This window comes from Zalophus californianus, chromosome 7 (genome assembly GCF_009762305.2).
Source record: "Zalophus californianus isolate mZalCal1 chromosome 7, mZalCal1.pri.v2, whole genome shotgun sequence".
NCBI lineage: Eukaryota > Metazoa > Chordata > Mammalia > Carnivora > Otariidae > Zalophus > Zalophus californianus.
The window spans coordinates 43056528-43128616 of record NC_045601.1 but is presented as its reverse complement, the minus strand read 5'-3'; the positions used below and the strand labels follow the sequence as shown (position 1 = coordinate 43128616).

Below are 72089 nucleotides of genomic sequence, written 5' to 3'. Positions count from 1 at the left end.
ATCTTGGCTCTTTCCACAGTTTGGTTATTGTGGACATTGCTGCTATAAACATTGGGGTGCACGTACCCCTTCGGATCCCTACATTTGTATCTTTGTGGTAAATACCCAGTAGTGCAAATGCTGGATCGTATGGTAGCTCTATTTTCAACTGTTTGAGGAACCTCCATACTGTTTTCCAGAGGGATTGCACCAGCTTGCATTCCCACCAACAGTGTAGGAGGGTTCCCCTTTCTCTGCATCCCTGCCAACATCTGTCATTTCCTGACTTGTTAATTTTAGCCATTCTGACTGGTGTGAGGTGGTATCTCATTGAGGTTTTGATTTGGATTTCCCTGATGCTGAGTGATGTTGAGCACTTTTTCATGTGTCTTTTGTCCATTTGGATGTCTTCTTTGGAAAAATGTCTGTTCATGTCTTCTGCCCATTTCTTGATTGGATTATTTGTTCTTTGGGTGTTGAGTTTGATAAGTTCTTTATAGATTTTGGATACTAGCCCTTTATCTGATATGTCATTTGCAAATATTTTCTCCCATTCTGTCGGTTGTCTTTTGGTTTTGTGGACTGTTTCTTTTGCTGTGCAAAAGCTTTTTATCTTGATGAAATCCCAATAATTCATTTTTGCCCTTGCTTCCCTTGCCTTTGGTGATGTTTCTAGGAAGAAGTTGCTGCGGCTGAGGTCGAAGAGGTTGCTGCCTGTGTTTTCCTTTAGGATTGTGATGGACTTCTGTCTCACGTTTAGGTCTTTCAACCATTTGGAGTCTATTTTTGTGCATGGTGTAAGGAAATGGTCCAGTTTCAGTCTTCTGCATGTGGCTGTCCAATTTTCCCAACACCATTTGTTGAAGAGACTGTCTTTTTTCCATTGGACATTCTTTCCTGCTTTGTCAAAGATTAGTTGACATATTAGTTGACAGATTAGAAAGAAAGATTAGAGTTGAGGGTCCATTTCTGGGCTCTCTATTCTGTTCCATTGATCTATGTGTCTGTTTTTATGCCAGTAACATACTGTCTTGATGATGACAGCTTTGTAATAGAGCTGGAAGTCCGGAATTGTGATGCCACCAGCTTTACTTTTCTTTTTCAAGATTCCTCTGGCTATTCGGGGTCTCCTCTGGTTCCATACAAATTTTAGGATTATTTGTTCCATTTCTTTTAAAAAAGTGGATGGTATTTTGATGGGGATTGCATTGAATGTGTAGATTGCTCTAGGTAGCATTGACATCTTCACAATGTTTGTTCTTACAATCCATGAGCATGGAAAGTTTTTCCATTTCTTTGTGTCTTCTTTGATTTCTTTCATGAGTATTTTATAGTTTCCTGAGTACAGATCCTTTGCCTCTTTGGTTAAATTTATTCCTAGGTATCTTACGGTTTTGGGTGCAATTGTAAATGGGATCGACTCCTTGAATTGTCTCTCTTCTGTCTTGTTGTTGGTGTATAGGAATGCCACTGATTTCTGTGCATTGATTTTATATCCTGCTACTTTACTGAATTCCCGTATGAGTTCTAGCAGTTTTGGGGTGGAGTCTTTTGGGTTTTCCACATAAAGTATCATATCATCTGCAAAGAGTGAGAGTTTGACTTCCTCTTTGCCAATTTGGATGCCTTTGATTTCTTTTTGTTGTCTGATTGCTGTGGCTAGGACTTCTAATACTATGTTGAATAGCAGTGGTGAGAGTGGACATCCCTGCCACGTTCCTGACCTTAGGGGAAAAGCTCTCAGCTTTTCCCCATTGAGAATGATATTCGCTGTGGGTTTTTCGTAGATGGCTTTTATGATATTGAGGTATGTACCCTCTATTCCTATACTCTGAAGAGTTTTGGTCAAGAAAGGATGCTGTACTTTGTCAAATGTTTTTTCTGCATCTATTGAGAGGATCATATGATTCTTGTTCTTTCTTTTGTTAATGTATTGTATCACGTTGATTGATTTGCGGATGTTGAACCAACCTTGCAGCCCAGGGATAAATCCCACTTGGTCATGGTGAATAATCCTTTTAATGTACTGTTGGATCCTATTGGCTAGTATTTTGGTGAGAATTTTGGCATCCATGATCACTGTTGGATCCTATTGGCTAGTATTTTGGTGAGAATTTTGGCATCCATGTTTCAGAAAAGACCTGAAACCTGGGGACAAGAAAGGGAAAGAAAGAAGAAAGAGAAAATAAAGGAAAAAGAGAAAGATAAAAACAAACAAAAACAGAACAAAACAAAAAAAAACAGAATATGATCAAATATGATTAGGCTAGTGCATAGATCAGTCAAGGATATTGGTCTGTAATTCTCCTTTTTGATGGGGTCTTTATCTGGTTTTGGGATCAAGGTAATGGTGGTCTCATAGAATGAGTTTGGACGTTTTCCTTCCATTTCTATTTTTTGGAACAGTTTCAGAAGAATATGTATTAATTCTTCTTTAAATGTTTGGTAGAATTCCCCTGGGAAGCCATCTGGCCCTGGGCTTTTGTTTGTTGGGAGATTTTTGATGACTGCTTCAATTTCTTTATGGTTATAGGTCTGTTCAGGTTTTCTATTTCTTCCTGGTTCAATTTTGGTAGTTTATACATCTCTAGGAATGCACCCATTTCTTCCAGGTTATCTAATTTGCTGGCATAGAGTTGCTCATAATATGTTCTTATAATTGGTTTGTATTTCTTTGGTGTTGGTTGTGTTCTCTCCTCTTTCATTCATAATTTTGTTGATTTGGGTCATTTCTCTTTTTTTTGATAAGTCTGGCCAGAGGTTTATCAATCTTGTTAATTCTTTCAAAGAACCACCTCCTAGTTTTGTTGATCTGTTCTACTGTTCTTTTGGTTTCTATTTCATTGATTTCTTGTCTGATCTTTATTATTTCTCTTCTCCTGCTGGGTTTAGGCTTTATTTGCTGTTTTTTCTCTAGCTCCTTTAGGTGTAGGGTTAGGTTGTGTATTTGAGACCCTTTCTTGTTTCTTGAGAAAGGCTTGTACTGCTATATACTTTCCTCTCAGGACTGCCTTTGCTGTATCCCAAAGATTTTGAACAGTTGTGTTTTCATTTTCATTGGTTTCCATGATTTTTTTTAATTCTTCTTTAATTTCCTGGTTGACTCATTCATTCTTTAGTAGGATGCTCTTTAGCCTCCATGTATTTGAGTTCTTTCTGACTTTCCTCTTGTGATTGAGGTCTAGTTTCAAAGCATTGTGGTCTGAAAATATGCACGGAATAATCCCAATCTTTTGGTACCAGTTGAGACCTGATTTGTGACCTAGGATGTGATCAATTCTGGAGAATGTTCCATGGGCGCTAGAGAAGAATGTGTATTCTGTTGCTTTGGGATGGAATGTTCTGAATATATCTGTAAAGTCCATTTGGTCCAGTGTTTCATTTAAAGTCTTGATTTCCTTGTTGATCTTTTGCTTAGGTGATCTGTCCATTTCAGTCAGGGGGGTGTTAAAGTCCCCCCCTATTATTGTATTGTTGTCAATGTGTTTCTTCGCTTTTGTTATTAATTGCCTTATATAATTGGCTGCTCCCATGTTAGGGGCATAGATATTTACAATTGTTAGATCTTCTTGTTGGATAGATCCTTTAAATAGGATATAGTGTCCTTCTTCATCTCTTATTACAGTCTTTGTTTTAAAATCTAATTTGTGTGATAGACGGATTGCCACCCCAGCTTTCTTTTGGTGTCCATTAGCATGGTAAATGGTTTTCCACCCCCTCACTTTCAATCTGGGGGTGTCTTTGGGTCTAAAATGAGTCTCTTGCAGAGAGCATATTGATGGGTCTTGTTTTTTCATCCAATCTGATAGCCTGTGTTGTCTTTTGATTGGGGCATTTAGCCCATTTACATTCAGGGTAACTACTGAAAGGTATGAATTTAGTGCCATTGTATTGCCTGTAGGGTGACTATTACTGTATATTGTCTGTGTTCCTTTCTCATCTATGTTGCTTTTAGGCTCTCTCTTTGCTTAGAGGACCCCTTTCAATATTTCTTGTAGGGCTGGTTTCGTGTTTGCAAATTCCTTTAGTTTTTGTTTGTCCTGGAAGCTTTTTATCTCTCCTTCTATTTTCAATGACAGCCTAGGCTGGATATAGTATTCTTGGCTGCTCGTTTTTCTCATTTAGTGCTCTGAAGATATCATGCCAGTCCTTTCTGGCCTGCCAGGTCTCTGTGGATAGGTCTGTTGCCAATCTAATATTTCTACCATTGTAGGTTACATATCTCTTCTCCCGAGCTGCTTTCAGGATTTTCTCTTTGTCTCTGAGACTCGTAAGTTTTACTATTAGATGTGGGGGTGTTGACCTATTTTTATTGATTTTGAGAGGGGTTCTCTGTGCCTCCTGGATTTTGATGCCTGTTTCCTTCCTCACATTAGAGAAGTTCTCTGCTATTATTTGCTCCAATATACCTTCTGCCCCTCTCTCTCTTTCTTCTTCTTCTGGGATCCCAATTATTCTAATGTTGTTTCATCTTATCGTATCGTTTATCTCTCGAATTCTGCCCTCGTGATCCTGTAGTTGTTTTTCTCTCTTTTTCTCAGCCTCTTTATTTTCCATCATTTGGTCTTCTATATCGCTGATTCTCTCTTCTGCCTCATTTATCCTCTAGTTAGTGCCCCCATTTTTGATTGCACCTCATGAATAGCCTTTTTGATTTCGACTTGGTTAGATTTTAGTTCTTTTATTTCTCCAGAAAGGGTTTCTCTAATAACTTCCACGCTTTTTTCAAGCCCAGCTAGTATCTTTAAAGTCATGATTCTGAACTCTAGGTCCAACATCGTACTAATGTCTGTATTGAGTAGGTCCCTGCGAGACGGTACTACCTCTTGTTCTTTTTGTTGAGGTGATTTTTTTCATCTTGTCATTTTGTCCAGAGGAGAATAGGTGAATGAGAGAACAAAATGCTAACAGGTTAACAACGTCTCCAGCAAATATACTCTATACAAATCAGAAAAGATCTGAAACCTGGGGACAAGAAAGGGAAAGAAAGAAGAAAGAGAAAATAAAGGAAAAAGAGAAAGATAAAAACAAACAAAAACAGAACAAAACAAAAAAAAACAGAATATGATCAAATATGATTAGGCTAGTGCATAGATCAGTGCCACACACTAGATTTTGGGCATATTTTGGTCTGTTAGAAGAAAGTGCCTGCTAAAATTTTAAAGGAAGAAAGACATATATATGTACAAAATAAGGGTTTATACAATGAAGGGATGGAAGATGACTATAAAGATGAAAATTATAAAAGATTTTATAAAAGGAACTGATAAGTTGTTTTTAAAAAGAAAGAAGATTTAAAAAAAAAAAAGAAAAAAAAGAGTGAATGTGATCAGGCAGGAGACTAGAACAAAGCCATACTCTAGTGATTTAGGGTATATTTTGACCTGTTAGAAGAAACTGTATCTCAAAATTTTAAAGAGAGAACAACATATATATATATATATATATATATATATATATATATATGCCAAAAATAAGGGTAACTACTATGAAGGGATAAAAATATGACTCTAAAAATGAAAAATAAGAAGTGTTTTTTTAAAAAAGAGATTGATAAGATGGTTGAAAAAGGGAAAAAGAAAAATTAAAAAAAACAGTTAAAAAAATTAACTTTGAAAAACTAATGAATTATGGTAAAAAAGCCATGAATTCTATGTGCAGTATTCCCCTAGCGCTGGAGTTCTGCCGTTCTCCTTGATCGGTAAACTTGGTCTTGGCTTGCTGGCTGTTGGTGCTGATCTTCTGGGGAGGGGCCTATTGCCGTGGTTCCCAAATGTCTTTGCCGGAGGCGGAATTGCCCTGCCCTTGTGAGTCAGGGCCAAGCAAGCTGCTCGGGTTTGCTCTCAGGAGCTTTTGTTCCCTCTAAGCTCTCGGTACAGCTTTGGAGGACCAGGGTGAAAATGGTGGCCTCCCAATCTCTGCCCGGAGGAGCTGAGAACTTGGGGCCCCGCTCCTCAGTGCGCCCCCAGAGAAAAGCAGTCACTCCCGTCTCCCTGGTCTCCGGCCGCACTCCGTGCTCACCCGGCCTGTGACCGAGCGTTTCTGTCTCTGGCCCCCGACCCCGTGTGGAGTCTCCAAACCCAGCAGATCCCTGCAGTGCACTTCTGCGCCGCTCCTCCCCGGGGAGGAAGGGGAGTCTCCCCGGATCTGCCGCTTGTTGGGTCCCTGCTGGAGGAGCAGTGGCGCGACTGGGCCGCGGATCACAGTTTATGGCAACCCCGAGCTGAGAGCCCGCGCCTCGGCTCCGTCTCTGCAGCCGGCTTCCCCGCTCCGATACCTGGGAGCTCTGCCGCACTCAGGCACCCCCGGTCTTTCTCTGACCCTGAGGGTCCTGAGACCACACTGTCCCACGAGGGTTCCACCCCCCCCCCCCCCCCCAGCCACTGGAGCGCCGTCCCTCAGCGGAGCCGACTTCTAAAAGTTACGATTTTGTGCTCCGCGGTTCTATCACTTGCCAGAAGCGGCCCATGGTGCCCCCCCCCCCCCGACTATCCTCCTGAATATCGCCTCGGATTCACTTCTCCGCACATCCTACCTTACAGAAAGTGGTCGCTTTTCTGTTCAGAGTGTTGTTACTATTCTTATCTTCGGTCTCCTGTTGAGTTCGTAGGTGTTCAGAATGGTTTGATCCCTATTCAGCTGAATTCCTGAGACCAGACAAAATCCAGGTCTCCTGCTCCTCTGCTATCTTGCTCCGCCCCCCGACTAATGAATTTAAACACTCAGTTGCAAACCACACATATTGATTGATTGTTTTATATGGGACAAGTATTAAGTAAAGGGCAAGAAGAAAATATACCTGCCTTCAAAAAAAACTCATAATCTAGTGGAAGAATGAGGTAAGGAACAATGTAGTACTATAATATGAGATCTGCCATAGAGGTTTTTGAAATGCTTTCCTTGTCCTCTTTGACAGAACACTCTTCTGCTTTTACCATTTCTCTGGCTTCTATTAATTTTTATTTTTCTACTGCAGACTTTTACTGTCTACCTGGCCAACAACTTTGGGCCAGTTCCTTGAGGGTTGGTCCTGGCCTCTTCTCACCTTATATTCTCTCCGCAGGCTGTTCTCTGTATCTAGGCCTATTATTTTAATTTGTATACAGAGGACTCAAGTTTTTTCTTTACTGAGAAGTCTACTTTGAGTTTCAGACCACCCATATATCCTAATCTTTATTTAACATCTTTCCAGGGAAGCCTAGACTCAACCTAATTAAAGACTGAATTCATTTTTTCCCTCTGCCCACCCCCCGCCCCCCAAAACTGATCATCCTCCAATACCACAATGTCAGTGAATGATACCAACATCCACTCTCTTGTTCAAGCTAGAAAAGGACAGCTCTTTTTTGTCTCCAGTGCTCAATCTATCATTAAGTCCTATTGGTTTTCCTTTCTAAATTTCTCTCACTTAGATTATTAGAATAGCCTCCTTTCTCCACTCTCGAATCTATTTTTTCACACTGAAGCCAGAATGATCCTTTCAAAACTCTAATCCCATCAAGAGAATGCTTTTTGTAAAATCTTTCATACTTTTCTGTTGTTTATTTTTAATAATAACTTTATCAAGAAATAATTTACGGGGCGCCTGGGTGGCTCAGTTGGTTAAGCAACTGCCTTCAGCTCAGGTCATGACCCTGCAGTCCCGGGATCGAGTTCCACATCGGGCTCCCAGCTCAGCAGGGAGTCTGCTTCTCCCTCTGACCCTCTTCCCTCTCGTGCTTTCTATCTCTCATTCTCTCTCTCTCTCAAATAAATAAATAATAAAAAAATCTTTAAAAAAATAATTTATGTACCATAAAATTCAGCTTTTTAAAGTTGCAATTCAACAGTTTTTAGTAAATTCATAGAGTTGTGCAATTATCATCACTATCTAATTTTAGAATATTTTTATCTTCTTAAAAAGAAATTTTAAATCCATTAGTAGTTACACTCCGTTCTCACTCTTCTCTCAGCCCCGACAACTGATGTGCCTTCTGTCTCAATGGATCTGACTATTCTGTAAATTTCCTATAAATTAAATTATACAATCCCCTTGCTTTTTGGATAAAGACAAAACTCACTAACCTTAGCTTTAAAACCCTGCAGATCCTGGCCTCCATTTCTTCTCATGTCTCATCTAAACTTATGTTCTCCCTGATTCTCTAGATTCTCATCACATTGGTCTCCTCACTCCCCACTTGTCATTCTTCCTGTTGTTAAAGGTCTTTGCATGTGTTACTTTCTCTTTCTCCTCTTCTCTGGTAAATTTTGCTTTATTGTTCAACCAAAGCTCAAATATCACTTTTTCAGGATGACCTTCTCTGACCCCTTTGACTAGGTCAGATCTCCCAAGTACAGGATCTAATCACACTGGTTGCTTCAACTGTGCAGCATTTGCCACAGTTATAACATCCATTTGTTTTTGAAATAATTCGATTAATGTCTTTTCTTTATTGGTCCATCCTGCACGAGAGTGGGGATATAGTATAGTAGCCCTAGTATCTAGCACAGAATCTAACCCGTGTTGGACCTGATTAATACTTGCTTAATGAATGAAAGAAATTAGGAATAAAAAGATTTATAGAAAATAGGTACTGAAGTTGAGCTGACATTAGAAAAAATATGAAAAATATAATGCAAACTTTAGTAGTGAGAGGATGCAGCAAATATGAATGGGATTGGCTTCTGGCAGGCTGGAATACAACTGTAGCTCATCCTTTGGCACCTTCTTGCCTCATCTTCCCAATCTGTAAAACATGGGTTACATTTCTCTTTTCATGTCCCAGATTAATTCAAAGACTCAAATGAGGTAATGTATTTTTATAAGATAGGCAAACCATATGGCATAAAAGTGTTCTTATTAAATAACCAAGAAATATATACTCAGTAATCTTAGTTATTATAAGATATAGAACTAGATTGTATGGAAAATTGGAAGAATGATAATTTTTCCCCAATTGTATATGTAAAGCACATATTTGCCAATTATAAAGATTAAGTCTCTTTTCTTGACTGAAAATAATGTGAAAGGCACTTTGCAATTTTATGAAAAAGAGAAGTGGCTGGATCTAAGATAACAAAGATGATATATGTGACAATAGCATTAGGCAGTAGCCAAAATAATGAACATGGGCAGAGATCTCTAAGATCATAGACACTGAACCAGTAAGGTGTTAAAGGTGAGTTTACTGAGCTGGATGATGTAATATTTAGTTAGGAAGAAAAAATAAAACTGTATATGGAAATGGAGGTTTCATTAAAAAGAAACTGTTTTAATTTCATATTATTGATTAATTATATTAAAGTACTATAATTCAAGTATTCCTCTGATTCTATGTGCTTTAAAACTCATCGGCAGGTTGTGTGGGATAAGAAATTTACATAGAGACCAATCACAGCATCCTGGAGAGGAGGAAGGTAGGTGTTAGCACTAAATACAATGCCTTTGTAATAAAATAAGTATATAAATGTGTCATATACATTGATACATGATTCCTGTGGGTCTAGTGTTTGATTGGGTTGTACATACCAAGGAACAGAAAGACCATTAATGAACACTTATTTTCCTAATATTATAGAATTTTAGGATGGACAGGACCTCAATTACCACCGTGTTATGATTCAAGGAGGGTATGGTTCTCTTACAGGCTTATAGCTAGTTAGTGGCAGAAATGCCTAGCACAGATACTCAGATTTCTGATCTAAATTTGTCTTTTTACTACCCACTATCTTCATTTCTGAATTAAGAAGATTTTCAGCAAAGAGAAGAAAAATGGTAGAATTATGGCAAGTAAATATTTTTGCTGGATGAGAAAGGTAACTTAAATTACCCTATTGACTCCATCCCATCTGTAGCTGTCTCCATTATTAGCTATACCTCCAGAGGCTGGCTAGTTTATACTCCCACTTGCAGCCATTGCGCAAGGGCATCAAAGCAAGTGTCAGCATTATTACCCTTTGAATTTTAGGGCTACCATGGTTAATGTCCATAGCATAATTATTCAGGGCTTTCATGTCGAAGAATACATAAGCAGCCAGTCTTTAGGTTCATGGAGAAGCCTCTTGGAATAGCAGAACTATGAATATGCTAGGGCAGCCAGTGTTTGTTTTTTTTTTAAGAATTTTTTTTTTTATCTATTTATTATTTGAGAGAGAGAGAATGAGAGCTAGAGAGCACAAGAGGGAAGAGGGTCAGAGGGAGAAGCAGACTCCCTGCTGAGCAGGGAGCCCGATGTGGGACTCGATCCCAGGACTCCAGGATCATGACCTGAGCCGAAGGCAGTTGCTTAACCAACTGAGCCACCCAGGCGCCCGGGCAGCCAGTGTTTGATGCCTATATTATAAACTTAATATTTGATTCATAAATGTAAGTGGGAAATCAAGGGTGCACATATATTTGAGTAAAATAAAAAGCATGAAAGAAAAGGAGAAGGATAAATAGAGGGGGAAAACTAATTTTTTTTCGAGTGAAGAAAGAATTTTAAAGAGTTCTAATTTGTACATTTGGAGTATTTCAGAGAAGAGCTAATTCATAGAATTAGAAATGGCTGCTATGTAAAAGAATCAAGCATATGGCAGGAAGTAATTGTGCATTAAAGGTATGATCAGTAAAGTAAAAAATAGAATAGGAGTGCTGGGAGATAAAGTTTGGAAATAGTTGATAATGTAGAAGAATAAAGGCAAAGAGAGAAAGGGGAGAGGTATGGAGGGAACCTAGGAGATCCAGTATTTCTCTAATAGGATTTACATAAGGAAGGGGACAGAGGCAACGGATGGGAGGAAATCCAAAAAGACTGTGGGAGGATTTCACTGAGATGAAGAAAATTTAAGAGTTGATTGAAGACCAAATAGAATGAAGGAATCTATATCCATTCTAGATCTATCTTAATGGAGGTTCAGAATTAAAACAAGGAGAAGGGCTTCAAAGTTTCCAGGGCAAATGAAACAGTTTGCAAGCAAAAGGATGAAAATCTGATTGTTGAAGTATATTGTTCGACTTCTCCCAAGAATTGGGCAACAATATATATTAGAAGCCTAGATATAATTTTTGAAAATCTGAGCAAAATTATTTTGAACGTAGAAATTTTAGTCCACCTAGTCTATCAATCAAGTGTGAGAGCAAAAGGAGAACATATTCAAACTTGGAAGGATTTTACTTACTGCCAACTTAGAAAAAAATTAAGAAGGTACTCCGCCAAAACATAAATGGAAACTAAGCAAGAGGACAGCACAGAAATCAAAAAAGCATGAGATTAAATTTGGAATACTATTAAAAGAAATGTCAGAATGAAAAACGTGCATCAAATTTAGAAGAGATAGAAACAGGTCTCCGAGAAGATTGTTTCCAAAAAAAAGTTATTCCATTCAACATATTTTATTGATTTAGAAGCTGGATGACTTAGTTATTTGGCCAAGGAGGCAGACATTTCTTTTTTTTTTAAGATTTTATTTATTTATTCATGAGAGACAGAGGGAGAAAGAGAGAGAGAAGCAGAGGGAGAAGCAAGCTCCCAAGGAGCAGGGAGCCCGATGCGGGACTCGATTCCAGGACCCTGGGATCATGACCTGAGCCGAAGGCAGACGCTTAACCATCTGAGCCACCCAGGCGCCCGAGGCAGGCATTTCTTTTGTGAACAAGAAAGTAAATGTGGGAATTGAAGGAAAATATCAAACTTTCAAGAGAAAACAAACAAGCTAACAAGAAATCTACCCAAATAAATGGAACAAATTGAGAGTTTAAAATAAATAATTCATTTGAACACAAGCCTTCGATATCCTCCTTCAAGAAGCATAGCTTTCAGAATAAAATTAGTTGTCTTTTTGTATTTGTCCAATCACTATACTTACTTCTGCAGTGAATATTTGCATAATGAAAATATTAATGGTTTTCAATCTTTAGAATTGAAACTTAATTTTAGTTATCAAAACATGAAAATTTGGTAATCGAAAAGCAATGGTATATGATGGCAGGTTGAATGAAGCATAGGAAGGACAACCAGGGAGTGGAGTAGCAGTGATAATGTTTTCATTTTCCAGAGGAGACAGCTAAACAAGTGTGTGTTAAATTTTATCCAGTTTCCAGGGCTAGCTTGGTCCATAACTACTTGTCTAATTCAATCAGGTGAAAAGTCACTCTGTGATAATATTTCAACCATAAAATGAAGGTTTTGGAGTGTATAATATCCATGGTCGTTGAGATAATATCCCATTTCTGAAAACGTATTTCAAGTAGCAATCTGAGGAGGAGAAGAAAAATGTCCACATAAAAATGTAAAAATAACAAATTGCCCAGGACTCTTGGAAAAATGGAAAATTACTTAAAATTTGATATGTATATAAAACAATGTGTATGAAATTGATAATAAAGTGTACTTGAAATATTTACTAAGGAAGATAATATTATAACCATAATAGCTAACATTTACTGAGCATCTACTATGTGCTAGATATAAGTAAATAATCTGTAATGTACCAAATAAATGCAAATTTATAATTACCACCAGAATTTGAGAGGTTAGAGGTGATATCAGGAGCATGGTGGAAACACAGAGAAGAGAATAACAGAAGAGAAGAGATATCGCAGAAAATTACCCATGGTGTGGAGGACATAGGCGATGCTAGTATCAAATTGCCATAGTGTTTGCATTCTGTCTGGCTATATTTTAAAGAGTGAATGTAACTCTTTTTAAAAAGTTTTAAATGTTATGATTTATATTGTGCCAGAAATTACATCTTTGGTAATCATTTCAACTTAAGATGGAAAAACAGAGAAGTCAATTTAATAGTTGAGGGAATACAAAATTATTCAGAATTATTTCTGATAATGCAAGCGAGTAAGTATGAAGACCAGTTTCGTAGTCAACCTTTGATTTCCCTTCCAATTAAATTCTGTGATTCAAGAAACACGCATTTAAAAATATAGAAACAAGTTCTTATTTAATAGTTGGCAAATGTTTTGGGATAACAATATCACTCAGTTGAGGTTTTATTTTCTTCTTTGAACTCATATTTCCATTATATTTTTCTGGTGAATTTTACTCTAATATGACACACTTTTATGCTTCTTAAAGTCTTTTATTGGTCACCTAGCATATTTCTCTGCAACAACAATAATTGTATAAATTTTTAATTACTTTTATTTTTCTGGCCATAAGGCTCTGAGTGTTAAAAAATTTCTTCGAGATTGAACTTCATAAAAATTATTACCTAATTGATCAAAACAACATATTATAGGTTTTGATAAATACTAAATATAAAAAAGAAAATATTATTGAAAAGAATATCTTAAGAAGAATAGCCTATTTTCTCCTGGATGGATATTAGTTATTATTTGACTAAGGCAACGTTGAACATCAATTAGTTTTTTATATTCTGTGTTTTTGTAAGCTTGGAAAAAACTTACTATCATAAATAAGAAGATAGAAATGGAAGGAACTTTGGGAGAGCAATATCACTCAAATCTTTGAACTCATTCCAAGTTATATGCCAAAAATTCATATAGTGATCTATCATCAAAAATATTTTTATTTATCTATCAGCTAGCTGACAATTCAATTAGGTTCTCTTCAATTTTGGTCCTGACTTGCAAAAAGATTTGTCACCCTGTCATTAGAGTCATTTTATTTCTTCATTTTTAGGAAGTATACCAAAAAGGCTTTTTTTACTGAGATGTATTCAGTAGCTGTTATTATTAGTTTTGATACACATTTAATGATAAGTAGTCTTGATAAAATGCTTTCTTTTCATGAACTTTCAATACACTATTGTTAAAATCTCAGCACTATAGAATTAGCTAATTTATGGAAAATGTTTATTTTACTTATTTGGCAAAGCAGTCCTCATGTCAAACCAATCAGCCAAATCAGATTTACTATCTGTCAGAAAAAGTGACTTTCTTAATCGAGTTACGTGTGTTAATATGTGTATTCATGAAACCCTCTCACATCTGAATTCTAAATCTGAGAGAGATAGTCACAGCATAGAGTCCTGCCAAGACTTTATTGCTTGGATGGAATAAAGCAATTTTGGAGTTGAGTTGTGTAAGTGATAGGAATCTTGGGTGAAAATGTCTTAGGATACATAAAAAGAAGTAAAGAAATATTAGTCCCAGTCAAGCATATCTCTGGATTTGACAGAAGCTGGGCTCCAAAAGTTGGGAGAAGAAAAGAGATATTCTCATTGTGAAACCAGGTACTCTTTTAATGAAAAATGTGAAAATCTGATGGTAATACTGCTAATGATTCTTAGGAAGAAAATAAAGGGGAGACCCACAAAAAAATCAGTGACACTTCACAGAAAATGCTGTGATGAATTCAGGTTCTAAAGTTCCCCAAATATGGAATGTGTGTATAAAACAGTGGCAGAAGTGTGAAAGAATATGAAAACAGGTAAGAGGCTAGAACAGAAGAGAATTGTGGCAGTGCTACTGAGAGCAGGGAATGAGCTGGACACGGACGAGACCAGCCCACAGTGCCCCCAGATGCTGTATTACTTTAAATGATAGGTACTTCTCTACTCAGCTATTCTTCTTCCATATTAAAGATCAATAAAATTAGTTTTCTAACTGGAAAAGTAGAATAAAGTCTGAAATACACAATGAAACAATAAAAGACACTGATCTCATTTAAACAAAATCATTTTAATTTTAATAAATTTCCCTGTAATTTATAGAAAGGAGTTGTAAACACAGTTGCAGAGTTTCCATCAGTAATATTTAAGAAAAGATAAACTGGGAGGCACCACATGAGGAGACTGATATTTTTCTAAAAAAGTATATGTCCTAAAAATTGTGTGTTGATATCCTCAATGCCAGTGCTAAAAACTTTCTAGAACTGAAAACTAAAGTAATTAACTAATGATCTCTTACAAAATACCTCTTTTCTCTCTCTTTCAAGGACCAGGCAGAATCCCTAGGTAAAAACCACAGGAGACCAGATCACAATTCAAGATAAATTTCATTAAAATTTACAGTGGCCCAAACTTGAACCATCATCATATCTACATGTCTATTGAGAATGCACACAGGGGCCAGGCACTGAAGCAGAGACACCACCAGAGTCTGAACGGCAATTGAGAGCACTCTTTTTGGGTGGAATTATATTTAGGCCATCTCAGATATCAGTCCCAATTCTTAGTTTCTGGAATTCTATGCAGCTGTCTTGGGTGAATGGAATAGACCTGCTTAAAAAGCATGAATTTCTTTGGATGATTTCTAAGTCCCCCCACCCCCCATTAGCCCTTGGTAGGAGATGGTATCAGGTAGTAGGTCCGGAGGAGCATGGAAGCGCACATGTGCATCTTTTGTGAGGGTGGAGATGGAGAAAGAATTGCTCTCTATAAACCTGGGCTGTGTGGATCCTCAACACAATCCACCAGGAAGACCAGTGAGGTTTAGATTCTCTTGGTGTTAAGATTTATCCGCCTCACGTTTAGTCTCTGAGAGGTCTTTGCTGCTCTTACGGATTTGGAGGCTCTGAATCCTTGAGAAAATCTCCTTTGGTTTGCTGATATTGTCTCTGCCCCTCACTCTTGCTGAGCAGTCAGTTATGTGTTTTACCGGTCGTTCCACATGCAGAGACACCTGTATTGGCTTTAGCACCATTGTGCTCATGGCCTTCAGTTTCTGCCTTGTGGGAATAGAGGGGCTGTCCAATGTTCCTCAAGATTGTGAATATATGCATTTGTAGGAATACATTAGTTTTCATGGCAAAAATTATTTGAAAACTACAGGCCTTATGAAAAGCAGGAGTAGAGTTACTTATAAGATAGCTTTAAGAGGTACATATATGTACATGTGTGCATGAATAGTGAGATGAGTGGTTTCAGGCATACACTGAAGTGCAGTTGCATAGAGTCTGTATGACAGACTCTACTTAGCAATCTCTTAGCTTCCTTTATTTACAAACCAGGAAATTCAGCTGTTTTATTAAAGACTGGATGTGAAAGCTGAAGTGTTTTGCCGACACAGACATCAAAGGGACTTACCTGTACTTTTCCCCTTATGTTTTAGCTAGTTTTTCCCTTCATGCCTGATATCAGTCAGAGAGAGTGCTAGAATGTAATACCTCACACCTCAGAGATTAAACACCTTCTCAGTTAGTATTTCTGTTTCGACTTCATTTCCTGCCACCTTCTATCATAAGCACCTTGCACCATGTCATGTACGCTCTAGGTTCTGTCTGAGCAATGAGACTGTGTTTTTCAAAAACATTATTCTGCAAATAAGTAGACTCTGCCTTGTCTTTGATGTGAGCTTAGTTGCTGAATGAATAGCTTTGTTGGACATCGAGATAAGATTATAATAGAATCTATAACAGCAGTGCCAATCACGGATGGCAGAAAGGCTGTTATTCTTGGACTGTTGTATTTGTAAATCATGCTAGATTTCCCATGGCTTAATCTAAAAGTGCTACCCTGTCAGTGGTGTAGGCTTACATTTTGAGTTCCCAAGAAAAATATTTTGGAAAGAACATCCTACTCTTCTTTACTGTATAATAAATAAGTTCTAGGAAGGACTTATATCATCTAAGGAATTACTCAGGTGGCATTTTTCACTTCTGTACCTAACCCTGTAGGATCCACGCAGTTACCACAGTCACTTGCATGAAAGTGATTCTTATTTGTACTGAAAGGTGTATTTTTGTTGGTTTGTTTTAGTTTTCCTTTTGCTTGAATTGGAAGCATGTGTCTTGAGATGGGCGAGGAAGTGTGGATTTTGGAGCTCCATGTCCAGGGGACAGACCTAGAAGAGGGAAGAGGCAGGTTGGAGGACCAGTTAAGGGTGAGGAATCAACTCTTAGAAGCAAGAGGACTTGGAGTTAGGTATTAAAAGAAAAAAAAAAAAAAGGAAGTGTTTTCAAACATTCTATAGATCTTCATGAAGTTGGTATGTTTTTAAGGGTAAAATACTAAGATATAGTGAAATAAATCAGATTTTGTGTTTCATTTGCCTTATATCTTGAGAGATATTTCATTTTTTTTTAATCTGGAGAAGGTGGCTTTTCGTAGAATTTTCTGCCTACTTTCATATCCCTTCTCTATACACCTCAGTCACTAAAAAGCAAAGTAATCGTCACCATGTAGCTATAATAACAAAGGGGCTGTGGACTGTTTCTTTCTAAGAAAAAGACCTATTTCACAGTATGTTCCTATGTAAAGTCCTATTGTGAGTTTAGGAATCTAAAATCCACAAATGATAGTAACATTTTATAAACACTTAAATGAGTCAATAGTTAATGGGACCCTAATAATAAGGCCAATTTAGATTTAGAAAGAACATCAGATTATTTTGCTCAATCACAGCAGTTGGAAGATAAGTAAAACGAGGCACAGAGAAATTGAAAATTGTGTCATAATTTTTTAACCTGAGTTAGATGTGAAATCCTGATTTCTTGAATGGTATTCCTGTATTCAAGCTCTTGAATATGTTTGGTATCTGCTTTAATGGAAATGTTCATAACCAAACCTACCTATTTTGTAATATATACAAATTTTTTTCTAAACCAGAAAAATGTCTCCAATCACAAATTGTCAATTGTAATGAAGTAGCAATAAACATCTAAAATATGACCAATTTCCTCTATCAAAAAAGAAATTCTAAATATTGAGTAACCGAACAGCCAGTAAGAAAACTCCAGTTCATAACAGCTGTGCTCTCCAAATTACAGCCACAACCTTAGAATAACATCAGACACAGACTAAAATTAGGTAATGTTAGCTTGAAACAAACCAGTTCCCTCACTTGTGAAAGTGGGAATTTGACCCACCCGTAGCTGTTATATAGCTATTAAGAGGTAGAGTTTTCTGACTCCAGGTTCATTAAATACTTACATTTCTGGATAGTATATTGAAGGCATCCTCGTCTCCTGTGTCTCAGTCATCGACCACTAAAAACTGCCTATGTGAATTGATTAATTCTAAAGTGGAAAATACATTGTCATTTCTGACATTTTTGTAGCCTCCCTTAGAGCCCAGCACAGACTGTGTAGGGTACATGCTACTAGCACTATTCAACTCTGTAAATCAAGATGTATCTGAATCACTATTTTCCCCAAATTCATTCTGTTGAATGTTCCAAAGGATATTAACTGATGTGGGTAAAGGGTTTTATGGAACATACTTGGGAGAGGTAATATGCAGTTTCCCAAAATTCTAAACACTGAACATACTTCACTGTGTATCTTTTAGGACTAAAACACACTCAGGGCAACTTCCTGAAGACCTGGGATTGTTCTGAACTTGTCCAAGTACATTTCTTCTACACCAGCCATGGCACACCTTTAGGAAAGCTCCTTCTCCATTAAAGTTCTGTAGAACTTTTTTCAGCCTTTGACAAAACTTTGGATGGGGGTGGGGACGTATTTCATTTCATTTAATCCTCTTTGCTACAGATTTGGTAGATACACTTGGGTATTGAAACTTGCTTCCTCTCAAGCATTTTAAAATACCAAATGTCAACAGTGTCCTGAGACTAGAATGATGAAAATTAAGTCTCTTAAAAACCTAGTACAGGAAAAGAACTCAATGCACTCCCTTTACAAAAACAGGAACATGGAAACTGGGATGTATGGCTCTTAACCCAGAAAGAAGACTTGCAACCACATCCAGCTGCCTCAACCTCTCCAGTCCCATCTTCAGGAGAGTGTACTGAAACCAAAGCTATAAATAGAATAACTGAACATAATACAGTGTTTTTAAAACATGTGCTGGCCGGTTTTATTAAAGAAAAATTTTGCACAATTAACTCTTCACCAGTCTGTTCTGGCATGCTTCTAATGATACTAGAATCACTTAGAAAATAGAACACAATAATTTCACAATTCAGTAAATGGAAACTGGTAACCCTCAAATTAACAGTGAGTTATCATCAAAAGTTATTCCACTAGCTCTGCTGTCATTTCTCGAGGTGGATCGAAGATACCAAGAGCCATAGACCCTTCCCACATTGGATGCATCATATAAATCAGACTTGATTTTATCACCAGCACTTTATAAAACCAGACCTAGGGAAAGAATTAGGTCTGGGAACACATGCATGGTCTTAATATGGCAAACGTTGAATTGATTGTTACAAAATCAGAACAGCAAGAATATTTGCAGTATTTTATCAATTAATTAAAAATTCACAATTTTAAAACAATATGATGTGTTATTTGTAGGTATTTCTGTAAAAGAAGTTCTAAAAGATTAAACTTATTTGAAAAAATTGCATGTTATAAAATGATTTATTTTGCATCATAAATTTTAATTATAAAACATTTCCACAGATGTTTTTTTCCTATGTATTTTTCACAAAAAACATGTGAAGTGAGTGGCTATGGACTGCACTTCACAGATAAGAATTCTGAAGCTCCAGATTGAAAAGGTACATCTAAGATATCAGGACTGGATCTCAGGCCCAGGGTTCCTGACTCCACACCCCAGAGCTCTTTGCCTTGTCTCACAATTTGCTCTTTAATGGTTAATTGACCCACCTTTCCTACCTCCATTTCTTATCTCTCAGATTTCATTCCAGTTCAGGAAATAATAATGAGAATTTTTAAAAACCAAAGAAGTAGTAGTAGGGAATTTCCAGAACAATTCTGCAACCAAGGAAATATACCTAGAGAGAATAGAATCCTGGTAGTTAGGATGCAAGAGGCAATGACATCCTGAAGCCAGTTCATACAGGCTTGAAAGAGTCCATTGTTAAATTTACAGCAATTTTGCTCTTTGTTAAATAGCCATTATCAAAAATTAAATTACATAAACTTGTAATTGAACATTTTGTTAAAAACAAAAGTAATAAATATTGGACTTGTCACTTCCTAGTTATTTTACTCATTTACTATTATCTATGCTTTTGATGTTATTTACATCTGTGGTGACTGTGTGGTGGAAATACTATGTCTGTTATCTGCCTTTCACAGTTCTGTGTTGGTAGTTTGAAACCAACCATAATGGAAGTATTTATACCATGAAAATCACAAATGCTACAATTATTGTTTTGTTCATTATCTGGACTTAAAAATGGAGAAAATATTAATAATGCAGATTAAACTGAAAATTTTCTTGTGTCTGTAGCTGTTAGATTGTGAATGGCTCATAAAATGGAGAAAATATTGGTCTAGTATATGACACCACTATCTGATTCAGCAAAGAAATTGCTCAGGTCAGTGAAAATTGAATGAAGTCTGACAAACGTCCTTGTTGTTTTACTTTAGACTCACTCTGTAATGCAAAAGAAAATATCAACTGACATTTACATCAGAACTCCAGTTATTTGTCAGTGACATGAGAGACTTCTTTTTGGAGTAGGATCATAATCGAGCATTTATACATAGTCTAACTTTGTGGCACTATTGGGCATAGAATGGAAGGAGAAGCTGACAATAGATTTTATAAGAAACAAAGTCACACGAAAGTCCTTGGTATGGAATTTACAATGATGGTTATTACATATTTTATCATTATTTATAAATTGGGTGCTAATGTTCTTAAAGCAGTACCTTTTATATTAAATTGTTTTTCCCTTGGAGAACTAGTCGTTAAACACTTAGCATACCACAGGATGGAGGGCATGCTTTGTTGGAAGATGAGCACTCTGCAGATGAGAGGAATACCAGAGAAATCTGTGCCTGTCACTTTGTAATTCTCTTTGAACAAGAGCTCTAATTATGTATAACGATGCCAGTTTTATGTAATAGACCTCTGTGACCTTTTCCTGTATTGTACAGGGAGGGACTCTTTTCTACCTGTGAGGTGTAAGCTTCAAATGCCAGAATGTATTTTCATTGTAAAAAGTTACCAACTTACATAGACAAATGGAGGACAAAAAAAAACACCCAAAACCTCTCATTAGCTGTAGGTTAGCTTGGTCAGGGTTCCCACTATTCTTTCTTAACATTATCCTTTATTTCACTTTCCTAGTACCCAGTACCATACAATGATGTTATCTTCTGGAACTAAGACCCTCAGCTCTGGTGCATCTTTGGTCCTATAGGGCGTCACTCCATTGATGTGACTTCTCCAGAATTAGTCATAATTTACCTGTCTTTCATTCTATCCCCCTGGGGTTCCATGTTATATTATGCTACTGTAATGATAGTCACCAAGGAGTCACTGCCATCCTCTGTCCAAGTAATATATGTTCACCTTTACACATGTTTGTTTTCTGGTCATGATTTAACCCCTATTGTTACCTCAAGGGTTGGGATTCTAAGCATGTGGCATAATGGCAGTGGTGGAGAGTATTCAATAAATAATGGTGGATTGATTGATAGGATGTCCTTCTAGACTCCTTCAATTATATCACTTCCAACTTCTGTGCTGAGGGCCAAATTAGCCATATTTCTCTCCCCCAATTACTGAATTTTGAATTAAAATTAACTTATATGAAATCCAGAATTGCAGATTGGTCATCTACTAGTTTTCTGGTAAAGCGTTCTAGAGGGGAGGGGGGTGGGGGGATGGGTTAGCCCAAGTGATGGGTATTAAAGAGGGCACATATTGCATGGAGCACTGGGTGTTATATGCAAACAATGAATCATGGAACACTACATCAAAAACTAATGATGTAATGTATGGTGATTAACATAACATAATAAAATTAAAGAAAAAAGCTATCTTGGGCTTTAGAGCTGGCTTGCTTCGTCATTCATACATGCCTCGTTGGTTTTTATTTGGGGTTTAACTTGTACTGTAGTTAATCATATTTAAGTTCCATTTGTAAAGGCCTTGTTGAGGCAGCAGAAATGTCAAAAGAGAAGAAGAAATCATGAGATGCCATGGTCTTTTGATTTCCAGTTGAAGAGTGGAGGTTAGTTATAGGTCAAAGTGAATGAAGGGATGTTTTGATGTCGTAAGAAGCTTGCTAAGGTAAAATAGGGGAATCTTACTGAAGATACCTTTTTCCTTGTAAACCTTCTGTGGCTACTGTATGATTTAAATAGGAATGTTGGGGTGTTATATATATTTAATATGTGAAATAGTTAACTGAATATGAGCATTACGGAGAGAGGTGGGTGAAGGAAAGTACTTTGTAATTAGGCAGGCTGGCCTCCAATCCTAGCTATGCCTACTCAGAAAACTTAATCTCTCTCAACTTCCATTTTATTATTTGTAAAGTTGGAGATTATTTATGATGTACCTACTTCGTTGGGCTGTTTTAAATATTAAATATGATAATAAACATAAAATGCTTAACAAAATTTCCACTCACAGATGTTGATGGAAACATTTTGCAAAGAATATTTCCATGATGCAAAACCTTATTGAGAAGGCAAGTTGGGGAAGTGTTTCCCTTCAGAAAATCTTTTATTTTATGGACTACATGATGACTTTCCCTGTTATTATTCTAAAATGGTGCTACTTCCTAAAAATATTTTAATAAACTACAAATAGACTTAGCTACTTTAAAAGTGATATGTTGAGTTTTTGAGGGATTGCTCAAATATGTGTAGTCTTTGCAATCTGTGAAGGTTAAATTACATCGGGAATTCTCCTTTTTGTTTCAGATCGTGAAGGTCTAAGGATAGTGTGTCATATCACAGGGGGAGGTTATGGACAACAGTAGCATGGTCTGCTATCCTGGTGCGTTTAATTCCAAATCCAGCGTAATAGTTTCCATTTTATATATGTGTTCTCTGTGAATTTAAACTTGTTATTCATAGCAGGTTCTAGGTGTATTCTGTGGCGATTCCTGAAAGATTTGTCTATCCCTTTCATTTGAAGTAATTTTTCTGTGTTATCAACAGTTCACACAAACATCAAGCTTTTCCAGAATTTATATTTTAATCTCTGTTATATTAACAGATTGTAAGTGAAGAGTGACTGCAAAGACTAAGACTATCAGGCCTTACTTACCTGGTCAGGTGAACGCCCTCCCCCACTCCTGCCCCACTGGGACATTATTTCTATAGTTTGCTCCTTGGAGTCTGAAGAGGTCTGTTGTAACAGAGGGTCACTATGAGGTCCAAGTATTTATGAAAAGGCTGCTTTTGGAGATTTGTGAGGCACACCAGCCTATTAAAATCTCTGAGGAGTCCTGCAGTAGAGCAAGTTGTTTGATCCACTGTTTTTCTCTTTTGTTGCATAATACCTATACCTGGTATCTTTGTGTTTGATGAAGCATGTTTTACGAAACTTTGCTCTGGATTACAATCCCTCAGCCAGGGGCAAGAAAAAAACCTGAAATTGCGTTTAACAAAGTTCTTAGAGTTGATTTAGAATGAGAAGAATTGGGTTTGAGCTTTCATGCTGCAGTTTTACAGCTAGAAAGCATTGGGCAAGTTATTTCATTTCTCTAAGTCTCAGATTCCTTTTCTGTAATAGCATAAAATACCCAATACGTATCTCCATGTTTTCATAAATATTATATAAACTAGTATCAATGAAATGATATATAATAAGCCAGTGGTTGATATTTATTGATCCAATACTTCCCTCATAGATTCACTGGGGACAATAAGAACAGCAACCCCAGAATTGAAAAGCAGACTCATTATATTGATATGTGGCAAGTAGTCATTGGTTATAGTTCATCAAGAAATGGTTAAATGATGATAGGAGGCTCCCATTTAAAAATGGACAGGGTATAATATTTTAGGGAAATACCACAAATGTTCCTTTAGATCAAGATCTCTTTCTTACACATATTTGAACATCTGCATTTTATACTAAGGTCAGGACATACTGAGATCTCTAAATTTCTGCTTAATATTTTCAGTGTTAGTTAACTGGTGCTTTCTTTATTTAGAGTAATTTTTCTTTAAAAATTCTAGATTAACAGTGTTGTACTCTTTGAAAAAATAATACTGTCAAACAACTTAAAATATGATTTTTTAAATAAGATTTTATTTATTTGAGAGAGAGAGAGAGAGAGCAGGAGAGATCATAAGCAGGGGGAGAGGCAGATGGAAAGGGAGAGGCAGACTTCCCCACTGACTAGGGAACCCAATGCGGGTCTCAATCCCAGGACCCTGGGATCATGACCTGAGCTGAAGGCAGACGCTTAACTGACTGAGCCACCCAGGCACCCCTAATGTCTAATTTTTATATAGGTTACAAATAGAATATAATATGTAACATACATATTCATTAACAATGAAAGTATAGGAATTATATTTATTCATAATGAATATATTTGTGATATCCTATTGAGAAAAAAGAGCAGGTTCTCAAATAATATAAAGACATATTTATTTAAAAATATATACACAAATAAAAAATTGGCCAAAAACTTAGTGTTGATTTTGTCTGGATAGTGAAATTGTGGTTAGTTCTTATCTGATTGCATTTGCTTATCTTTATGTTCCAGTTTTCCTGCCATCCATGTATAATCCAGTGTGGAATACTTCATACCAACATAACTAAAAATAAAATCTTTACCCTGATATTTTTGACTGTCTTAGTCCATCTGGGCTCCTGTAAAAAAGATACTACAGATTGGATAGCTTATTAGCAACAGAAATGTGTTTCTCACTTTTCTGAAGACTGAGAAGTCCAAGATCAAGGGGTTGGCAGATTCAGTGTCTGTGAGGGCCCACCCTCTGTTTTATAGATGGCACCTTCTCACTGTGTCCTCACGTGGTGGAATAGGGATGAGTTAGGGATCTGTGTGGGGTCTCTTTTAAAGAACACTAATCCCTAGGGGTCCCTGGGTGGCTCAGTCAGTTTTTTGGTTGCTCAAATTCCTTTCAGGCCCTCTGCCTACTTGCCTCCCTGAGTGTCATAGTCTCTGAGGAGAGAGTGGACTGTTTCTCATCCAATCAGTCAAGTTCTTACCCGAACCGGATTTTTTGAAAGATAAAACATATACATCAACGAACATCTGAAACCCATTAATCTTAACACCCCATGGGACTCTTTAAAAAGTTTCTGCCTCATATTTCAAGTAGTTAAGCAAAATGAATAAAATGAAAAGAGAGTAAGAAGGACCTTGTAAAAACTGTGAACAGTTTTGTAGATTGTCTTTCAGCTGGGGTCTCTAAGCAAACATGGCTCTAAGCTTTTTAATGATTATTCAGTATTGATGCCATGCCATTAGTGACATAGAAGGGATATAAACTGTTCTCAGCATACCATCTCTTACAGATAAATCTTAGAAGGTACCAAGAAGGACTCATCAAATATTACCTGGGAGACATGGCCTTGAAAGCATAACCTGTGAACATAATCCGTCTGAGACAGCACTTAACTCCAGGTAAGAGATAAATGACATAGCCAATAATGCACAGAGAAATTTTATTATTGAGAAATTTTATTATTCTCCTTTATTCAGACTTTCTTTTGTCAGAGAGAACAAGATCACAGGCTAAAAGTTACTTTCCCATAGCTCCTCCATAGCACTCTACTATAGGTCATTGTGTTTTATTCAATGATGAGGAGGGTGAGGGTGAGGAAGAATCTTGAGTTAACATGACTGTCAGATTATTAATTCCTTTAAAGTCCTTGTGATTTGTTGCCCTTAAAAAATTAATGAAGTATTCATGTTACACTGGTATGGAGCAGTAAGCCTGGTAGGCTAGTTACTGGTCACATGTGGAAGGATAGACTGTTCACTGAAAGCCATGTATTTCAAAAGTTAGGTAGTTTCCAAATGCAAGCAAATTATATGATTGAATAATTTTAAAATAGATGCATTGATGCCTTTTTTTTGATTATCAAAGGGGATAGTCTTAGGCTTCTAGGCAGAGGTTTCTATTTCTCTCATTCTCTTTTACTTGTGTTTTGCTGATTAGCCAGATAAATTGTGGATTTGCAACAGTAACCCCGGCCAGGGATGGTCAAAGGGACTCAGTTCGTACCGATACTCCTCTTGTTCCCTTAGCTCACTTGCTTTGCTTTTCTGGTGCTTTTGTTGTTAGCTCCTTTTTTTTGGTCTGTTTTTTATTAATTTTTGTTCTCTGACCTCCCCCCTTTCCTTTTATTTTCTCAAGTGTCTTTCCTATGTCTTCTTACTTTTCCCATTGCTTTTTCCCCATCACGGTTCTCATCTTCCCCCCCCACATCAGCCTCAAATTCCGCGTTCGCTCACCATCTCCTCCCGGCAATGCCTGGTAGTTTCCTCCTCTCTCATTGTTTCTTTTTGGTTCATTTTCTCCCTGCCTTCTGACCCTCAAGGAGCCACTTCTGCAGAGTCTTATCTAGGGCAGGGGCTGTGACAGCAAGAGTCTCTTATGGCCTGCTTTGCTGAGATCTGGCGTCTTGACAGAATCAGAAATCAGGGTTTAATGAGAGGTGGATTTCGATTGCAGGGTAAGGGCACTGCGTGCAGCCTACTATGATGGGCACCAGGGAATGGACACAGCACATCTGTAGGTCCTGGGCTGATTGGTGTATTTCGGTGCTGAACACTTTCATGCTGATTATAACAGGGCAAAGTTAGAGTCCCTGGCCACTCCATCATTCAGCTTATGTCATACGTTCTTCCCAAATGAATTTGCACAATTTGCTGCCTTAATCTCCCCTCTCTTAAAACTCCTTCAAAATTCCAGTTACTGGGGCGCCTGGGTGGCTCAGTCGTTAAGCGTCTGCCTTCGGCTCAGGTCATGATCCCAGGGTCCTGGGATCGAGCCCCGCATCGGGCTCCCTGCTCGGCGGGAAGCCTGCTTCTGCCTCTCCTGCTCCCCCTGATTGTGTTCCCTCTCTCATTGTCTCTCTATCAAATAAATGAATAAAATCTTAAAAAAAAAAAAATTCCAGTTACTGCTTTGTGCAAATCCTTAGCACTTCTTTCTTGCTGCTGGATGAAAGTCCATTCCAACTTTTCTTTTCCTGACTCATACTCTTACCATATATTTATTGATGTTTTCTCCCAAAGTGTCCTCATTTTTTGAGAGATTCCCTCTAGATTTCCTAGAATGATTTACCTCAATTGAACAGCCCCATCCATAATCCCCAAATTTTCTGTGCCCTTGGTAAAGTTCAGCTTTATTTTATGCTTTCCCTATGTATTAATTTTAATCTCATCTTCCCTTCTCTCTAATAGTATCAGCTCTGTTTGTAAGCTTTACACCCATCTTGCCTATGTCTAGTAAACATTAATTTTTAATGAGGATATAATTTCACACTTTAAAATTTTTATGATTAAAGCAATCTTAGTGATTCTACTGATGTGTATAAATAAAAGTACTACAAGAGGCAGTGTTCATAGAAGAATTTCATAATATTATGTTAAATTTTTAAGGACTAAGTAGTCTTATCCATGCTCTTTTCCCACAAAAAGTACAAGGACAAAACACATTCTTTGGTAGTTACGGTCTCTATCCCAAGTCTGGAAGTTCAGCTTTCCTTTTAAGTGCTTCACGTGAGTGTCTTTAAAAGTGGTCTGTTGGTAGAATATACAATAGTTTCTGTGGTTTGGACCATTCAGCTCTTTCTAGGAGATGTCAGGGGCTCTTTTATATTTTTAAATGCCTTTTGTTTTTGTGCCTATGGTATAATTTCCCAGATTGGTTTTTGGACACTATGTTTAAAGTCAAAATCAAACTGGATACTTCAAGTACCCCTATTGAATAGTTGCTAGGAGAAACTGATGTTTTGGATCCTTAATAGACATTTAAGCAGACATGTTTCCTATAATACCCATGTCCTTTTCAGAGAGCGTGTTCTAACAGCCACTGCTGAGTGGACAGCCACCCATGTGACACCCACTTCAAACCAGCCACAGCTTGACATCAGTAGTCTGTGTGGCCAATCAGGTTTTTTTCTCCTAGAAATTTGGTGTTGGGACTCTCCCTAGTCAGCATTTAAATTTATAAAGGATGTTAAGCCAGAACAGGGAGTAGCAATCTTTGACTGACATGTAAATGGGTAGATAAATCTGGACAACACAGAGGGAAGATAATAGAGACATGAAGACAGAAGCAGAAAAAAGACTTGGTGGCATGGGAGACAGAGACCAAAAGCAGGCAGTGACAGACATAGAGTGACAGACACACATATACAGAAATAGAGGCAGATACATCTGTCGTTTAGGGGGAGAGACAAGAAAAGAGAGAGGAAAGCAGAGAGAGACACATTTACCTGGAATAGGTATCCCAGATCCTAACTGTTCTCCAGTTCCTGATTCCACCCTTACCATGAGGACAAAGGTAGAGCTTCTAGTGCTGAAGTGTGTTGAGTTGATTCTATTCCTTGTATCAGAAGATTCCAGCATAAGATAGAGCCTACCTCTAGTCTATGCATGTCTAATTTAGAATACCTCTCATCGTGACAGTTCTATGTTCCTCCCATGAATTAAGGGTTCATGAGTTCTGTCTCTGTATTTAGTAAGTTGCCCAAGCTCATTAGTACTCATTATCATAGTAAATCCACAATGAGGACTTTTTTACTGAATGATATTGAAATATTGCTGCCAATTTTTGTAATTTGGAGTGCTTTGTTTAATTCATTGGTTAATCAAAATAATACATCAGTGTTTAAAAAGAATTGCCTAAAAATAATTAACATTAACCGTGACAAAGATTCAAATGATGGTCTATCATGTTCTAAATGACCTATGTAAAACATGTCTTTTCCATGAAAATAACCTTACCAATTCGTTTTAAGTTAAAAAATATAAACTGAATAAACTAATTATGTGTCATATTGTCACACTAATGTTTTATTTTATTTTTTTAAGATTATTTATTTATTTATTTGTTTATTTATTTATTTATTTGAGAGAGCGACAATGAGAGACGGAAAGAGAGCACATGAGAGGGGGGAGGGTCAGAGGGAGAAGCAGACTCCCTGCCGAGCAGGGAGCCCGATGCGGGATTTGATCCCGGGACTCCAGGATCATGACCTGAGCCAAAGGCAGTTGCTTAACTGACTGAGCCACCCAGGCGCCCCTGTCACACCAATGTTTTAAATTACAACTTCAGTGGTTTTGTAGTTTGCTATCTCTTAACTTAAAAAGTTATTTAGATATTTTAGCTCGGTTAGAGTATAAACATAAGAACTTTATACCTATTTTTATGTAAGTACGTATATAGATAATATTAAGTAAATAATTTAAATAATACTGAGTTGTCTAATATTTTTGCCTTCAAAGAAGTTCCATGCATGGTTTAAATTTGAGAAACTTTGAATTAGGTAGTAGTTCCTAAAATGCGAGTTTGTTCTAAATTCACTTTACTTTTCCAGTTCTTTGGGTAATGTTCCTAAAGCAATGTTACCAGGTGTACTTAATATTTACTTACCTGTGGTAGGCTTCCTTCAGGGTTAAATACATTCATTTTGGACAGTTCAGGGGGAATTACTCCCTCTCTCTCCTCTACCCCAATTTTCCCATCTCTACATTTTCTTCAGTAGATTCAATCTTTTCTCTGAAAACCAAGAGGTAGCTGGTCAGTTCTCTTGGTTTGAACACTGTATCAGTGAGGCCAAGCCTGCAATGTGAAGATAGGAAATTAAGTAATTTCTATTTATGGTTAGTCTGCCTGTGATGGCTGGTCAGTGCTCCTGAAGACATTCCACTATGGTTCATCAGGGTACCCAGTGCAAATAACCCATCTCAGCTACAGGTAAAGCAACTCACTATTAGACCAAAGCATCATTTCTGTATTTGCAGTTCAGCATACCATTGTGACTTCACAGAAAAGGGATGAAAGCAGCATAAGTAATAGGAGAAATCATCACACAGAATTTAGAAACAGTGACAAGCAGTACTCTCCCTTTACATCCTTCTCAAGCCTCCAGACATCTCGGGAACAATACCTACTCTCTCTGAGACAAATATTTTGAGGTGGCCTAAAATTAGGCCCACTTCCCTATGGGTCCTAGGAAAGGTCACCCTCACAGCCTGTCCCTGTGTCGGTGTAGTTTCTCCAGAGACACAGAACAGAACCGACCAGTAATATACATATATTATAAAATATTATATTTTATATTATTTTTAATATATATTATAAATGGATACAAAATATATTTATATTTTATATAATTATAGTATATAATATTATATATGATATATAAAATATCATATCATATATACATATGGCAACATGATTCTGGACTGGCAAGTCGGAAATCTGAAAGGTAGGCGGGCAGACTGGAAACTGTCAGGAGGAACTGATACCGAGGCCAAGTTTCTTCTTCAGGGACATCTCAGTTTTGCTCTTAAGGCCTTTCCACTGATTGAGTGAGGTCCACCCACATAATCAAGGATAATCTCCTTTACTTAAAGTCAACTGATTGTAGTTGTTCTTCTGATCTAAAAAGCACCTTCACAGGAACACCTACATTAGTGTTTGTTTGGATACCTGAGTACTGAAGCCTAGCCAAGCTGACAGAAGAAACTAACCATCAGAGTCCCTAAATCTTATCCGTCTTATGCCTGCTGACTGGCAGGACCCTGGTTTCCTCTTCTAAGATGCCCACAGAATCTCTAAGAGGGGAAGATCTGATTCACATTCATTTTGAACTGCTATACCCAGCTGTTCTCATCTCTTGGTGGCTCATGGCCTCCATGCCACAGCTGTTTTCAAGTATCTTATGCTTTTATGAAATTCCTTACCCTCTGCTCAGACTGCCCTTCCAGTGGTGCTAAGGCCTTGATCTTTAGGACCTCCTTTCCCTACAACCCCCTGTATTCTCTTACCTTTGCCAGTACTTTGGCTGGTTGGATCCTTTTGCAGTGGGGGTAACTCTAACCTCTATTCTCATAGAATTTGAACCCTTTATAGACTTACCTTTATTGAATTTCTGAAGATTACCATAAAATTTTATAATGGGAGTAATAGGCGAATTACGGGTGAATCTCTTGGACTCCCTCCATATCCCTTCTTGTTCCTATTCAGTAGCAGCAGTACAGTCCCCCTTGGCAATTGGGATAGATTACCCCCAACAATATTACAAGTTCCATCTCTGTATGTCAATTCAGTGGCATAAGAGCCCTAAAGTAATAGGAAGAGTTAACTTTCAATATAATAGAATTGTGACTCCATTTCTAGTTGGAAGCATCACTCTCTTAGGAGCTTGTAATTCCAATTTTATGGAACCCAACAGTATGGGAGTAGGAAAAAAAAATCTTAACACAGAATATTTCAGGTTTCATATTGAAGGGCTACTCCCACTTCCACCCTTTGGTTCCTAGACATGAGCATGGGGCAGAATGGGGGGACAGTATCATATATTGGTCACTGGTTTACAGGACCATAATCCCACCATCCTCAGTTGATGCCATAGCTGAGCCTTCATTATGCCATCTGCTTCTAGATGATGGCACATGTGGTAAGGCCAGTGAATTCCATAAACATAAGCCCATTGCTTCTTTTGTTTCTTTATAAAGTAAGTTGCTTGGTTGAGGGTGATGTTTTGCGGAATGTCGGTGAAAAGGGCACAGATGAGAGTATATATAGATTCCTATGGTCACAGTAGCAAAGTGCTACCAACTGGGTGGCTTAACACAACAGAAACTTATTCTTGCACAGTTCTGGAGGCTAGAAGTCTGAAGTCCAAATATCAGTAGGGCCACAGTCTCTCCAGGATCTAGGGAAGAATCAGTTTCATGCTGTTCTATGAAAAGAAGGTATATGCAAAATGATCTCCAAAGGCTGAAGGAACTCTTAAGACTGACAAAAATGACTAAGCAGTATAGCTTGATGAGAAATGGTTTATTAAGGGGACTTATGGACAGAAGCTGTCTTGGGTAGTAGCAAGACCAGTAGATCTCCACGGCCCCACCTCCAAAAGACCTGCTTTTATAGTCCTAGAGGCTGGGTAATACATACTGGGGACCACCCCTGGGAGGCCATCCTAGGCAGACCACCTGGGAGGAAATGTTTGAGAATCAGTCATATCTCCAGAATAGAGCAAAGGAGTTAGGCCCCAAGGGTGTACTTAAAGGTGTGTTTAAAAATTTGGAGTGGAGGGGTGTCTCAGTCAGTTAAGTCCTAATGTTTCATGACTATTCCAAGAAATCTATCCACATACCTCTTCCCAAGAACTTCTTGTCACCAGTCCTCTAAGCTTGTTTATCAAGTCTCTGATGGACTAGGCATCTCATTAGTTTCTCCCAAGAGTCATTAGGGATCCATATCATGGAATATCTCTCCCTCCACAAAAAGTGGAAAACCAAAAAAAAAAAAACTACTTAAAATTGCCCCCTGGGAATATTTTCCTTTAGGACTGTCTTTCAGACTGCCACAGATGGGGCAGATGTCCACTTCTGGATGAGGTCAACAGCCATCAAGCAGCAGATAATTTTTCTCCTTTGGCTAGTAGTCATAGATAGCTAACTGCCCATGAGACCACAGGTATGGTTTAAGGGACTCTTGACTCAGCAGTAGGAACAGGTGCTTTGAAGTCTGATTCTGTTCAGCGGGGTTATTTGAGTTTTTTGGATCTCTCCAGGCTTTTTTAGGTATATTCCACTCCCATTTAATTATTCAATGCTGCTGCACACATCTACTTTGAGTATTTGGTTGACCAAATAATACCCAATTTATGACAAGCAGCTCAGGTCATATAGTCCCCTGGTTGTTGCACTCAGGTGTTATTTGGTTGTACCACAGTCAAGTAGCAAACCAGAAATAACTTTACAAATGGAAAATAGTAGTTTGTAGAAGAGAGTTTGGTTTTGCCCCTGAATATTATGGTCTGTGCTATGTTTTTCCTGTTGTGACACACTGGAGCCTCCAAAGGGTATTTCTATTTTTAACAGAGTTCAAGTACCATTTTAGATATTCTAGCTTACCAAGTGTAAGAGTTGGGGAAACTTCCATCACAACTTGGACCTATTGCTAACTCCTTTTTTGCTCTGGGCAACAATTAAAACTGGTATCTTTGTGGATTAGTCAGGAGATGGGTTACAGCATTGCTCCCAAATGTAGTATATGTTTCCTCTAAAATACAAATACTTATGCCAAATTTGTTGCCTCTCTCTTCACAGTAGGAAATTCAAGGTGCAGTTAACTGTTGCTAACTCTAGAAGGGATACCTACACATGTTCTACACCAAAGAATTACTCGAATTTTTGCAATGTGGTAGTATGCCAAAGCTTTTTGAAGTTTGTCTCCTACTCAGTAGCACACATGATTTTACTTCAATATCTAGGTGCTTGTGACCTGTTCAAGAGGTCCAACTTGCATAATGTCTTCAAATGTAACAGAATGATGTTTTCTGGGATTTTAACATGGTAAAGACTCTTCTGGACTATATTATGACAGAGACCAGGAGAATTGACATAGTCCTAAGGTAAGACACTGAAGGTATAATTCTATTTCTACTATATAGATAAAGATGAACTGTTCCTCATTGTCTTTACAAATTCGGATGGGGGAGAAAACCCCACAACAAATGAAAGCATTTCCTAGATCAATAACTACACTCTAGGAGCCAGCAATTGTGTTGATTTGCTCTGGTAAGCGAACCACATCTGGATCAGCAGCTGTGGCTGGTAGCACCAATAATTCAGGGTCATTTGAAAGCATCCATTTGGTTTTAGTACCAGACAAACTGGAGCATTAAAAACAAGATTGGGAAGGAATTTCAATCTTTGGTAATAGCACAAATTTCTACAGTTTTTCCAGGGTATTGCTTTCTGTTTCCTTTTTGACAGGGGAGATTCCAGCGGTCTTACTTTGTTCTTCCCATCATAATAACATTTACTCCATGGGTCAGAGAACCAATGTATGGATTGTTCCAGTTCTTAAGTATAATTATTCCACCTGTGCAATCAGGAACATAGGAAATAACCACTGGAATCCCACTGACCACTGAAGGTGGATATGGGCCAAGATTCCATTTATTTCTTGAGTTTGTGCCCACACTGATTAGTGCTAAATTATGGCCTGTAAGTAATAACTCCTACATGGTATGGTTATTCTTTCTCCCAGTTCACTGTGACCCTGTTAAATGGCTATGGATCTTTTGGGGGAAGGTGTGGAGGAAGATTTACAGTGTATTTTTGTGACCACATTTCAGTGATTCCTTAAAAGAAGATAGCCTTCATCTCAAAAGATTCTGGGTAAAAGGCCATGAATTCCCACTATAGTACTTTGATTTGGTTCTTATTGGTCTGATAATGTAGACTAACTGATATTATAGAAGGTTGACAATCTATTTCATTCCTAAGATTCTCACAAAAAAATTATCTATAACCATATATTCATGTGGATCAAAATATTTGTATCGCCATTCTGCTTTTGTGGTTTATTGTGATACTTGTGCCAACCTCATCCCTGCAATTGAGCGCTGCCACCTGGCCTCAACCACTCCAAGGCCACTGAGATTAGGGAGCCCAATTCTTCTGTAGCGTCTCTGGCCTACGGAAGGCAGCCACAACAGAACTTTTTGGGAATACTGGTGCTCACTACCAAAGTAGTCTTAAAGCTTTGGAGAAGGAAGTGTCCTTTTGTCTCTCCTGAAGGTATAGTAGGGTGTGGCTGAATAGGTTACAAATAATTGGTCCATTCCAGCATCCCTACCTTCTTAAGCTTTTGATTTCTTTCCTTTATATTGCAGAGAAATCCCAGCATCTCAATCTCATTTATGCAAGTCACCACTGAGTCCAGGTTTCAAGCATACTATTAGAGCTAATCCCAGGTGTTTCAGCCAACATAATATACATTTAGAATCTTAGATAAACTTTCCTGTATTGATAAATTCTTTTTGAACCAACCTCATTCTTTTATCTCCTTAATTTAAACCCTTAAGAATCCATTTCTAAACATGTTTCTTCCCACTCCCATTTCCTGACTATAAAAGTTGTCAGGGTCCTATCTCCCTTTTGGTGTAGAATCTAGCTTATCCTTGAAAATACTTTGGAATTCTCCCTCTGGCCATGGAAGTGATGAATGATGGTGGGAGTTAACCTTGAGGAGAATAGGACTGTCCTTGCTAGGCAAGTGCTCCCGTTGAAGGCTTTTGCAAATAGTTCTCTCAGATAAGCTGGAGGGACTGCTTTAGCTAGCAATGAAGATTCAGGGGTCTTTGAAAGTTCAAGTTAAGGACCTCATCTGAAGTTTTAGGATTCTACTTTTTCAACCAGTGACTTATTGAAACAAGTCTCATAGATTATAGTTAGAACCCTAGTTACAAAGGAGTGGGACCCTGAAACTTAAAAAGGGCTGCTAACCTTAATTTTAATGTGAACTCTCAAAGTGCACTGAATATATGTATTTAATCAATAGTGCAACTCTGCAACCTATATTCTCAGGTTATGGTTATGATCATTAATTATGTCTGTTCTACATATATATGAGATACATATAAAGCTTATTAGAAACCTTCTGGTTTTCCATCCTGCCTTGAGTTAAAAGTTCACGGCACTAAGCTTTTATTTTATTTTATTTTTGTAAGTTCTCCAGTAGAGTGAGAAGCAACCTATAATCTTTATCACCATAATAGGGAAATAATACAGACACTTAATCTCCCAAAAGTTTGTCCTCTACTATTACCCATGTTCTCCCCCCACCTGAGTAGGGAAGTCATCTTTATGTTATGAAATAGTATATATGGAATCAATACTTGAATTTCAACCTCAGGGTCTGTTTCTTGAGTCTACTCCTGAACCCAACTACTGTTATCAGCCAGGGGCCCAGCAAGAGACAGAAGGCACATTGATGGAATTCTGATAATTTAATGAAAGTACTTGTTGGAGATGTGTGGGATTCAGTAACATAACGAACAAGAGAAGTTGAGGCACCTCCAAGTAGCAATATCTCTAATACTGAGGGGAGGAACAGCTCACCAAAGCCCTGTGACAGCCAAGACTGTGGAGGAAAGGCCACTTGGCAGAAACTGTGGTCAGAGGGAGTCACAGCCACTGTTAGAATCCTAGCATTGAAGCAAAGCATGAATGAACCAAGAACAACATTCATCTCTTTCTCTTTTCCCTTTTTCTGATTTCCTACTGGGTTTCCCATAGCCCAGGCAATGCAGTTTGCAGGAGCCAGCCTTTCTGGCATACAACGAATACAATGGAGAGTGGATCCAGGTCAGGGGAGAATGGAGAATGGCAAATGAAGACTAATTACTGTGGTGGGCGGGGAGGGGGGCGGCACAGCAGGTGGTGGTGATGGCACTGGTAGGAGCAGTCTATGCAGTAGGGGTAAATTCAAGGAGAGCCTCCTACTGTATTCAGAAATACTTTTCCCTTTTAGTATTGCTTCTGGTAGAGAATATGTAATTTTTAGGCTCATTGTGTCACTTTAACAATCCCTTTCCACATCACATGATACCCCAGTATGTCAAAAATTCTTTCCTATGGGCCTCCATGGTCCCCAGGCAAATCAAGAACTATGGCTAGAAACTTTAAATGTCCTGAAGAATTTTCAGACAGCTAAGGTGATTGTATATGGTTGTAGCATATGAGAGCCTCCAGAGAGATCATTGCCTAGTACATCTGAGTTTCAGCCAAGATAACCTGTTAAGAGTAGTGAAGTAAAAGAAAATTAAGGTGAGCATTACTTAGAAGCAAAATTAATTTATAATGTGATGTGGCAGCAGAAAAGCTGAATGCTTTCTGAAGAACTATATGAAGAATAATCACAGTCCTGAGTATTACTTCCCACACAATTCAGTTACAATGCTTCAGACATCAAATCTGACTTTGAATGTCTGAGTTACAATGAGTTGCAAACGTTTGGAGGAAGAAACAGTAGTAGAAGGAAAAAATGTGCAATTAAATCAAAGTAAAAAGCCTTACTAGCCAAAAATATCTACCACCTTGCCACCCCCCTACCCCTGCCCCCCCCCCACCACCCTCCAGCTAAGAACCAAAATGAAATAGGTCAATTGGCTTGGCTCCATGACTGGAAAAAGAAATTTTTACTACCCAAATAATCATTAAGAGTATAATGTGTTTAAGACACATATTAAATGATGCAGTAGAAGCTATAGGGAAAATGCACCTAGGCATGAAAAAAAATGACTCTTGTATCAGTAACATAATCTTTTTCTGAGAAAGAAAATCAGTAATACATAGATGTGTGGAGGGGATGTTGATTGTCTTTTCAAGAATAACTTGTTTATTCATAGCTGTGCATCCCTTTCAATGAGGCGTCCCTTAACTCTGAAGGTGAAAATTCAAACTGGGGATAGATCTGAAATGAGGAAACAGGAATCTTTACTCTCCTTCCATTCCCATAAGTAGAACAAATTTAGCTTTATTTTGCTACAGGCAAGTTTGCTGAACTTGAATAACCTTTACATTGATTGCTATAGACATTCAGGTAAGATTGCGAAGCTTTTTCTGTGGTGTTGCAGTCTTACATGGTGTAGGTTTTTGGTATTGTGTCAATCTACATTGCTTGCCTCAGACTATCTCTATTTTGAGTTGCTCCTTTAAATAAGACAGTGGCTTTTACTTGGGTTACTCCGTTTTTTCATTGCTCTGCTGTGGGGGAGGGCATACCAACTTTGAAGCCAGTTGACCCGGGGCTTCTTCTGCTTACTAGCTGTGTGACCTTGGCCACAAGTTTAGTGGTTTAGCTCCTATGAGCCTTAGTTTTCTTTTTTGTAATATGGGATTATGAACGCTTATAGTAATGTTCTGAAGATTAGGGGAGATAATATATATAAGACATCAGACATGGCTGGCATATAGTGGGGATTCAATCCATGAAAGCTTCTGCAATTCTTCATCATTTTCTTATTTCTCAATTAAGGAATCAATATGCCTTTCTTGAGAAGTAGAATGGTCGTACTTCCAGGAGAGAGAATGTTGGCAGGGCAGGAACTTGTCTCTGTTGCCAGAGTTAGACACCATTTGACTAAAGTAGCTTCTCCATTTCTACTTCTCAGAATAGACTGATTCGGCACCCCCTGGAGACCTTAACTTCTTCCCTAATAAATGAAAAGTTTGAATCTGAAGTCAGGTAACATTAGCCTTAAAGCATTGTCTTAAATAGATTTTTCTTTCCTGCTTAAAAGGAAGTCAGGAAAGATTTATTATAAACGCTCTCAAGAGACCTCTTCCAAAATACTTCCCCTTAAAGAGGTAGTCACAAAAATAAGCACTGAATGCTGCCTTAGAGATTTGTAAAGTGACAGCAAAGCCACTTTCCACATGTTTATTGGTGAATTTGAGCTGAGTCGGAGTATGCTAAAAATTAGCCTCAAATTTCACATTTGATTAAATTAATATCAACATATGAAGATAAAGATAATAATTCATTTTTTTAAAAAGGTACCAGTTACTAAAAAAGAGAAGTGATAAGCTGGTAAGGAAGCCAGATTATACTAGGTGGCTTTATAGTTCTATCTTTAAGGCCAAGTACCTCTTTAAGAGATGATTTCACCAATATTTAGTTAACTTATATTTATATTACATTTGATTCAAATAGCAATTCTGAATTTAATTAAAATAACAAAAATACACTTTTGTTTTACTCTGACACTTTATAAATCTTTGCAAATATTCTTTTAATTTGGGGAAGTGGGGATAAAAGTAAAAACATGAATTTCTTTTCAGATGCCTTTTTCTACCTGAAGGTTTTGAGTGATTGTTGAATTTTCAAAGGAAGACAAAAGCTTGCATTTTGCAAGCTCGCTTCATCTACACCCTAAACTCTATCAACAGCTTAACATTCACTGAGAAGGTGTGTTAATCTATCTAGCGATTCTTCCTAAATTGACCTCTTTGAAACATAATAATAGCCTCATAAATGAGCAAATAAATGTCAGGAAATGTTAGTTCCCCCTTACAGGGTATGATCAAGTGTTTCTTTTCTAGTTTAATAATCCCTTATAATCAGTACAAAATGGCAAATTGGAAAGTATACTGAACATGACATAGAAACTTCTAGGTTCTATTCCTGGTGATTCAATTATTTAACATTGAAGCCTGTAAAAGTCACTGAAATTTTCTGAATTTCAGTTTCCTTATCTGTGAAATGGACATACCAACTCTTGCCTGTGATAGCTATCTATGATCAGTATGTTCTCAGCATTCATTTCTTGTGGACTTCTTGTCCAGCAGAAGCTAGAAAGCTGAAAATCCATATTTCTCAGGCTCCTTGCTGCTAAGGTTTGAAAACAAGCTAGATCCTATCATTCAGAAGTATTTATTCAAGATCTATAAGATGGGAATGATAGGGGCGCCTGGGTGGCTCAGTTGGTTGAGTGCCCAGCTCTTGGTTTCAGCTCAGGTCATGATTTCAGGATCATGAGGTCGAGCTCTGCGTTGGGCTCCGTGCTCAGCAGGGAGTCTGCTTGAGATTCTCTCTCTCCCTCTGCCCTTATCCCCACTTTCCCTCTCTCTCTCTAAAATAAATAAATACTATCTTAAAAAAAAAAAAAGATGGGAGTGATATGGAAGCCATCTTCCTGCAGCTTTGGCTTTTTCTTTCAGAAAACAGGTTACAAATATGTGGGGTTTTGCTCCAGCAGTGTTCCAGTGTCCAGCTCTACTAGTAGCTAAGGTGACAATAGCAGATACCTTCTCATTTCCAGACCACAGCTATAGCAGAATGTCCTTACTTAGTTCCAGTGGTGGCCTCTTGATTCTTACCTTCATATTTTGGCAGAGTCAGCAGCCCTGCTGGTATTCCAGTTGTGTAGAATTCAATGTCATTCCTGGATGCCCAGCCTAGAGACTGTTCCTTCCAAATTTCTAGTTATTTTGTAAACAGAATTCTTGTTTTAAGCTCATTTCTCTTAACACACCTAAAGTGGTTTCTATTTATTTTCTTGAACCCTGACACTTGGCCTAAAGTCTTGTGAGGATCGTATGGAATTTATCACATATTTTAAGATGCATTGTTAAAATGTTATAGGAGTATAGGAATTATTGTGATTAACACACACAAGATTTTCCATGTTATTTGTCTGGTGGAATTTAACCAAAACACACTCTGTAATATATCTCCTGAGGCTGTAAGAAATTAGATTGAAGTGGGTAACTCTTCACAGAGGGAAAGGAATTACTGTGTAACTAAGTCACGTTCAGCTTTCTGCTTATGGTGTGGCTGTGTGGCAGGGTAGAGTGGCCTGGGTGTGCAGGAAGGTGGCCTTTTGCTTTTGGAGTAACTTGGGGTCTGGCTGTGTGGGAGCATTTGGTCCTGAGTGATTTCCTTCCTTCCACACTCTATCCCTGATCTTAGCTCTCTTTGACTAGAATTTTCTGCAATGCTTGTGAATTAGAAGTTTCTAAAAGTCAAAGTACTGGGCTATTTCTTGCTTTCCCCTTTTTCTTATAAGTGATGTCCCTCAGGAAACTTAAGGTTAGAGGTTTTGTAATTGTAAAGGATTGAGCCAATTCCTAACATCGTTAGTTATTCCAAGATGCAATCCTGGTATATTTCCTGTAAGAGATCAAATTACTCAGTTAGAAAATATGATGATTCTTAAAACATAACAGGAAAGTTATATGTGCTAAATCAGCACCCTGGGTCTCAGTATTTCTGAGTTATGATTAGCTTGTCTCAATGTTACCATTCAGTTCATATAGCTGCCTTTAATATTTGTGGCTTTGGATTTGTGGTTAGTATGGTGAGTCAATTATAATTTTTTTCCTCATCCTTGGAGAAAATCAGATTTATAAACAGTGGACTGCTCTGATCAAACACAATCAATTTTAAAGGAAAGTTGTTCCTGGTACTATTCTGAATTGATAAGCATTTACTAAAAAACAAATGTTAGTTTTACGTTGAGCAAGTATGCATATTTTATGCTGCCGTATATCACAGTGATGCTGAAGAGGTTTTTGATTGCAGCACATGGTGGAAATTAGAAAGATAACACCTGGTAACCCTATTTAACTGTCCAGTGGCTGTAATATCTGGAGGAGTAAAGCAGGATTTTACTTTATGGATTCTTTCTACTTTGCCTAATGAAACACGTAATTGTACAAATTCTGATGTAGTCTGTGTTTCTCCTAGCAAGAGTTTTTCAAATCTAAGCTGAAGCCACATCTATGGATGAGGTGGACCTACATGGTTCAGTGGTTTTTCTCAACACTTTTGAAATGTAACTTGTTACCCAGGTGAATTAAAAGATTACTTCGACAGCTGAAAATTTAGAAAATCACATTTTAAAAATGGTTTAGAATTTATCTATGAATGTAGTAAATGTTGGACAAGGGTGAAACCCTTCTCAACCTCTGTTAGTATTTAGATATATATCATCTGCAGGCCAGTTTCTGTCCAGCTACATCTCTCTTACCACACCTGTGTCTGTACGGTGATATTTGCAAACATGTGTATATATACAGATACATGTGTACGGTGATATTTGCAAACGTGTATATATACAGATACATGTGTAGAAGGATGAAATTTGAAATAATAATGATGTACCATAATAACTTGTGATATCAAACAACATTTCCTTCTCTCTTCTGTTCCTCAAGGCCATTTCCAATTTAGATCATGAGTTTTTAGGGAGCAGGGAGGAGCTACTGGGGCAAACTGCATCTGTTAAGGTGAAGAGCTGAGGAGTCCCTTTATACTGCCCTTTTCATGCATACAGGGCTTTGAACCATGTTGGATGTAGAGAGAAGAATCAAGTTTTAGATGAGAAAGAGAGAGGGAAAGCCAGCCTGGCGTTGTTTTGCTCCCCTGATCGTCTGTGCTGAATGCTAAATGGGAAAAAAGGATGGGCATATAAGAAGCCCCTAGGGAGTGTGTGTGGATACCTGAGAAAAGGAGGTGGGTGTTCTGTCTTCTGGCTGCATTTTAAAAGTGGCAGCTGGGCCGATGTGCCCCACACCATCCTGCACTGGTAATTCAAGGAAGATAGCCACATGGTTCATTCAGATGTGAGAGGGGCCTCCAGCCCTCCCAGTCTCGAAGGTGTCACCTGGTCCAAGAGTGACATGTCAGGGAGTTGCTCCTAACAATGGACTAAAACATGAACTTCATGACTTACCTGCGAGAAGCGGTGAACGTGCAAGGCCCGGCAAAAGGAGGAGACAGTAGCAGAGCAGCTGCATCTCTGAGATATCACCCTTCCAGGTAGCTGCCTGCAGCCAGCTGTGGCCCCCTGCCACAGCCCCTTCTGATGTGGCCGAGAGACCACAGACCACAATGACGTGGCTGTGAAATACAGTGTAGAAAGTAGGCTGCCCCTCCTCTTCACGACCTCCCCCCACTGTAGGTAGACAGCCAGCTACCGTCAGTGGAAGGCAGGGGCTTGATACCCTGGGACAGTGAGAGCCAGAAGATGAGGTGGGAAAAAGCATCTAGGATGCACTGTTGAACCAAACTATAACTGACGTACACAATCTAAGTTGTCTGTTAACTCACTGGATGGGGTAGAATTGTAGTGCAAGAACTAAATTAAATTGCCTGAGATGAGTCTGGCTGTTTGGAGATCCAGCATTAGAAAATAAAATTAGTTCAAGGAAAAAAGCATTATATTTTTAAACACCCAACTTTATAATTGTATAATACAGTCATGTTATTTGAATAACATATATTTATTTTTTTTTTCTGAAAATGAGATTATGGTGTAAATGCATGTAATCTTTGTTTGCATATACATCAACACTGTCATTTTTAACAGGTGTCTAATTCACATGTTTAAATTCATGTGAGGTCAAAGATATTTTTCTTCTATGATTATTGCTTTTTATGCCATTTTTATATTTTGCATTTATGATATAATATATAAAATTCTGTAATATCCTAAGTACCTAAATATCTCTCTATGCTTATAACACTCTTTTGGTTTTACCTTTTTTATTATTTATTTTTTGAAATATAGTTGACACATAATGTTACATTAGTTTCAGATTACAATATAGTGATTCAGCAAGTCTATATCTTATTCTGTGCTTACCCCAAGTGTAGCTACCATCTGTCACCATACAATGGTATTAGAATACCATTGACTATATTCTCTATTCTGTACCTATGACTTACCTATTCCATCACTAGAAGCCTGTACCTCCCACTTCCCTTCACCCATTTGATCCCTCTCCCCCACCTCTCCATCTCTGGCAATCATTAGTTTGTTCTCTGTATTTATGGGTATATTTCTGCTTTTTGTTTCTTTGTTTTGTTTTTTAGATTTCACATGTAAGTGAAATCATATGGTATTTGTCTTTCTCTGACTTATGTTACTTAACATCATACTCTCTAGGTCCATCCATCTCATTCTTTTTTTATGGCTGAGTAATATTCCATTGTGTGCATGTATATTATATACCTATTACATCTTCTTTATCCATGTATCTATCAGTGGATGCTTGGGTTGCTTCCATATCTTGGCTGTTGTAAATAATGTGCAGTAAGCCTAGGGGCACATGCATATATCTTTTCAAATTAGTGTTTTCATTTTCTTTGGGTAAATACCAAGTAGTAGAATTACTGGATCATATGGTATTTCTGTGGTTTTACTTCTATATTTAATCTTTAATTTATTTCCAACTTAGTTTAGGGTAAGGATGAAAAGGAATCTACCTGATTTCTTTCTACATTTCTCACTCAGTGTTCCAACTCCATTTATTAAATTATTCATCTTTTCTGTATCAACTTCAAAATCAGTCTTTATTTTTACCTACCATTTTTTATATATTTGTGTTATTCTGTATTTCAAAAGTACCATACTTTTTAAATTATGATAAATTTAGACTACATTTTAGAATCTGGAAGGACAAGTCTTCCGTCATTATTCTTTTTCATATTTTTTTGGATTTCCAGAGACCTTTAGGATAATTTTTATCAATTCACTGAGAAAATACTGGTATTCTGACTAAAACAGAAACAAATCTATAGCTTAATTTGGGGGAGAATTTTGTTTTTATAGAGATGTTCCTTTCTATCTCATAATCTGCATGTTTTCCACATATTCATTTTGCTTATATGCTCCTGAGTAAAATTTTATAGTTTTTCTTCAAATAAAAGGTCTAATTTCCTGTGAACTTAATTCCCTCTGTAATTCTTTTATATTTTGTGTTACTATTCTAAGTCAAATGTTTTTGCTCTACAGTTTCTAATTTTGAAAATGTATTAATTTTTGGTTTAATTGTCCAATTTACTGAATTTATTTTCTATTTTTAATAGCTTCTTCATTGGTTCATTAATTTTTTTTCCTAGGTGGATAAATATTTAAATGTTTTCCTATATTTCAGTACCTTTCACTTGAATTTCATTTTCTTATATAATTGCATTGGCTGTCTGATTCAGACTAATCATGTGTGCCTTATTTGTGGATAAAATGATTATTATCTTTGGCAAATGAATACCGGCATTAATGGACAGACATACAATGTTTTTTTTTTTAAGGATTTTATTTATTTATTTGAGAGATAGAGAGCACTAGAGAGAGAGAACAAGCATGAATGCGGGGCAGAAGGAGAGGGAGAAGCAAGCTCCCCAGTGAGCAGGGAGCCTGATGTAGAACTGAACCCATCTCAGGACCCTGGGATCATGACCTGAGCCTAAGGCAGATGCTTTACCAACTGAGCCACCCTAGCGCCCTGACAAACATACAGTGTTTAAGTGTGAGGCTGGCTGGAAGAATTATGATTGATTTTTAACATACTACATCTTTCTACTCATGCTTTTAAGAGATTTTCCTTTAGGAGTAGATGCTAAATTTTATCAAATACTCTTTTTTAATGTCCTGAAAATCATTTGAGTTTTTCTTCTTATTTGATTTATTAACAACATGAATTTTATTAATACATTTGTATATGTAACCTATATATTCTTGAAATAAATACAAAGGATATTAACTTTAATATATAGCTGGATTTGATTAGTTAATTTTAATTTAGGATTTTGATTGATTATATTCATTATTCACATTAAGGTAGGCCCCAGTTCTGCCATGGGATCAGAGTTGGATATGGTAAGGAAGATATTGGGAGAACTTCATTGCGTACCTTGGTGTTTTGGAAGGCAGTGATGCAGGTGCCAGACTTTACTGTGGAAAAGTCTATAGACTGGTTAGAATTGCAGGCATGTCAGAGTGAGCAAGAAGTCTGTACTTCTAGAGTTTGTGGGGCTCAAATAGAGCTGCTGTTGGCCCATTGTGTGAATTAGGAAAAAATATCTCTTGCTCCAGGCACATATAGTCCCATTCCAGGGTGTGCAGTTAGATGTCAAGAATGAGGGCTTCTCATTTGTAGAGAAGTGAATGCAGTGCACAATGTTTTGTGGTAGCTTTGGGCAAACAGGCCAAGTATTTATCAGGGCTAAGGAGACATTTCAGAAGAAAGCCCCATGAGAAATATTTATAAAGACCTCATTAAGTAAGACTGTCTGCAAAGGGTGAGACAGTCATCACGGAAGAGGAATGCTGGTTTGATAGAAAAAGAATGAAAAAGAAAAGATTGTTATTCTTAGTGATACAAACAAAGTTTGTCCATAACCTATGGGCATGACTATACAAGTTACGTATGAAGTTACCAGCCAGTAGTTATGGAAAAAGAAACTAATTCTCTACTTGAAGTAAAATGAAGACAAATGTATGCCAATGTGGGACAGGACATGGCATAAAATTGGCAGATCTTATTGAATGGCCAAGGAGAAGGAAGGAAGGAAGGAAGGAAAGAAAGAAAGAGAGAGAGAGAGAGAGAGAGAGAGAGAGAGAGAGAGAGAGAGAGAGAGAAAGAAAGAAGAAAGAAAAAGAAAGAAAGAAAAAGAAAAAGAAAGAAAGAGAAGAAAAAGAAGAAAGAAAGAGAGAGAGAGAGAAAGAAAGAAAGAAAAAGAAAGAAAGAAAGAAGAAAGAAAGAAGAAAGAAAGAAGAAAGAAGAAAGAAAGAAAGAAAGAAAGAAAGAAAGAAAGAAAGAAAGAAAGAAAAAGAAAGAAAGAAAGAAAGAAAGAAAGAAAAAGAAAAGAAGGAAGGAGAAAGAAGAAAGGAAGAAAGAAAGCAAGCACAAGTGGGCGAGCCAAGGAGTGAATATGCCTTTGCCTATGTTTGAAAGACTCCCCACTCCCTGCCAATGGTAGTATTTTCTTGAATTAGCCCTTAACCTAGTTTTTGTTCCAGGGAGAAAAAAAAAAATGGTCTCTCGGTTTTAGGTTAGTGTGTGATTTACAACTGCCCTCTGTGTGTTTAAAGAAAAAAAAATGGCACAGTATATTACATGGAAACTCTGGAAGTCAACACTCCAAATTTGTTCCAGAGTATCTGATTTATGATAAAAGCCTGTGGCACATTGATGCTGCCTGACCCCATGTGAAGTTGCATTTGGTATTTGGACTGTGAGTAGAATTTCCTTCATTTTCAATAACATGAAACTCAGCAGTAAATTTTCACAAGATTATTGTAACTTGGACCAATTGGAAACTATCCTTAGGGTTTACTGAGCAGTGTAATGGCAAAAATTTCAAATCTTAGGTGATAAACAGTAAAAGAAAACTCCCCCTATTTTCCTTCCTGAAAAATTCTATACAAATGGAATGATGCTTCTTGCCTCAGTGTCTAGTCTTTGGATCTTTATAAAACCACAAAGAAATAATGCCTTATTAAATGTCTAGAGTCTTGAATTTAAGTGGCTAGAATATCACTAAAAATAGATTAGTGTAGTTGCCTAGGTGCAAAACTTTGTATCAGAGATAAAAGGGAGGCAGAAATCCCCAAATTGTTGTAACTTGAAAAATGAAACAAATTTAACCTACTGCAAATGGGCCATGTGGATGTAAGAAAGGACATATTAATCAAACCTTACCAATTAAGGAGCTGGTACTTCACTATTAAACTCTGAGATGAATTTCGAAAGCATGGCTTGATGGAATGGATATTTATGTTATTAAGATATCATAGCAACCAATCTTTATTTGTTCTGAATGCTACATAGAGGTCGTGTTGAAAGTTCTCAGCTGATTACCATCGTGACAATTAAAGATGATTTAGCTTGTCCTAACTTCTCTGAAAGCATCAGTATCTAGAGGTAGGAGATTCTTTCTAATGCTAAACAGTAATGTCTTCTGCTAAATACATGAGAGATAAATGAATTAAACTATTGCTAATGATTCAACAAATAACTTCAAACCAACTTTAATTAATCTTAGAATTTGTGAAATTTGAAGCGAAGGTCCTACTGTTGTCTGCAATGATTTTCAATTATACTTTCTGAAGATGATTTATCTCAGGGTGTTATTTTCTTCCAGTTTTTGCTCTGATTACAATTGCTGCTTTCTAAAATGCTGCAGATTTGGAATTTGAGGCTATGTACTTATTATCACTTCTATAAACAGCTTATAATGCTATTAATTTGTACTTTTCTGTTTTTCAATTACCAAATTAGCATTTATGGAGCATCTGCTCCTGGAACCCTATTTTAGGCTTCTCCCCTAGTCTTCCACATATCAAAGCCCTATCACTCTTCAGATCAGTCACCTAGAAGTCATCCTTGATTCTTCTCATTTTCTCACAACTCAGATGCAAAACTCAGATGCAGACCATTAGCAAGTACCATCTTCTGGCTCTACTGTCAAAGTACATTCAAAATCTGACCTCTTCTCATTTCTTCAGTCCAAAGCACTAACACCTCTTGCCCAGTCCCTTCCCTTGTAATATCTCCTGACTGGTCCCCCAGCTCCCATTTTTGCAACATGCTAGTCCATTTGCCACATAGCAGCTACACTAGTCTTCTTAAAAGACAAATAAGATTATGTCACTCCCTTACTCAAAACCTTCCATAAGCTTCTCATCACACGAATATAAAATCTAAACTGCTTACCACAGCTCAGATTGACCTTACATAATCTGCTCTTTCTAACCCCATTTTATACTCCTCTGCCCCTTACTCACTCAGGTTCAGCCACACCATCTTTCTGATGTTCTTGGAACTCACAGGGCTCATTACCACCTCAGGGCCTTTGCATTTTTTGTTCTCTCTGCCTAAGACATTCTTCTACCCAGATCTTTCAAAGTTTCCTTAATATATTCAGGTATTTGCTTAAATGTTCTTTGACCATTTCATCTTAAATAACCCTATCTTTATCAGTTTCTAATCTCTTAATGTAATCCCTTATACATAAGTGTTTTTATAGCACTTTTTCCAGCTCAAGTTTTCATATTTGTTTGTTTACTTGTTTCATCTTGGCTCTGCCCCACCTATCACATCCATATTCAGTATAGCTGCATGGGAGCAAAGACTTTATCTTATTTTCTACTGTATATCCCATGTCTAGCAGAGTAACTGACACAGCAGACTCTCAAAAAATATCTGATGAATGAAGGTATGAATTGATAGAGTAAAAAGGAAGGACAATTAGTGATGGAAATGAGTTAACTAAAAGTCAAGGTATTTGTTGCCAGGGAACTTTAGGTCTAATCACCGGAGAAAACCCACACCAATGCAAAAGAATATAAAGCATTACGGATTGAATGCATAATGTTCAAGTAAGGCAGAGCAAAGCAGGACAGTTTATTATGTATATTACATGGAGCCATCTGTCTTCCTCCTGTTTCTTTTGCATTTCTCCGTACTGCCTCATATGGTCTCTGCACATAAATGTTGACTATGACTAATTGATTATTTTTAAAAATATGCAAGTATGAGTAGAAAGGAATATTGAAAGTAAAACTAAAGTCAAGGCTTGAATTACTCTGAATTACCTGTGATTTTATTTTTCCATGCTTGTTGACAAACATGTATGAATATGTATTGGCTTTTGTTTAGCTGCTGGACATATATCAGAGCAAATTTTTATGGCATAGTACAATATTTTCAAGATACTACTAGTTAAAAAATGTACTTAAAAATCTCAATTCCCATTGCTTTATTCTACTCTGCTGTATCTGTGATCCTTATAAATTTTGGGGAATTAAGTTATACACTTTCCTTGAGAATCAAGTTTGTTGTAACTTGCCTCTGTTTGTAGAGTATAAATGAATAACACACAATTTACTGAATTGATCGTTGATTCAGAAAATTGTTGCTCACAGACTTGGGCATAAAAACTTGAATAAGATGGAGTTCCAGCTCTCAAGAAGCTACCATGCACTCTTTTGTTCACCTAATATTTTCAAACAGTTGAGAACTACAGATTCCAGGCACTGTCCCAGGCATTGGGTATGCAACTGTGAACAAGGCTGTCAACATCCCTATAGTTAGAGAACTTAAGGTTCTGGGAAATAGAAATTGCATAGATGCTGACAGATGTGATTTTATATAAAGGAAGAGAATAGGACAGAATGGGAGCATATAATGAGGAAACCGACTTAGAGCCTTCAGGGAAGGCTGAGGAATGGCATTGAGATTAGTCCCCAGTAGAAACTTAAGGGCAAAGGTGAGGGCAGGGGAGAAGGACATGCAAACAAATCACCATAGTGCAGTGTAACCAGAGCTTTAGTAGAAGAAAGGAAGTGAGTACAGAATCTGCTGGTTGCACTGAAAAAGGAAAGATAAACAGTGTCGTTTGGCATCGGCACAGCCTTGCCCTAGAGGATATGCTTGGGCCTCAGGAGTGTGGATTTGCCAGATGGATAAGGGGGTAGGATTCAGTGTGTGTAAGATCTGAAGGTTGTAACACTGTAGGAGAAAGTAAACAAGTGACATGACCCATCCTCATGAAAAGTGGACCAGTGGAGTGAACTGGTCTAGGGAGCCTGGCTGGAATTCTGTCTTTTTGTCCACGTGCTAGGCACCATGACATTCAGAAAGGTGATTAATACTTGGGAAGAGTGCAGGGCGGTGCCCTGGGCTGATCTGGCCCAAGAGCTGCCTGCAGCTAATTTGTGGCATGACAAAGTGCCGTGTGCCATGATCTGAGCCAGGACCAGCTATTCACCCTTGCCTGGTGGCCATGCTGGCTGAATAATGGGTACAATTATATAACAGAGGATGGGCTTCTGTTCTAGACAACACTGTACTTGGCCCTGGACTTGGAAACAGAAATAGAGCTAAAAGCTTTTCAAAATGTTTGAGAAATACCTAAACGAACAAATTGTGTTGTATAAATGTGGATGATGTTGGTGTTATGTAAGTGTAGTTTAGGTTTTTTTTTTTTTTAAACATAAGAAATAAACAGGAACCATTACATTTCCCTTCAAGAAAGATAGCTTAAAAAATTGGTTAATAATCTGCTCAGTACTAATAAAGTAGACAATCCTCAAGAGATGTGTTTTTCACAAATAACAAAATGCGTATCTAGTACTGACATCCATTTTTGTGAACAAATACCGAGTAGATTGGGAGGAGAGAAATTCATGAAAACAACTGCAATTCTCTAAAACAGTTTTTTGTTGTTGTTGTTGTTGTTGTTGTTTTTGTTTTTTTTGTAAGGATTTTATCTGCTTTAGAGAGAGTTGTTATTTTAAAGGACTGTGATTTTCTCCGTGGTGCCCTGTTTTGAGAATATGGATTTACTTGGCTGTTACATGCAGTTGCTTGCCTTCAGCAGCTCTCTAAGTAACAGCATTTTTCATACATGCAAAAAGGAGGCAAATGGGTTTGTGAAACGATGTCGTGTTGTTTGATTAGCTGTATGAAAGCTGCCTTGTCATGAGAAGTCTTAATTGTAATAATTATTTAGCAGAACTTAGCCATGTCTTTTAGGCAATGCTACTATTTAAGGCTTTGCTTATGCCCTAGCCAAACAGATGTGTTTATTTACACGTCTGATCTAAACAGGGAGACAAAAGGGCTCTGCCCACAGCCTTGTACTTCCTCTAATACAGATAAAAGGGGAGGAGAGAGGCGAGCAGTTGGGGATCATGGAAATGAGAGTGGGAATGAAGAAAAGCCCTGTAGGTGTGAGTCAAACTGAGGCAGCCATTCTTTCCCTCAGGGCTGAAACAGCTGCGTGGGGGCTGTAAAGAACCAGAGGGAGAGCTAGCTGGTGGCATTGGTTTAGGGCGGGTGGTCTCCTCTCTCTTCCCTGAGAGGGAATAGATGTATAATTGTCCGCCTGTGCAAAGATGCTACTGCTGGGGCACTTTGAATCCATGTCAGCTCAGGTGCAGCGAAACACAGATGTGTCACTGTTAAAGCTGTGGCTGCATGCAAAGGGATGCCAAGAGGCTGCTTCTCTTTAAATGTGGATGAAATGCTCTGAAGAGTTGGAAAAGCTTTGCAGGTAGAGGACCTGCAAATCTAGAGTAGATAGAATGGAAGAAGTCAGAGACTTTTAGGGAATAAGCTGAGAGTGTAGGACAGGAATCAGGGAAAGTTCCTTATCCCAGGTAGGAGCAGGCTGGGGACATGGGGATTGAACCACGTGTGGCAGCAGGAGAATGAAGGGTTCTATTTTTCCTTCACTAAAACACATTTCTCTCTTTCTCTCTCTCTTTCTTTCTTTCTTTCTTTCTTTCTTTCTTTCTTTCTCTCTTTCTTTTTCTTTCTTTCTTTCTTTTTTTTTCTTTCTTTCTTTCTTTCTTTCTTTCTTTCAAGATTTTATTTATTTATTTGAGAAGGAGAGCATGAGCAGAGAGGAGAGGCAGAGGGAGAGAGAGAAGCAGGCCCCTTGCTGAGCAGGGAGGCAGACGCAGGGCTCAATCCCAGGGTCCTGGGATCATGACCTGAGCCAAAGGCAGATGCTTAACGGACTGAGCCACCCAGGTGCCTTAAAACACTTATTTATTTATTTATTTATTAAAGATTTTATTTATTTATTTGACAGAGAGAGAGCACAAGCAGGGGGGAGTGGCAGGCAGAGGAAGAGGGAGAAGCAGGCTTCCTACAGAGCAGGGGGATCCTGATGTGGGACTCGATCCCAGGACCCTGGGATCATGACCTGAGCCGAAGGCAGTCACTTAACCAACTGAGCCACCCAGGTGCCCTAAAACACATTTTTTAAAAGTGTCCTGTGGGGTGTCTGGGTGGCTCTTGGTTGGTTGAGCTTCTGATTCTTGATCTTGACTTAAGTCTTGATCTCACAGTTGTGAGTTTGAGCCCCACATTGGGCTCCACACTGGGCGTGGAGCCTACTTCAAAAAAAGAAAAAAAAGTGTCCTGGATTGAGAGTTTCATCTTCTTTCACTTCTTAATCTCTTCCCTTTATACTTAATAACATTATACAATAACAAAAACCTTAAGCAGAAAGCAAAATCCGACCAATCATAGTACCATAGATGGCTTTGGAATTTGTCCCCTGAATTGTAGAATTAGAATCAGCTGAGGTTTTGTTTTGTTTTGTTTTTAATTGGTTTGTTTACTTGCTAACATTAGGGCCAGGGTTTTCCTGCTTAATTCTAAATATTTATGACTTATTATAGACAATAAGAAAGGAGGAGTACTCTGTACATTGGTGATGAGGCAGCGTCAAAAGCTGAAAGGTAAATATAACTTATGCTTTTCGTAACACACCTTGACAGGCCAAATACGTGTTTGCACATAGATTTGAATTGAATTGGATGTGTGCTCTGGAATTCTGAGGTTCCCTGAAAATTGTGTGTACATTTTCGATATACGTGTTAGTGCGTATGTGTTTTATTTGTGCCAGTGTTGAAAACTGAAACAGAGACTGATTTTACTTAATAAGAGGATCCTAAATACAGATTTTTGGGGGTTGGAGTGAAACTGCATATTCATAAAACTCTATTTCCATCAGTAATGAAAAAATATTGTCCTTATTTCCACTCTTCCTTACTTGGTCTTTGGAAAGGAAAGAGCTCCTGAATGAGTAGCAAGAGGTGACAGGGTTAGCTCTGTTAGCCTTATATTTTTTCTGATGGCGAGGCCATGGTGCCTACTATTACAGTTCTCCCAAGTGTTTGCAGTAATATGAATCTGTTTACATGTTTAGTGGGAATAGTGTTTTCTTCGGAGGAAGTGTAGTTAAAATATGCATTGCCTTCAGTTCCACCATGTTTGTTTTTAGTGTAAAGGTCGTTCAAATATAGGAGGTGCTTTCTTGGTAAGCAAAGCGTACTAACACGTGAACCGTCTTGATCTTTAGCTCGCTGTTGTGTTTACTAGCTGTGGGTGCCAGAAGCTGCCACTGGTCTCTAGTGATGGTAGCACCAGCACCCTAATCCTGTCTCTTTCATGGTTATTTTTACAGCACCATCTTGTCCTTTAAGAAGTTATACCCACTGGTTCTAGGCATATGGAGAAGTTACCAGTCAATGCTCTAAATTGATAAAGGGAAGGGATGGAAACAGTAGAAGAAAGAAGGTAATTTTCCTGTTTTGGGGACCTCTTGTACACTGCCCTGTGGTTATTTCAAATGTTTGCATTTGTGCAGAGAGTAAACTTGCCTTTCTCTACTGGAATGTAAAAACATGGTTAAGTAGAAGAGTAAACAGTGGGTTACACTCGGGTCTATTTTTATTTCTGAATTAAAACTGAATTGGTTTTACTGCATGTAAGAGCTCTTTTCATTTTATTTTTTAAATCAAGTATTGTGACTCTTCTAAGCACAAACTGGAGAGCTTGTAAGAGAGTAATGACCTGCTGTACTTGCTCTAAACAAAATAGACTCTAGGAATAGTCATATATGAAGATGACACTGCCTGCCTCCATGTCTCTCCCCTCACCTTAGATGATCTGTTCAGTGGGAGTTCATTAGAAAGGTTTAGAGTTAGAATTTCCGAGGCTGTCTATGAACTTGTTGATTTGATGTACTGGAAATGATAATTTAGCTCTTCATCTCAGTTCTGAACTTTTCCTATTTAGCTCAGAAAGCTGGTTCCATTTCGTTTTCTTCCCCTACACAACTGAGAAAATAGATTTGGAAATTGCCTGAGTACTCTGGGCTATTTCAAAGATCAAGAAAGAGAATTTTATTTCCATTTCTCATGAGTGATAGATAACATTGGAAAGCAGGAAAATGATAATTGAATATGGACATAACTAAAATATTATATTCAGGACTGAGATTGGAATGTAGCTAAGGAGAAAAATCCTACAGATGCTTAAAATCTGTGAGACTTCTAAATTAGCTGAATCCCCAGTGAATCTTCATTATTGACTAGAGGAAATTATATGGTATTCTCTTTCTTTGCAAGGCTTGAAAATTTATTGAATTGATACTAAAAGCTTGCAGAAGGTTGGGAACCTTCTCAAAGGGAATTATGCTGCATGTTGCTCCTGAAATCTAAGTTTTTCCCAGGTGTGACAGAGTTTTAAATGAAACTAAGGAAAACAAAATGTTAACGTAGATCATCATAGTCTTGTTTAGAATTAGTGCATACTCACAGGGTTTAAGAATGGTGGTTGAATATAGAGGTCTCAGGATATGGCTTATCTGCCAAATGACAGATGGTCCAAAGTCAGAAGAGAAAGGCTCAAGAAGATGTAGTCGAGGGTAAGGCTGGTTCTGGAAAGAGCTGAGCAGCTGTTTAGTGGTTGTATTAACACTGATCATTAGTACAGCCTCTTTTTCATTCTGCTACATTCATTTGTTATTGTTTCTACTTTTGTGATGATTCATTGAGGCTCTTTATTAGAAAGGATGATATCTACATAAAGGTTCACTGAGTGAAAATATTCTGAAAGATTTAGGCTGAATTAAATAGTATTTTTAGATAGAGGGACACTAATGCTTTGTATCACACATTAGTTAAAAAAATTTGAAAATTGATTTTTTGTTCTTCAAAATACTGTTGAGACATGTCATTTTGTTTTGCTATTAGAATTCAATTAAAAGGGGCTCCATATCATTTTCAGATATATGTATTATGTGAATATTTTCTCCCAGTTAACTTGATTTATTTCGTGTGTTTTTTAAAGAGCAGAAATTTTAAATTTTGACAATATTTATCATTTTTTCCTTTTATGGTTCATATTTTTGTATTGAGATACTGACCTTAGTTAATTCTTCTACCATACATACTCAGTAATCCAAAACAGAAACTTGATCATCCTTGATGCATCTCTTCTCTTCATAATCGCTGTTGATTTTACCTTTTAAATATCTCCAGACTTTATCCACTTTCTCAATCCTCAGTTCTGTTCACCTAGTCTAGACAATCATCCTCTCTTGCCTGGATTGCTATAATATTGTTCTTAGGTGATCTTTCAAAATATTACCCTGACCACAATATTTGCTGCTTAAAACCCACCAGTGGTTCTCCAGTGTTTTTAGAATAAAGTATAAACTTTTAAATATGGGGTCCTAATGATCTTGATCTAACTTATAATTCCAATTTCCTCCTTTCCCACTTTCTTTCTTCATCCCATCCCTACCTGCAATGTTCAACTCTTTAGCCATGATGAACTATTATCATTTCCTCAACAACTCTAAGTTTTTTCTCAGTTGCATATCTATTTCCTACTAACTTTACATGAGTCTAAGTAGGCATTCTTTTTGTTGGAGCCATTTCCTCATGGCCAGGCTAGATTAAATAGCTCTGTCTGTGTTCTCCATTTAGTGGGGGCTGTAAATAGACAAGTGATGTATTTCAAGAAAGTGGGATTAGTCCTATGAAAAGGACCTCACAAAAAGGACACTTTCAGGTGGGAAGTATATTTCATGCTTCAAAATCATCCTTTATGATGTAGAACTTTGTAATTTACTCCTGGATACACTCCGTACACTGCACTCCATACACTAAAGTCGGAACAAGGATTATTAATGGTTTCAAACAGACCCAATCAAGGCCGGTGGGTAAAGTGAGCAGAGGCCCTTAGGGGGCAGCAGAGGACCACATACCAAGAAAGCTGTGGGGAGGGGGAGAGCAAGTGTGTAAGAAAAGGGACCTCCTGTGTCACTAGCCGTGAGGTTAAACTATTTGTCTTTCTATTCCTCAATAGTAAATAAGGATAAAAGCTAAAGGAGTTGAAGTGTAAAAACTCACAAATTCAAATGCCTACAAGGGTGTGACAGAAACATACTTCTGGGAATGAGACCAGTGTAAGACAAAGCCTGATGAAAGGTCTCCTACCAACTTGAGAATACATACTTCACCTGGAAGCATGTAAATGCCTGCGAATGGATGAAACGAGTTTTGTTAACCAATCAGCTCGCAGCACATGTGCGGCAAATCTGTGACCCTAGAATGGCAGACTACACTGAGCCACATAGGGAACTCCATTTGAAGATGGGAAAAGAAGCAGGTTTCAGTAGGGAGAGCTAGAATCAGTAACTCTCCTGACTACAGCAGGGTTAGAATAAAGAGGAGATGGGGACTGAGCTGAGGTCATTGTATAGAGTAAGTTAGGATTGTGTTTGATGGTGTTATGAGGGAATGATTATTTGTTAGGCATCTACTATATGTATTTAGAAATGTGTACACAATATTGGAGTAGTAACAGTGTTGTTTATTGGGAACTTACATTGCATCAGGCACTTCTCTGGGTGTTTTACACATTTTACGCAGTTTAATTCTCAGAACAACGTGATGTTTTAAGTATTACGTTTTTTTCCCATTCAACCAACAAGGAAATGGAGGTTTGGAAAGGTTAAGTCATTTGTTTGAAGTCAGGGCTGCCTGAGTCAGGGAGAAAAAGAAAGAGAGAGAGAATGGGTAGAGGGGCAAACGCACTTTTGCTGGGCCCTGTCTATCTAAACAATTTGAGACATCTCAAGTCACTTGGAAGCAATCCACTAGACAGGCTGCTCTACAACCAGGCTTTTCATGTGGCCCCTGAAGGAAATGTAGGAGTGGGAAAATTTTCCCTTCTTTCCTTCTAGGTTCTTTAGCCAGTCAGATTGACATAAGACAGATTAACAGGAGAAAAATTTTGTATGTATGGGAGTCCCATTAAAAATATGAGATTCCCAGGGCGCCGGGTGGCTCAGTCGTTAAGCATCTGCCTTCCGCTTGGGTTATGATCTCAGGGTCCTGGGATCGAACCCCGCATTGGGCTCCCTGCTCAGCGGGGAGTCTGCTTCTCCCTCTCTCGCTCCCCCTGCTTGTGTTCCCTCTCTCGCTGTGTCTCTCTCTGTCAAATAAATAAAATCTTAAAAAAAAAAAAAAGAGATTCCCCAGAAGTCAGGTAAATGAGGCTTATACACCATCTTGAGCTAAGGAGACGAGGATAGGGTTCTGGGGCTTCAAAGGTGAGGAAGACAATTCATAGGAAGAGGAGAAGAGCAAATGCTTGGTAAACAAGGTTTGCTGTGCCACACAGATAAGTTTTTCTGATATTAAAAAGTTATTTCTGGTACTAGCTCTCTTCTGGTTCAGGCCTCCTATCCAAATTCTTTTAGGCGGTTAAGGGGGGCAGTTACTATCTCTTCCTGAGTCTGTTGGACTCTGATTGCCTTCAGCTCAATATAATCCACTTGCCAAAGTGGCACATTTTGGGGTGGCATATTCTGCTCCCCCCCCCTTAGAAATAATAGGCAGGAGTCCTGGAGCTCTTTGTGGCATTTGGCCAGTCCCACATGTGAGAGATGGGATGAAGGTGTAGGTGGATGATTGGAAATCTCCCTGAAGGGGAGAAACAGGCTGGAGGTGGGTGGTCTGGTGGTGGGAGCTTCCGGTAAATAGAACCCATGTGGAGGGTCTGGATATAGGGTACCCTTCCTGGAAGGCTCTAGTTCCAGCCACGCTATGGGAGCTTGGGCATTTTAAAGAACAGACCCTTGAAAAACACAAGTTTGAATTTCACAGGCCCTCTTAACATGCCGCTTTTTTTTTTTCAATAAATATAGTACAGCGCTGTAAATTATTTTCTCTTCCTTATGATTTTCTTAATATTTTCTTTCCTCAAGCTTACTTTATAGTAAGAATACAGTGTTTAGTACATATAACATATAAAATATTGACTGCTTTTGTTATCAGTATGACTTCCTGTCAACAGTAGACTATTAGTAATTAAGTTTTGGAGGATTCAAAAGTTATACATGGATTTTTGACTGCCCCTAACCCCTGCATTGTTCAGGATCAACTATACTCTGAAGAGTAGGGTCTCCTATGTGTGGCCCAGGGGAGGGGCCCTGCTTGCTGGGTTTAAGGGCAGCATTGCCCAAAATTACATAGCTAGTAAAGATGATAATTCAAGTCTTTACCCAGAAGAACATCATTCACAAGCCAATGTTAGATTTGACTTTAAAGACAGTATAAAATCATCTCTACTATGCCTCTGTTTTGTCTTCTGTCCTGGCCAGGACATTAGTAGGACCTAGATAGTCTAACCACATTTTCTTTTTCTTCTTCTTCTTCTCCTTCTCCTCCTTCTTCTTCCCCTTCTCCTTTTTCTTCTCCTTCTTCCTTGTCATCGTCATCATCATCATCATCATCATCACCATATTTTAAATTTACATTATGTTAAGGATGGACACCTTTATAAAATACAATAAAAATGTCCCAGCAATATCAAATTTCTATAAAAGGTTTTAACCATTACCTCTTGGTTTCTAGACTTTCTTTACGGGACCACACTGGTCCACCCTCCTGCTTAAAGTTGCCTTCGTCTAACCCCGTGTCAGGAACTTCTCCCATTCACTTAAGACTCCTACTTGTCATGTTCCCATAATTTGCTATTGAAATAAATAATATATACATGTGCCTGGCAAAGAATTCAAAGTGACAACTCATTAATGCTACATCCAGTTGGTGAGAGTTAGAGAAGCCATGACTTTGGCTGGAACTGTCTACATTTTCTTCATCTCTTCACCATTTAACTGAGACATTTTGGTGATTTTTGCATTTGTGGTAGAGATGATTTAGATCTATAGAGGATTGGAGGTTGATAGGTTCCTGTGATTTATATGTTTTAAAGTTTGACTTCTTATCCTCCCACAAATCTCCAGATGTGGGTGGTTAACTTCATCAACTACATATAAGAATATTTTTGTAATTTTCATTTGAGTAACTCTCCTGACTACATCTGGTTGGAGGGGTATGAAATACCGTTTATGGAAAAAGAAATTAATATTGTGATGGCTCTGTCTGCCAGATTTTACATCTCTCCATTCATGTAATCATTTATATGAAACTTCCTTTAGTGGGCAACAACTCACAGTTGAGGGAATTTGTCTATAATAAACCACTTGGCTTATATTACATCAAATTAGATCAGATCAATTTCTTCATTCTTAATTCTTTCCACATCATATCAGAATTCTCCTTAAATGAGATGCCTGTAAACAGATCTGGCTCCTTAAGGGTGATAAAAAGATATGAACATAAATGTCAAACTGTTTTTTTGGGAAAGGAGATTTTCCTTTCGTGAATGATCAGTTGAGAAATGGCAGAATGTAGAGCTACTTTTAAGGGAATATTTGAAGAGCATAAAATAATATCCAAGATATAATATTTATATTTTTTGCTAAATTAATTTATATATTTTTGAGTCTAAAATCTTGCTTGGTTCTTATCTTAGCCTTTAAGGAAAAGATGCTGCTACTTCATAGAAAGTATAGAAAACCATGTTTTATTTAGAAAAGAAACAAGAGTCTAAGTGAGCATTACAATATTGGAAGGCCTCCTGTGGGCATACCACTTTATAACACTGATTTCCTGCAAGCATATATCAGCTCACATTAATGTGCATATAGATAGGTGTGCCATCTGTTATAGTTTCAGATGCCAGAAAACATTTCTGTGGGTTTTATTGAATCATACTAACTCAGAGACTGTGATTCTTCATAAACTTGCTGACGAAATAAGTTAAGAGATTGAGTTTACCTCCTGACATATCATTTTTTTCCCTTTCAGACATTATCTGAAATCTTGAAATTTCTTATAGGATTTATTGCCTTAATTCTCATTTGGAATTTTCATTATATTTCCATTCATCTTAATGATCTTCCTTGTGTATGTGTGTTCTTTCTCTGTATAATTATCAAACAATAAAAACTAGGTGATAACTCTGGGGGTTGAATGGCTGAATCTATTTTTCTCTGGTCAGAGAAATGAATGTAATCACCTGGGTAATAATATAAAGGCTGAGAAAGAACAGATTATTTAAATTGATTTCCACCAAGGTAAAATTGCGTGGTGAAATATGCACAGAGTACCAAGTGACCGATTAATAATTATGATTTGTGATGTCAGATGTTGACATGCACTTGATATGTATGGTAAAAGGAGAAAGACAATGAAAGACTTGTAGCTCAGTAATGCATGAAATCCTTAGACTAGCAGACTTGTCAAGACATATTAAATATTAAATAGCTCTCAAATAATTTTTTTTTGACAACTCAGTGATCAACTCAGGAAAAGCAGCAAACATGAAAATTCTATGGTTTAAGTTATATTGCCCATCCTTGGAGGACCATTCGTATGTTTTGTATCATAGCTACCAGTCACAGGAAAATCAACAAGAAAAGAAAACCTGTAGTATGTGTGAACCAACTGAAATTTTAAGCACAGATATTTTTCTTTTTTTAAAAACGAGGTGAATATGTTAATGTTGATATTCATGCACAGAAATGAGTCAGCTGATATTTTTTTAAATCCTTTTTTGCTTTGTTTTGCTCTGTTCATAAAGTCACTGACCAGACACTTGAGAGGAAATGTACTAAGGCCCTAAATATCTATAAAGGCAGTCTTTATTTATTCCATGTAGAAGGCCCTGAGTCTGATAGAATATGTAGCATATGGTAGGCATTCAGTTAATATATGGTAAGAATGATGGATTTAGGGCCAAATATATTTTGAGAGCTGGAGCTTTATTAAGTACTTATTTCAGGCAAGTTGCTAAACATTCCACATAGATTTTTAAAAGTTCAGTGTTAGACTAGCCTTATGAGATAAGTATTATTATCCTTCTTTGAGAGATTTTTTTGTGGAAAAACACAAAAAAAGAAACTGAGAGGGCGCCTGGGTGGCTCAGTTGGTTAAGCGACTGCCTTCGGCTCAGGTCATGATCCTGGAGTCCCAGGATCGAGTCCCACATCGGGCTCCCTGCTCAGCACGGAGTCTGCTTCTCTCTCTGACCCTCTTCCCTCTTGTGCTCTCTATCTCTCATTCTCTCTCTCTCAAATAAATAAATAAAATCTTAAAAAAAAAAAAAGAAACTAAGAGTTAGTGGTATTGGACACCATTGCAGGTCTCAAGTGGAATCCATGAGTCCTGGTTTGAACCAAGGCACTCTTACACTAGAGCTCACTCTCTTAAGCGACCCTTCAATTATTATTCCTTGCTACCTAATGTTCCAGAGAAATGGTAATAGCATTAAGAGGTAATTTAAAGGAAGGACTGACTTCAAGAAAGAGGACTACCAAAGAAAACACACATTTGTCGAACATTTTTCTATGGCAGCAGAAGGGTTTAATTTCACAGAAGATGGCTTGTTAGATGCCAGTTTAATTAGCCAACCATCTCTTGGGTCTCAATGGTAATTGTTAACTTTCTCTACCATGGGAATGACCCTGAAAATTGTATTTGTCTCATGCAGCTGTCGATATACCCTAACAAAATACGTATAGCTGGTAAATTGCTTCCTAAAAGTTTTATGCCATTTTCAGAGCACAGAAATGAATCGAGTATGTAAGAAGGGATGTGTAAGAAGGCAGGCAGGATGGTTCCATTTAGCCATAACCCAAGTGAGATGTACAATAATCAAAATGTATTAAGTGGATGTGCTAAGACCAATTCTCTCTCACAGTCTTTCTCTTCTCTTTATGAAACTGAGTGTGACTAGTTCTTAGCTGCCTACAAGAGAACAAGGAAATTCTAGTCTAGAGCCATGATTTCTCATGGTGCTCATTTCAAGATGCAGCAGAGGTTCACTTGTTGTCTGCCTGGAGCAGGGAGTAGATTCTCCCATATGTGTAACTGCCTTCCTTGCTGTTCCCCCACACAGTCTTCAGCAGAGGTGTTATATGACTCCCAGAAGTTAAGGACCATGTTTGTCAGACAGCAGGTGTATACCTTACATTATTTCTTATAGTAAAAATTATTTCTTGTAGGTTAAAATATTTAGAGCCACTATACAAATGACTATAGAATAATGCTGCATGCTTCCTGGAAAAGTTTGGAAAAGGAAATATCAGAATTCTTAAATTTAGTTCATTTCTAGCCATTGTCAAGCAGAAATCCAGCTCTTTATTTTAGAATACCTCAATAAATATCCCCTAAATTTTTATGACGTTTCTGTTTTTTATAGTCTAGGAATACTCTAGCAGATATGGACATTCACTACAATTCTTTTGATTTTTTTCCACCCAATTTATATATTTTGTTATATTTTACTCTGAACCATTAATGCTCTCTAAATTGTAGGAATACTGTCTTTATCTTGCCCTCACCCTGTTATTTTTATTATTGCAGTTCACAAATTAGTTGTATAATGTGTTGACAGTTTAATGATTATTATTGTGCCTTAAAACGTTGGATTAAACCCAAAAGATCAGAATATTCTTTTTTAAAAAAATATCATTCTGAGGTTCTTGTTATCTGTTTGCTCTGTCATAGTGTGCAGAGATGCAGAACCATGCTAACTAGAATAGGATCAAAATCAGCCATGTCTGCAGAACAATTTTAACTTTTGTGATATTTATGTTTTATTTATTAATTTTATGCTGTAATAACATCTGAAATTTTCTTTAGGAAACAGAAAAAAAAACCCTTATCTCTTTATCTTAAGCAGTAACTGCCTTCCAGACCTATTTTTTTGATCAAATTTGTAGCATAGGTGTCAAACTTAATTTTTACTTCAACACTCCAGTGTTTCGTATGTTAGAGGTAACCTCCACGCACTAGAAGCTATTACTTCGGTGACTTCTTCTCTTTCTGACGAGCATCTGTCTCTTTACCACTTAGTGCCCACTGGTGAATTTTGCTTGGTTTTGGAAGAACTGAGAAAACTAATTATCTCAGCCTTGCACATTTCCCCAATCAAGGATCAGTAATGTGCTTTAATCGTGGTGTCGTGTAAGGCTCATGCTGCTTCTTGCTTTGAGCTGAATTGCTGCAACTGTCTATCTTACTTTGACTATTCTTGAAAATGTATCCACATCTGTCTGTTTTTATTGCCTACTTCATGGACGTAAACTGCACATTGGTGACAGGGTAGTATGATGAAGGAAACATTAAAATTTTGTGTCAGAAAAAAAATTGGTGTCAGAAAGTCTGACTTCGGTGTTGACTCTACCGGTTATTAGATGCCCATTTGAGGTTGGGCACATTGCTGATCCTCTCTGAGCTCCGTCAACTTCAATGATAAAATGTGGTTTATTAAAGTAATAATTTTAAGGATGTTTATATCATATATTTTATGTTGTGTAATACATTATATAGTTACATATGATTATATATAAATATAATTTTAATTATGTATCATGAATTAAGTATTGCATATACTTAAAACATTATATGTTTTATATATTTTATGTGTGATATATATTTTATTATATAGATCTTGTTTATCCTTTAGTTTCATTCAGAGTTGAGGTGCTTGATCCTACATGAGTCAGGGTACTCACTCCTTTGTTTTTTTGTTTTATAGTCTCTGAAATCATTCCTCTTTTGTTATTAAAGCAAGGATAAGGGGCCTCAAAAATCCCTTGTTTGATTAGTCACTGACCCTGACCTACCAGTTGATCTTAGAGAAAATATCCATATCCCCAAAACTAGTAGTTTCCCCAGACCACCTAGGAGATTTTCACTTTAGATTCAAAATATCCCAAGAACAGGCTCTGAACATTGTGTTCAATATTCCTGGTGATATAGGTCTGAATGTCGTATTGATACCCTGGTAGCCCCAGAAAGGCAAAATTAATTATATCTGGCTCATCAGCAAAGGCTCCATATTATACTTAGTTCTGTTAGGTATGTAGGATTATGTCAGTCATAGCTGGGGTGAAAGTAGGAAATGGTGAAAAGTCCATTGCAATAAGACATAAAATTCTATGTTGAGCAAAAAATAAATTATCTGGGGAGGCATCTGATTCTTTTGATTTTGAAAGCTCAATATTATGATGATATTTTAAGTTTTATTATGTCACCCAACAAAGATAATATTTTTATAAATGAATATAAATATTAGCAAAGATTATACTGAAATACTAAAAATGGGAAGGTACTCACTATACAATTGAACATAAAATTTCTTGAAAATATAGTTATAAAATACTTTGAGTTGGTTAGTAGTAAGGGAAATTTTAGACATATCACCAGCCTAATAAACTATCTTATATTTAGTTCCTCTGTGCTTCCTACAATGCTTAAGATGAATATTTTTTATCTAGATGTAACCATTTTGACCTCTGTTCCCCTCCCCCACAACAAACACGCTGCCTTTGATGTTAAAATAGCATATGTACTCACTTGCACTCAACAATTGGGCCACTGAGTTTCATTGGTTGAGAAGTCTGACATGAAACAAGTGGGTTTTAAATTTTACTGACATCATGTAAAGGGAAATCTTCTTTATCCATTTCATGATTAGCAAAAATTCAAGGAAACAATGTGAATTGCTTGGAATGAAGCAAGGAGTATTGATTGAAGAAAAGAGACTTGAGTTAAGAGGACAAGTTAGATGTTCATTGAAATAATTCAAGTAAAGGCTGTTGAAGGACTGAACTAGGGTAATGAGGACCAAAGAGGCATTTTCGATGCAGAATGTATAGGATTTGAGAACAGATTTTTAGGGATTGAAGAGTTAGAGAAGTTCAGGAAAACTCTGAAGTGTCTGGCTTGGGTGACTGGCTAATGGTAATGCTGTTAAGTTAGGTAGGGAAAAAAGAATAAGCTGAAACCATCTGTTGAAAAATGAAGTGTATAATGGTGAATTTAGGGACTGAGGAAAGTGGCAAAGATTTGGAATAGCCTCTCTGGTAAAATAAATGGTAGTAAAAAAGGTGTATAAAAATCATATTTAGCCTCAATGAGGTCACAGCTAAGGCTGGAATACACAGATTGATATTGACATTCAAGTTTTCAAATGCCTCCCTGTTGGCTATAACAGCAATTTTCAATATTTTCCCATCCTGAAACCCAAGAGGGGCAATATTCAAATCCTAAATATAATCTAATGAAGCTTTGGCATAGACAAAACTGGCTTTATAAATGTAAAATTGCCCATTAACTAGATATAATTCCACCACTTTGTTTCTAAGTGTCTAAGTGAATGAGTGTGATATTTTAACAGTGATAACTTTATATGAGCTCTATTTTATTTTTTAGTAATTTTACTTCAGTTTTGATAGTTATAACCATTATTTGAGTAAATTACTTGTAATATGCCTCTCAACTAATCTTAACACTGAAATTTAGAACTAGTCTATATAAGATAATTGGCAAATTTTTTGGTTTAGCAAATGAGGTTCTCCACAGTTAGACCTTATCTCAGATTTTATTTTCCAGGGTGGCTGTGAATACCTCTCACCCATATGTATTTCTAGAACTTTTTCACTAGAACTAGAGTTTATTTCTTTTCCCCTAGAATCTGAACATATTTATGATTTGCTGGCAACCAATGGAATGTAGTAGAAACAACAAAGCATGGCTTCTGAGGCTACATCAAAAAAAAAAAAAAAGTGGGGGCGCCTGGGTGGCTCAGTCGTTAAGCGTCTGCCTTCGGCTCAGGTCATGATCCCAGGGTCCTGGGATCGAGCCCCACATCGGGCTCCCTGCTGGGCGGGAAGCCTGCTTCTCCCTCTCCCACTCCCCCTGCTTGTGTTCCATCTCTCGCTGTCTCTCTCTCTCTCTCTCTATCTCTCTCTGTCAAAATAAATAAATGAAACCTTTAAAAAAAAAAAAAGTGCAGCTTCCACATTGTTCATCAGAACACTCATTTTGGAACTCCAAGCCACCATATAAATAATCTCAACTGCCCTCAAGTTGTCATGCTGTAAAGAAGTCCAAACTAATTTATAAGTAGAGAACATGGAGAAGCCCTAAGACCATATAAAGAGAAAGATGTTTGGCTAGTCTCCAGCTGCAACAGCTGCCAGTATTCTAACTCTGGAGGATCTGATTGTGATTGCATGAGAGAACTCAGATCATAACTATCCAGCTGAGCCTTTTCCAAATTCCTAACCTACAGAAACTATGGCAGACAATAAAATATTTTTTGCTGTTTTAAAATTTTGAGGCATTTGGTATGCAACAATATGTTCAATGTGCAATTTTCAATGCACAGAATTTTGGATATGGAAGTGAGGTTCTATCAAAACAAAACACCAAAACTTGTGCCTTTAGTTTTGGAACAAGTTATCAGTAGACATTAGAAGAAATTGTCTACATCAGTAGACATTGAGGAGACTGTGAAGAAAGCCTGAAGGGTCTTGAGCAGGGTGTTAGTGAAGCCAGAGGAACTCAGGAAGGCTGTCAGAGGAGGGCTAAAGGAGTGAGGCAGATGTTACTGAGTGCTGGGGAGAAGGAGACCCTAGTTATATAATGAGAGAAAGTTAACAAGATTGTTGCCTGCATTAGCATATAAAAGAAAAAAATACACCGAATGGACTTTATGATACAGCTAAGGATATTTCCAGGCATGGTCCTAAAGGTGCCACCAAACCTCTTGTAGCTACTAATAATGAAATGAGAGAGGAGAGAAATATGTTAACACATTATTCCATTTTAAAATGGAATTTAGAAGACATGTAGAGTCTAGATTTTTTTTTTTTTTTGACAGCAAAGCGTTCTTTACGTAAGAAAGGATCTCAACACAAAGATCAAATCCAGGATAGAAACAAGAACCTTTGTTAAAACCTTAGAATGATTTAAGATAGAGCAACATTAGACATTTTTGGATGAACATGATGACTTCTATATATCTGAAGGGCATGCTTCATAGATCCTTGTAATTAAACAGTAGGGCTTTCAGTACTCTTCAGGGTGTTATCCCGCAGTTACAGGAAGGCCACAGTGGATCAGGGATTGTCTTGAAGAGATTATTGATACTACTTGACCAACAGTAGCTCTCTTTTCAGACTGACTTCTTTATCCCCTTTAACAATCTCTGTTACTCTGAGCGTGTACTTGCTTTGACAACATCATATCTCAGGCTCATTTTGAATGGTCCTGCCTACATGGATTGAATCAATTGTTCTCCAAGAAGACTTGGCTTCTTCTAGTGGAGAGTAGACAAAGAATTGAGTCTGGAAGCTGATTGAATACTGTATACATTGCCTTACGTGCACATTTGAGATAGGGTAGGATGACACAGAAGGTACAAGTTTCCTTTTTGTCTTGTCAGAAACCAGAATCTTTTCTTTAAAAAAATCATAAGTTTGCATTGATATTTCTAATTGGACTCTTTCTTTTATTCTTATACTGCTAAAATGGCTTTCATTTTTTCAATGCTACATTGCATTGTCATACCAACTGTACGTATATAAACTAATCTTTATTCATCTATCAATAGATTCTTAGGTTGTTCTCATATCTTGGCTATTATAAATAATGCTGTGATAAACATAGGGATGCATGTATCTTTTTGAATTAATTTTTTTGTTTTCTTCGGGTAAATACCAAGTAGTGGAGCTCCTGGATTGTGTGGTATTTCTGTTTTTAACTTTTTGGACAAAACTTCATACTGGTTTCCACAGTGTTGCACCAATTTACATTACCACCAAAGTGATGGGGGTTTCTTTTTCTCCACATCCTCACCAACACTTGCTATTTCCTGTCTTTTTGATGATAGCTATTCTGCCAGGTGTAAGGTGATAACTCACTGTGGTTTTGACTTATATTTGCCCGATGATTAGTGATGGTGAGCATGTTTTCATGTATCTGTTGGCTATCTGTTTGTCTTTGGAAAAATGTCTCTTTTTAGGGCCCATTTCTAAATTAGATTGTTTGTTTTAACGTTGAGTTGTATAGTTTTTTTTTTTTTTTTGTATTTTGGATATTAACCCCTTGTTGGATATGTCATTTGCAATATCTTCTCCCATGCAGTAGGTTGCCTTTTCACTTTGTTGATGGTTTCCTTTGTTGTGCAAAAGCTTGTTATTTTGCTGTAGTCCAAATAGTTTTTTTGCTTTTGTTTCCCTTGCCTGAGGAAACATATCCATAAATACATTGCTAAGGCCAATGTTCAAGAAATTACTGCCTATGTTTTCTTTTAGGAGTTTTATGGTTTCACGTCTCACATTTAAGTCTTTAATCCATTTTGAGTTTATTTTTTGTGTATGGTGTAAGAAAGTGGTCTAATTTCATTCTTTTGCATGTAGCTGTCCAGTTTTCCCAGCACCATTTGTTGGAAAGACTGTCATTTCCCCATTGTGTATTCTTGCCTCCTTTGTCATAGATAATTAACCATATAGGTGTGAGTTGATTTCTTTCTTTTTTCTTTTCTTCTCTCTCTCTCTCTTTTTTTTTTGAGAGGGAGAGAGCGAGAGTGTGTGTGCATGGCAGGGAAGGACAGAGGGAGAGGGGAAGAGAGAGTCTTAAGCAGGCTCCATGCCCAGTGCAGAGCCTGATGTGTGACTTGATCTCATGACCCTGAGATCATGATTTGAGCTGAAATCGAGTCAGATGCTTAACTGACTGACCACCCAGGCACCCCAGTGTGTTTATTTCTGAGCTCTCAATCCTGTTGCATTAATCTACATGTCTATTTTTGTGCCAGTAACATACTATTTTGATTATTATAGTTTTGTAGTATATATTGGGTGCTGGTATTCTGACACCTCCAGCTTTGCTTTTCTTTTTCAAGATTGCTTTGGCTTTTTGGGGTCTTTTGTGGTTCCTTACAAATTTTAAGAGTATTTGTTTTAGTTCTGTGAAAAATAGTATTGGTATTTTGATAGGGATTGCATTGAATCTGTACATTGCTCTGGGTTTTAATTCTCAGAGTTGTCCACAATGAGCTTCCAGCAATTCAGTTACAATTCAGGTTTTTCTACCTTACCACTGGTTCCCACAACAGTATCCACTCATGTGTTTCTGTTCCCAATAAGCAGTGACTCCCTGCACTCACCTGTCTTTCTCTCCAAACTTTGGGTCAGTGGCTTGCCCTGTGTCCTCTCCTCTCTTAGGGATCCAAGAAGAGTTTGTTGATTTTTTCAGTCTGTTCAGTTTTTTATTCATTAGGATAGAGTAATGAGTTCTAAGCTCCTTACATGTGGAACCAGAAACTGGAAAGTTTGTTTTTTTTTTTAAATTAGTCTTATCATTGGATCAAAAGTTTAGGATTTATTGAATATTGCGTTTGATTAAATGCAGCACCAAGATATATACACAATGGAATATTATGTAGCCATCAAAAGGAATGAGATCTTGCCATTTGCAACGACGTGGATGGAACTGGAGGGTGTTATGCTTAGTGAAATAAGTCAATCAGAGAAAGACATGTATCATATGACCTCACTGATATGAGGAATTCTTAATCTCAGGAAACAAACTGAGTGTTACTGGAGTGGTTGGGGGTGGGAGGGATGGGGTGGCTGGGTGATAGACATTGGGGAGGGTATGTGCTACGGTGAGCGCTGTGAATTGTGCAAGACTGTTGAATCACAGATCTGTACTTCTGAAACAAATAACGCAACATATTTTAAGAAAAAAGAAAAAGAAGAAGATAACAGGAGAGGAAGAAAAGGGGAGTATGTCAGAGGGGGAGACGAACCATGAGAGATGATGGACTCTGAAAAACAAACTGAGGGTTCTAGAGGGGAGGAGGGTAGGGGGATGGGTTAGCCTGGTGATGGGTATTGAGGAGGGCACGTTCTGCATGGAGCACTGGGTGTTATGAACAAACAATGAATCATGGAACACTGCATCAAAAACTAATGATGTAATATATGGTGATTAACATAACAATAAAAAATTAAAAAAAATAAATGCAGCATCAAGTTTCAGGTACTGTTTTTAAATACTGAATCTTTCATAAATTGCTATTGTCTCATTTTCTTTAATCTTCTAATTTGTCTTTCTTTCCTTATTGTATTGACTTTGTGACAATATCTATACTGGTCAAAAAACACATCCCTGACCTGAGGGAAAATATTTGCCCCTTCTCTCTATCAAGCAAAGGACTATTATTTGGGTTGTAGGAAAGCTGCTTGAGTGTGCTATGGATTTGTAAGAGCAAATTGAATGATTAGCATTTGAAAGGAGTATCTGTAAATTTTTAAACTAATCTAGACAGTTGGGGATGGTTAATTTACCTCAGTGCTACCTAGAAGAACACAGGGTGCATGCAGTAAGACCATACTTAATGCATTTCAAATATATTATATATATATGTATATATATTTTAGAAAAGTAAATTAACTTTCATTTCTAAAGATCCCACTGGACTTGCATTCTTTCATATAGAAATATTTTAATGTGTTACATGGACAAACATTGACCAGATTTCCAACTGACATCAATCACGTGTAATCCAGGGTACATGTATATTCATTGAGATCTCCCTTAAATAGTACTATAAGGCTGCTAATATAAAAATAAATGCAGAGAGAGACCATTCTTATGAGAAAAAGGTTTTTGAAAAGAAGTATAATTACACTTTAAAGACCCTCTATCCATGATAAAATATAGGGACAAAATTCCTACTTTGTTTTAATTTGTAATTTTAAATATTTTGTGTGTTGGGTGTGTGAAGGGTGAAGTGAGGGAATGAAAGTTATCAAGTTATGAGTCCTCTTATTTCAAGGAGAATCACTTCAACTAGAGTGAAATTTCTGAAGACAGAGTGTTTTTGGAAACTGTGTGTGGGGGTAGGGTGGGAGGCATATAGTAGGCCCTTGTCATTTTTTTCCAATACATTGTAATTTATCAGACTGTTAATTTACCCAAAACTATTTTGTATTTCCCAGAAAGAAAAGATGGATGATAGGTGTTGTTTACAGGCTAGGCATTATAAAGTGAAAGAATGTTTATGAAGCGCTCTTTAGTCGTTTAACTCTTTAGTGCTAGCAAAGAAGAAAAAACAGCCACCAAAATGAGTAGCTCTGCTAGGTGAGCAAGCATACCATGACTGTATGTATGGCTACTTTCAGTGCCTTTCCTGCGTATTCTCCTTTTTTTTTTTTTTTTTAAAGATTTTATTTATTTATTTGAGAGAGAGAGAATGAGAGAGAGAGAGAGCACATGAGAGGGGGGTGGGTCAGAGGGAGAAGCAGACTCCCTGCTGAGCAGGGAGCCCGATGCGGGACTCGATCCCCGGACTCCAGGATCATGACCTGAGCTGAATGCAGTCACTCAACCAACTGAGCCACCCAGGCGCCCCCTGCGTATCCTCCTTGATAAAGTGATTCTTTGTCTCTCTAAGTTGATGAGGAAGGGATGGAAAAAAACATGCCCACTGATTCTGTTAAAAGTCAGTGATGAGTTTTTAAAAATTCAAAGGTAACACTTGAGTTAACTTAATTTCATTGAGTCTGACTACCTTTTCTCTCCCCATTCTTAAGAAAAGGTTTTCTGCTGTCCTTTTCCTGATGCTTGAAGGCGAGGTTTGCTAACGCCAGAGGACTGCTCTCCCCTCAGCATTGGTTAGACATGGCTCTCATTGGTCTGCACCCTGGAGTTTCCCTGACACTCCATGTCCTTATGCACTTGTTTCCCTTTTGAGTCTCTGGCTGTGTGGAGTGGGTAGCACCTGTCAGAGATCTGGCTGGGCTGCCTAGGTGCTGTCACGTTTCCTGGCAGCTCTGTTTAGGGAGGCAGATTCAGGAGGAACAGAATACACTGGAACTTTTATGTATTGTGAGGGTGGTTGACAAACATGAATCATCAAAGGAGATTTAGTGCCTTGGGCACTAAAATAAACAGAAAATAAGTAACTCTTTTATCCTTTCAGCTAAGAAGCATATGCATGAATGGATGAATTAGTAATTTGAAAATAATTTCTTTAGTACCTGATATTATACCCATTCCAGGTCTAGTGAAAGATATGAAAAAAGTAAGAAACAGAACCTCTGCTCAAGAAATGTATAAGCTTAACTGACCACAATCATTTATTCCACTATTAAGGCATATAATAATAAAAGATTAACAATCTAAAAAAAAGAAATGTATAAGCTTATAGTGGAAATAAGAATTATGTGATTGACCATATTCTAAGGTATAAATTGTCACACAAGGAGTCTGTGGTATCAGAGAGAAAGGTATTAAGAACATCAAGAATGTCTTTATGACTTTATGATTTTCTTGAGGTTTTCTCTCTTTTAGGTTGTTTAATTATAGTAATAGGAGAGCTAACTCAGATTACTTAGAGAAGAAGATAATTTTTTGGTTCAAGTGACTGAGAAGTCCAGGGATGGATGACATGGCTTGTAAGCCTGGCTTCATGAGGACTCTACACTTCTGTGATTCTTTCACATTCTTATGAAGAATACATAAGAGATAAATAAAACCACTGCACACATAGAGTAAGTAGCTAATAAATGGTAAAAAAAAAAAAAGCTATGTAATGTATGGTGATTAACAACAATAAAAAATTTAAAAAAGCTATTATCAGTATTTTGATAAGTAAAATCATATTTAGTGCAAAATTTTTAATATTCATGACTATCCAATTTTCTAGCTCTAGTGATCATTAACATGTATTTTAAATTGTTGGAACCATGTAGTATTGAAGAAGTTTTGAA

The 72089-nt window shown here is 37.5% G+C and overlaps 1 long non-coding RNA gene and 1 other non-coding gene across 2 annotated transcripts; one reads left to right on the top strand and one right to left on the bottom strand.

Annotated features, from left to right (window-relative positions):
• Positions 1 to 18929: 18929 nt before the first annotated feature.
• Positions 18930 to 19056, bottom strand: LOC113928162. The gene has a single exon (XR_003521839.2). It is a non-coding gene; the product is annotated as a small nucleolar RNA SNORA72 (small nucleolar RNA).
• A 3405-nt stretch (positions 19057 to 22461) lies between these two features.
• On the top strand, positions 22462 to 52842 carry LOC113926267. Its single transcript, XR_003521256.2, has 4 exons — positions 22462 to 22527; positions 25030 to 25138; positions 32980 to 33120; positions 52773 to 52842. It is a non-coding gene; the product is annotated as an uncharacterized LOC113926267 (long non-coding RNA).
• The last annotated feature ends 19247 nt before the right edge of the window (positions 52843 to 72089 follow it).